Source organism: Hyperoodon ampullatus (genome assembly GCF_949752795.1).
Source record: "Hyperoodon ampullatus genome assembly, chromosome: 16".
Taxonomy (NCBI): Eukaryota; Metazoa; Chordata; class Mammalia; order Artiodactyla; family Ziphiidae; genus Hyperoodon; species Hyperoodon ampullatus.
In genome coordinates, this window is record NC_136929.1 from 62,125,432 (window position 1) to 62,197,520 (window position 72,089).

General features: G+C 45.7%; 2 protein-coding genes across 2 annotated transcripts; one reads left to right on the top strand and one right to left on the bottom strand.

Annotated features, from left to right (window-relative positions):
* Window positions 1–968: 968 nt before the first annotated feature.
* On the bottom strand, window positions 969–28,131 carry TMEM272 (transmembrane protein 272; the record flags this gene model as incomplete). The annotated part of the gene is given in 5 exon segments (XM_079721628.1): window positions 969–1,217; window positions 1,221–1,308; window positions 6,402–6,489; window positions 16,282–16,341; window positions 28,074–28,131. Coding segments are annotated over 5 exon segments (543 nt in total).
* Window positions 28,132–29,327: 1,196 nt separating this feature from the next.
* On the top strand, window positions 29,328–57,296 carry CCDC70 (coiled-coil domain containing 70; the record flags this gene model as incomplete). Its single annotated transcript, XM_079721629.1, is given in 5 exon segments — window positions 29,328–29,332; window positions 29,666–29,791; window positions 56,685–56,866; window positions 56,869–56,936; window positions 56,940–57,296. Coding segments are annotated over 5 exon segments (738 nt in total).
* Between the last annotated feature and the right edge of the window lie 14,793 nt (window positions 57,297–72,089).

Consider the following 72,089-nt stretch of genomic DNA (forward strand, 5'->3'; position numbering starts at 1 on the left):
AGATTTTACAGCTGTCCTTGGGAGGCCCCACCCATCAGAGCAAACCCAGCTGATCTGGGGCTGGGAGAGATGCTCCTTAACTTTCCCCAAAGGCAGGTGGACTCATTAAATAAGGGCACTATTCTCCTTCTCATAACAAAAGTCATCATAGCGAGTAAAGCTGTGTCTTGTGTGAAAGTCCGTGCTCTTTCTATAACTTCAAGGTGCCCGTGGCTGAATGACAACTCAGCAGTAGCAGCAGTAACAACAAGAAACCTCTCTCTCCTAACAGTCATTGGAACTGCAACTGTGATTTGAAAAGGTCTCCCATTCTTTGTCTCATCCCTTCAAAAAACAAAACAAAACAAAACAAAACCCCCTTTGAAAACTCTTATGAATACAAAATCCTCACTCTGAAAAGAGTAAAAGTGCCTTTCCTAGACCCAGGCAGGCCAGCGTTTCTTTAGCCTGCTAGAATACTCAGCATTTTGGTGGATTCTTAAATGCCTGCAGGGAAGGTTTTACTGCTTTCACAGCGTGCCCTTCTCCTGCAACAGTGTGTGTGTGTGTGTGTGTGTGTGTCTGTGTATGTGTATATGTATGTGCATGTATATGTGTGTGCATGTGCGTATTTGTCCATGTGTATATGTACGTGTGCCTGTGTGTGTTTGTGCATGTGTGCCTCTGTGTATCTGTGCATGTGTGTGTGCATGTGTGTATTTGTACATGTGTATATGTGTGTGCCTGTGTAGTTGTGCATGTGTATGCCTGTGTATTTGTGCATGTGTATATGTGTGTGTGCAAGTGTGTATCTGTGCATGTGTATGTGTGCATGTATCTGTGCATTGTATATGTGCGTGTGCCTGTATTTGTGCATGTGTATATGTGTGTTGCCTGTGTGTATTTGTGCATGTGTATATGTGCCTGTGTGCCTGTGCATACTTGTGCATGTATGCATGTGTGTGTGCGTGTGCTGGAGGGACTGGTTCTCAGTCTTCCTCGGCAGCAGACCTCCACCTGGACATGTGGACACAGCTGCTGCCCAGCACAAGTAAGCCCAGCACGAGGACCCCTACTGCAAAGAGGTACAGGGTTTTGTCACAGTAATCCTGAGGCTGCTGGAAAGGTGGAATAAGATCTGGCAGGTAAACAGAAAAGACCCAGTAATTTCCCAGAAAGAACCAGAGGAAGAGGAAGAGGCTGAGGAGGAGGATGTAATATTTGTGTGCATTCTGCCTCTAGGGATATACATCGTCGTCATCATCATCCATCACCATGGCCTTGGACAGAAGCCGCCTCATCCTGGTGGAGTTGTACAGTAGGAGACACCTGGGTCGTGGTAGGGAGCCGGGGGTTGGAGGGCAGAGCAACAAAGGAGGGGGAGGAGAGGGGACAGGGGGAGGAGAGAAACAGAGAAAGATTCATTAGGAAAAGTGCACACGCTGGAGTTGGAAATGCTGCCAAGGTGCGAAATTTCATTTTGAAGAATTAGAACTGGCGAGAATGAAGGCATCCATCCTTAGCATCCTTGGTGGCACTTTATAGATATGTGAATTCCTTTGGACAAGGGATTCCTTGACTGAAGTTCATCTCTGCACCCAGAGTTTCCCTGTTGCTCTGGTTTGCTTCCTTAGCCTTGAGGTCAGTTCCGTGGCACCCTTAGCCTTGAGGTCAGTTCCGTGGCACCCTTAGCCTTGAGGTCAGTTCCGTGGCACCCTTAGCCTTGAGGTCAGTTCCGTGGCACCCTTAGCCTTGAGGTCAGTTCCTTGGCACCCTTAGCCTTGAGGTCAGTTCCGTGGCACCCTTAGCCTTGAGGTCAGTTCCGTGGCACCCTTAGCCCTGAGGTCAGTTCCGTGGCACCCCCTGGCTCCAGTGACCTGCTCTGCCTCCCTGCAGTGACCACCCCCTGGATCTGGTCATCATCTGGAAGTGCCCTCCTCCCCGATCCCAACTAATGCTAGTTGTTTAAGCCGCCCGGTCTGTGGAATCTTGTTAAGGCAGCCTGAGCTGACTAATACAGACACAAAGTATTTTTAGGCATATTGTTCTATGTAAAACAACCCTACGGAATGCACACCACTTTCCTCACTTTAGAAACAAAGGAATTGAGGACCAGTTGGGTGAACGAGTTGGCCAAGGTCACGTGGGTCAAAAGTGGAAGAGCCATGGGCTTCCCTGGTGGCGCAGTGGTTGAGAGTCCGCCTGCCGATGCAGGGGATGCGGGTTCGTGCCCCGGTCTGGGAAGATCCCACATGCCGTGGAGCGGCTGGGCCCGTGAGCCATGGCCGCTGAGCCTGCGCGTCCAGAGCCTGTGCTCCACAACGGGAGAGGCCACAGCAGTGAGAGGCCCGCGTACCGCACACACACACACAAAAAAACATACCTCAATCTTCCATATTCATTTGGTGACACGTCCAAGCTAGAAACCAGGGCTGCTCCCAGTTCCTCACCCGATATAACCAGTCAACAGCGACCATGCTGGGCACCCCTCCAGTAGTTCTCCCCCACTAGAATGGAAGGGCAGGGTCCAGCTATGCTTGCTTCACTGCTGCACACCCAGCCCAGCACATGTGTGGGGTGTGGCCCATTAGAAGTCCTGTGCTTGAAGTTCCAGCAGTATGGGGCTTCCCACCTCCCTGCCCGGACTGTGTGCTCATGCTCTCCTGGGACCCCTCTGCTCACCAGCCCGAGTCTTTCATAAACATCCAGACAGGTATCACCTCCTCCAGGAAGGATTCCAGTATCTCTCTTTACTGGGTTAGAAATATTCTTTGTGCTTATCTGTATTCTCTTATTTTCTACACTGAAAAGTTACCACTTATGAAAGATAACGAAACCTAAGTGAAGTGATTAGGCCAGCATTTGGCCTGTATGATCTCATTTAATGCTTATGCTAACCTAGGGGCTGTATATTATTATCCCTGGTTTGTGGATGAGAAAACTAAGGCTCAGAGAAGTTAAGTCACTTCACCCAGGTCCACAGTGAGTAAAAGGATGAGATGGATGTCGGTCCACACCTCTGACCACCAACTACACCACACTATCCAGGTGCTTAAATCAAAGCTATTAAGTCGGGCTTCCCTGGTGGCGCAGTGGTTGAGAGTCTGCCTGCCGATGCAGGGGACACGGGTTCGTGTCCCAGTCCGGGAAGATCCCACATGCCGCAGAGCGGCTAGGCCCGTGAGCCATGGCTGCTGAGCCTGCGTGTCTGGAGCCTGTGCTCCACAACAGGAGAGGCCACAACAGTGAGAGGTCGCGTACCGCCAAAAAAAAAAAAAAAAGCTATTAAGTCACAGGGTCTTTTTTCCTAAACCAGGAAAGTGTTCCCAAATGGTCCAGTTGCCCAGGCTTTCCAGGAATAAGATTTGTAGCCTGGCTGGGAGGCAGAACATAAGAAAAAGGAAGTGAGGGCTTAAAGGGGTCCAGAGAGCCACTCACATAGAGCTGATGCATCCAGGGAGGGCTTCCTGGAAGAGGAGGTATATTCCGAGCCCCTGTGAGCAGGGAGAGGTGGGAATGGGAGTGGCATGGCAAAGATGAAGGGTGGTGGGTTTGGGAAATAGGAGAAAACCAGCTGGGAGGAGCAGGACGGCCGAAGAGAAGGACTACGAGCTCGGGCAGGCGCGGGGTGCACAGGAGTTCAGCCATTTACCCCGTGGAAACCCAAGAGAAGCAACGTTTCCGCTTCAGTTTCCTCATCTGTAAGCTGGAGCTGACAGCACAGCTCGGGGTTCAGCTACTCAGCACCATTTCCCTTTCTAGCAGGGTCCCATTCCCTGGGGGCTGGCCCCCACTGTCACATGCAACCGGAGGGGGAATCCCAGGGCCTGTCCTCCCTGGAGGAGCCTTGTCCACACCAGGGTCAGCCTGGCACCCAAGGTCCAGGGACCTAGCCACCTTCCCAGGACTGGTTTGTGGGCACCTGATGCCAGGAGAGAGGAACTCTCTGGGGTTCATTTCACTTCACTGCTGGCCCAGACCAACTGCCCGGGTCTCACAGCCCAGGCTTCCTGGAGCCACCTGGTTCTTTCCTCTTTCACCAACCTTTGAAGTCGTGAGCTCTTTTAACAAATTACCTCTCAGGTTAGCCAGAGCTGAGTTTTTGTTCCTTATATTCAAAAAATCCTTTCTGATACAAGGACCTGCCCCAAAGGGGCATTGTGAAAACTGAATACGTTCAAAATGGGGGCCAGGCCCTTAGCACGGCACCTGGTACACAGTAAGTGCTCATGGGGTGGTAGAGATTATTACTAAGAAGTGGGGTCCTGGAAGATGAAATGGAGTGTTAGGTAGACAAATGGCCACTAAGTCAGTGGTTTTGAAACTTTCTTTCAACACGGTGCTCAGTAACAAACACACTTTACGTCACAGCCTAGTAATCGGGTAAGCATATGTCCTGGCTGGCTCAGAGAGGTGCCAGTTTATGCTGTTTTCCTGGCGTGACTATTATTAAAGCCCCCCTGTACTCTCAACAGTGTCCCAGTTGGGATGATAAATTACATGGTCAACTTACCAAACACACACGTGTGCATGTATATCACATGATACTTATCAGGCACTAATATTTCCTATTCTATTTTTTTAAAGTGATCACAACCTACTAAATTCATTTCATGATCTTCTAATGGGTCATGATTGTCAGTTCTTAGGTGACCCTGGGAAATGTCCACCCACTTCTCTTCAATACAATGCAATACGGTGGTGCCATCTGATGCATTTCAGAGATGCTGCAGTGTTCCAAGGGGGTTAAATAGAAAGCACTCGCCTCACTAGTAAACCTCTCTGTCTCGGGATTTTATAAGCCTGTTTGCTATTGCTCTCATGGTTATGGACTCACTGTGTATTGCCTCGCTGTGATGAGCACAAAAATTTAATTTGGCTTCAAACAGTTTTCGATTGCCAGGAAAAAAATCAATGCTGCTTATTAGGGCCCTGGTTTGTTCATTAAAATAAATTACCTTTGGGTTCTGGGCTGGCTTTCAGAAAGGAAACGTTCGCTGTTATTAAGAGGAACAGACTCCATGGATGGTAGTATCTCTAAAGGTAAGTTCTACCTTGCTCTACCTGATCATGAGGTAGTCCAGTGAGAGAGGGCGGGGCAGAGGTAATTACTGCTGAAAACTTTGCCCTTGTTTTGAGCACCTCTATGGCACTCAATCCATCAGAGCTTTCTTCTAACACTCTGGGGCCACATATGCAGCCCTGTTGATCTAAGAGCCGTTGGGTTTCCTTGGAGCTAAACAGAGCCCCAGGTAGATCCCGTCAGGATGTTAAGAGAAAGGATCCTATATTTATACATTCCAGAACATTGCCCACCAGACCGCTGCCAAAAGAGGAGGGTATTTAACAGTGAGGTGATCTCAGACACAAAAGGCTCCAAACGCTTGCTGCAAATCAGACATGTTTCCCAAGACAGAATAGAGCTTGTGGCTACTGATTGCATATAAGAACAGCCACCTTGAAGACATTCTTTTGATGTCTCAGATCAATACCATGACCAGTGCCACTGGGCAGCCTCTTTTGAAGGCCCCAAGCACCAGAAGGAAGCTGACAAAGAAATCAGACAATGGGTCCAAATGAAAGTTTATTTATAGCACTCGATTCTGTTTGTGTGTGTGTTATTGCTTCATTCTTATGAAACCATTTTGGAAATACAGACACTTGTGTTTTCTAGCTTTTGATATAGAAAGCTTTGAGGTGGGCTTGGATGGCTGGGAAGGGTCACTAATAAATGGAGGTAGACCTAAGGTACTTTTGGCAGGTGTGTCATTTCTGTGGGCTTGGAATTTTGAAAATTTAACTGCAGGCTACGCAGGACCTTTGATATTCCTTTTTCCAACACTTTTCCTGTTTCAACATGTGTCAATACAACCCATGAGCAGATCAGCTCCCTAGACTGATATAAGCTTGTGAGTCACAGACATCACCCCCAAACATCGGAGTTTAACGTTTGATTGATGATTGCAGCTAACAAATTCCATGCTAGTCATTTGAAAACTAGGAGCTATGGTTAAAAACAGAAATAAGAACTGCTAAAATCGAACACATTTTAACCAGATGCAAACTCTACTGCCCTATACAGAAAACTTTTTAAAAAAGAAGCACAGAGAAAGGCCACGATTATGGCTGAATTCAATGGTATAAGTAATTGGCAGTCGGTAACTTCTCTGCATCAACTGTAATCAGACCAAAGCCACAACTTAGCACACTGAACTCGGGGCAGCAGGAGGGAAGCTCTGGGTGAAAATGCCTCATCTGGAAAAATCCAAGTCTCTGCGGCAGGTCTCAGGATCCACCTGGCCCTGTCTTTCAACAACCCTGCGCGTAGGGGAAGCTGTTCTGTTAGCAAACAATTAAAGGATGCATTCCACAGTGCCTTAAGTTAAATTTCAACAAGAACTACAAACAACTGATAAATAGACATTACCTTTAAGGTCCCGATGATCCCACCCACTAGCAAGTATAGAGGAATGAGGGGCTGTATGGGACAGTCCTCCAAAAACTTCACTCCTGCAAAGGGGACAGAACAGAAAATTGAGTGAAATGCTTTCAAGAACACAATGTCGGTTAGGAAAATGAAGTAAATGTCTACAAAAGCCAACACGTTAATGACACAAACTGAAGCTCGACCCCTGCTTAGGGAATCTGCTCAGTCTCCCAAGCCACCCAGTCTTCAGGATGCTTACTGGACAGAACGGCAGTCCATTGGACATCAGAGCTGGGACCAAAGGTCACTGCACCACTTGGGATATTAACTGGCTACAGGTATGCCTTGCTTTTATGAAAACAGTGAATGACAACCCGTGTTTCCAATCAATGATTCATTTTACCAAAGGTCACTGCACCACTTGGGATATTAACTGGCTACAGGTATGCCTTGCTTTTATGAAAACAGTGAATGACAACCCGTGTTTCCAATCAATGATTCATTTTTACCAAAGGATCCCTTTAAATATCCAGGCTTTTTTTTTTTTTTTGGCCACACCGTGCAGCATATGGTTAGTTCCCCAACCAGGGATTGAACCCGTGCCCCCTGCAGTGGAAACACGGAGTCTTAACCGCTGGACCACCAGGGAAGTCCCTATCCAGGCACTGTGCTTAAAACAAGATCCAATTGATGGGTCACGTTCCCAAAATGCATCCACTGTGTAATATAAGGCTCCCATTTACCCTGCTTCCAGGGCCCACAGGACAGGGATTTGCCAGAAGAGAACACTTCCTCCGTGTGCAGAATCCTCTGCTATATTTGTTGCAGGCAACATATGATCATCATTGACCAATTCACTCACCCAACCCCAAGCTGGGACACATGTTTACTGACAAATCCTTAGTCACTGTATTGGAAAACTACCAAACCCACACCCTTTCTTATGGTGATTTTTCTCGCCATAGCAATGCTTTCTCTCTACTTTTCTCAGGCCTTTGTCTCTTGGCCTATTTAACCAATGATGATATGATGTATTATTTAAAATATAAGAAAGCAATTCCCATTTCCCTCAGTGACCAGTCTGGCTCCAATGACCAGTCTTCAGATGGGTCCTAACACGTCTTGGCTGTGCAGAGACATGAACTGTTCAGTACGTGCCCCTCACATTTCCCGGCCCCCTTGTGGGTACCCGGGACTGTGGGACTTGTGCTAGCCAACGGGCTGAGACATTTTGGAGCCAAAGCATTTAAAAACTGACACGTGATCCTTCGTTTTCTTCCCCTGCTTTGACCCAGTGGAAACCAAGGGTTGAGATGGTTAGTGCTCAAGACTAAAGCAGCTTAGAGTTTTACATCATCACATCACTTGGGGGAGTCTTGGGGAGCCCTGGAGAGGGTCCTGATCCACGCTGGAATTTGCATGAGCAAGAAATAAACCTCTGTAATCAACAAGGACCTACTGTATAGCACAGGGAACTCTACTCAGTATTTTGTAATAACCTATATGGAAAAAGAATATGAAAAAGAATGGATATATGTGTATGTATAACTGAATCACTTTGTTGTATACCTGAAACTAACATAACATGGTAAATCAACTATAAAATAAAAACATTATACTCAATATAAAGTAAATATTAAATTTTTTAAAAATTTAAAGAAATAAACCTTTGTAGTATTAGGCCACTGAGATTCCAGGATTGATTTGTTCCTGCAGCATAGTTAACTCACCCTGACCAATACTTTTGTCAACAGAACCCAAGAAAAGGGATTCTCACTGTAGAATTAAAATGTTCTGTTTAGGGGGACCTTCAAGATGGTGGAGGAGTAAGACATGGAGATCACCTTCCTCCCCACAAATACATCAAAAATACATCTACATGTGGAACAACTCCTACAGAACATCTACTGAACGCTGGAAGAAGACCTCAGACCTCCCAAAAGGCAAGAAACTCCCCACGTACCTGGGTAGGGCAAAGCGGAGAGATTCCCGCACAGAGGATCGGTGCCGACCTGCACTCACCAGCCCGAGGGGCTTGTCTGCTCACCCGCCGGGGTGGGCGGGGGCTGGGAGCTGAGGCTCGGGCTTTGGAGCTTAGATCCCAGGGGACTAGTGCGCCACAGCTAGCTGGGAGGGAGTCCAGGAAAATGTCTGGAGCTGCCAAAGAGGCAAGAGACCATTGTTTCGGGGTGCGCGAGGAGAGGGGATTCCTTCCCTGTCTGCCGACAGAAGGCAGAGCAGCACCTAACCAAGCTCCAGAGATGGGTGCGAGCCACGGCTATCAGCTTGGAAACCAGAGATGGGCATGAAATGCTAATGCTGCAGGTGCAGCCACCAACAATCCTGCACAAGCACAAGTCACTATCCACACCCACCCTGGGACCCTGTGCAGCCTGCCACTGCCAGAGTCCCACGATCTAGGGACAATTTCCCCAGAAGAACACACAGTGTGCCTCAGGCTGTTGCAATGTGATGCTGGCCTCTGCTGCCGCAGGCTCACCCCGCATTACAATTTTGACTACCGTACCCCTCCCTCCCCATGGCAAGAGTGAGCAAGAGCCCCCTAATCAGCCGCTGCTTTAACCCCGTCCGGGAACAGATGCCTGAGGACGACCTACACGCAGAGGCGGGGCCAAAACAAAAGCTGAACCCCAGGAGCTGTGCGAACAAAGAAGAGAAAGGGAAATCCCTCCCAGCAGCCTCTGGAGCAGCGGATGAAATCTCCACAGTCAACTTGATGTACCCCTGCATCTGTGGAATACCTGAATAGACAATGAATCATCCCAAAATTGAGGAGGTGGACTTTGGGAGCAACTGTAGGCTTCGGGTTTGCTGTCTGCGACTGATTTGTTTCTGATTTTTATGTTTATCTTAGTATAGTTTGTAGCGCTAGTTATCATTGGTGGATCTGTTTATTGGTTTGGTTGCTCTCTTTTTATTACTTTTTAATTTTATTTTAACTATTTTATTTTATTTATTATTTTTCCTTCTTTTGTTTTTCCCTCTCTTTTCTTCTGAGCCATGTGGCTGACAGGGTCTTGGTGCTCTGGCTGGATATCAGACCTGAGCCTCTGAGGTGGGAGAGCCGAGTTCAGGACACTGGACCACCAGAGACCTCCCAGCTCCATGTAATATCAATTGGCAAGAGCTCTCCCAGAGATCTCTGTCTCAATACTAAGACCCAGCTCCACCCAACGGCCAGCAAGCTCCAGTGCTGGACACCCTATGCCAAACAACTAGCAAGACAGGAACACAATCCCACCCATTAGCAGAGAGGCTAAAAAAAAAAACATTTAGAGAAGAGCAAACACCTATCCTTCTCAAACTCTTCCAAAATATAGCAGAGGGAGGAACACTCCCAAACTCATTCTATGAGGCCACAATCACCCTGATACCAAAACCAGACAAAAATGTCACAAAAAAAGAAAACTACAGGCCAATATCATTGATGAACATAGATGCAAAAATCCTCAACAAAATACTAGCAAACAGAATCCAGCAGCACATTAAAAGGACCATATACCATGATCAAGCAGGGTTTATCCCAGAAATGCAAGAATTCTTCAATATACACAAATCAATCAATGTGATACACCATATTAACAAACTGAAGGAGAAAAACCATATGATCATCTCAATAGATGCAGAAAAAGCTTTCGACAAAATTCAACACCAATTTATGATAAAAACTGTCCAGAAAGCAGGCATAGAGGGAACCTACCTCAACATAATAAAGGCCATATATGACAAGCCCACAGCCAACATCGTTCTCAATGATGAAAAACTGAAACCATTTCCTCTAAGATCAGGAACAAGACAATGTTGCCCACTCTCACCACTATTATTCAACATAGTTTTGGAAGTTTTAGCCACAGCAATCAGAGAAGAAAAGGAAATAAAAGGAATCCAAATCGTAAAAGAAGAAGTAAAACTGTCACTGTTTGCAGATGACATGACACTATACATAGAGAATCCTAAAGATGCTACCAGAAAACTACTAGAGCTAATCAATGAATCTGGTAACACTGCAGGATACAAAACTAATGCACAGAAATCTCTTGCGTTCCTATACACTAATGATGAAAAATCTGAAACACAAATTAAGGAAACACTCCTATTTACCATTGCAACAAAAAGGATAAAATACCTAGGAATAAACCTACCTAAGGAGACAAAAGACCTGTATGCAAAAAACTATAAGACACTGATGAAAGAAATTAAAGATGATACAAACAGATGGAGAGATATACCATGTTCTTGGATCGCAAGAATCAACATTTTGAAAATGACTATACTACCCAAAGCAATCTACAGATTCAATTCTCATCAAACTACCAATGGCATTTTTCACAGAACTAGAAGAAAAAATTTCACAATTTGTATGGCAACACAAAAGACTCCAAATAGCCAAAGCAATCCTGAGAAAGAAAAATGGAGCTGGAGGAATCAGGCTCTCTGACTTCAGACTATACTACAAAGCTACAGTAATCAAGACAGTATGGTACTGGCACAGAAACAGAAATATTGATCAATGGAACAGAACAGAAAGCCCAGAGATAAACCCACACACATATGGTCACCTAATCTTTGATAAAGGAGGCAAGAGTATACAATGGAGAAAAGACAGCCTCTTCAATAAGTGGTGCTGGGAAAACTGGGCAGCTACATGTAAAAGAATGAAATTAGAACACTCCCTAACACCATACACAAAAATAAACTCAAAATGGATTAAAGACCTAAATGTAAGGCCAGACACTATAAAACTCTTAGAGGAAAACATAGGCAGAACATTCTATGACATAAATCACAGCAAGATCCTTTTTGACCCACCTCCTAGAGAAATGGAAATAAAAACAAAAATAAACAAATGGGACCTAATGAAACTTAAAGGCTTTTGCATGGCAAAGGAGACCATAAAAAAGAAAACTCTCAGAATGGGAGAAAATATTTGCAAATAAAGCAACTGACAAAGGATTAATCTCCAAAATATACAAGCAGCTCATGCAGCTCAATAACAAAACAACAACCCAATCCAAAAATGGGCAAGAGACCTAAAAAGACATTTCTCGAAAGAAGATATACAGATTGCCAACAAACACATGAAAGGATGCTCCAACATCACTAATCATTAGAGAAATGCAAATCAAAACTACAATGAGGTATCACCTCACACCAGTCAGAATGGCCATTTACAAAAAATCTACAAACAATAAATGCTGGAGAGGGTGTGGAGAAAAGGGAACCCTCTTTCACTGTCGGTGGGGATGTAAATTGAAACAGCCACTATGGAGAACAGTATGGAGTTTCCTTAAAAAACTAGAAGTAGAACTGCCATATGACCCAGCAATCCCACAACTGGGCATATACCCTGAGAAAACCATAATTCAAAAAGAGTCATGTACCACAATGTTCATTGCAGCACTATTTATAAGAGCCAGGACATGGAAGCAACCTAAGTGTCCACTGACAGATGAATGGATAAAGAAGATGTGGCACATATGTACAATAGAGTATTACTCAGCCATAAAAAGAAACGAAATTGAGTTATTTGTAGTGAGGTGGATGGACCTAGAGTCTGTCATACAGAGTGAAGTAAATCAGAAAGAGAAAAACAAATACTGTATGCTAACACATATATATGGAATCTAAAAAAAAAAAAAAAAGGTTCTGAAGAACCTAGGGGAAGGACAGGAATAAAGACGCAGACGTAGAGAATGGACTTGAGGACATAGAGAGGTGGAAGGGTAAGCTGGGATGAAGTGAGAGAGTACCACTGACATATATACACCACCAAATGTAAAATAGATGGCTAGTGGGAAGCAGCCGCATAGCACAGGGAGATAAGCTCGGTGCTTTGTGTCCACCTAGAGGGGTGGGATAGGGAGGGTGGGAGGGAGACGCATGAGGGAGGAGATATGGGGATATATGTATACGTATAGCTGATTCACTTTGTTATACAGCAGAAACTAACACAACATTGTAAAGCAATTATACTCCAATAAAGATGTTAAAAAAAAAGCACTCTGACTTTTTATCCATATTTTGGAGAAGAAAATATTTACATGTTTAATTCATAAGTTAGGCTACCTGTAAAGTACTGTGTGATATAATATCAATAAAGTACTTAAAATGGCACTTCAATGTTTTATTTAAAAATCATATATCATGCACTTTTTTTTTTTTTTTGGCTGTGTTGGGTCTTCGTTGCGGTGCACGGGCTTCTCATTGTGGTGGCTTCTCTTGTTGTGGAGCACAGGGTCTAGGCGCATGGGCTTCAGTAGTTGTAGCACACGGGCTCAGTAGTTATGGCTCGTGGGCTCTAGAGCACAGGCTCAGTAGTTGTGGCACACGGGCTTAGTTGATCTGCGGCATGTGGGATCTTCCCGGACCAGGGCTCGAACCCGTGTCTCTTGCATTGGCAGGTGGATTCTTAACCACTGCGCCACCAGGGAAGTCCTGAAACTTGGCTTTCTTACATTTGGTTGGTTCATGTGACATTCCCTATGAAATGAGTGGAAGTATGATTCTTGGATTAAACGATTTTTCCAAAATAAAAAAGCAAAACAGCCGTGCTTAAAAAAAAAAAATCTTCTGATTAAATGGCATTTAAAGTTTTAGCTTTGAGTTGACATTTTACTTCCCACGAAGGCTTTGGTAGTTAAACAGAGGAAGTAAAGCATTTTCCTATGACTATACCATATTCCATTGAAATGAATAAATATTTCTAGGTATAGAGAGACCTACAAATTCACGGTAAAATCAGAGTAAAATCAAATACACACATTGATTCAAACATCAGCCTACAGAGGCCTGCCTTTATAGATATCTCTGATGTTTCGCTGAAGCCATTATTAGATGGAAGTACTTTCCAAGCCTCAAGAAAACCTTTTCACTCAAAGACCTTTAAATATCAGTACTTGATGCCAAAGTTGTTGCGTAGGAAGTGCTTTTCCATTCAAAGTCCAGCTGTGAAATGAACATGAGTAATGACTTACACACCTGCTCATTGCTAATGAATAAAAACAGCTGCTGATCACAGCAGAGCCAATCAGCACACAGATGGCTTAAAAGGACCCTAATAAATGTAATAAAAGCATCTTTCCCTAGTGTGCTTCGTGTACTGCCTGGGACCTCTAGATTTTCTTTCTGACTGACCTGCAGTACCATAATTACCCTCTTCAGGCTTTAGAATTCTCCCCAGTACAGTTGGTAAAACTACCAGATGTAGTGATTTGCGGGGGGGGGGCAATATTATGGAAGTTTAAAAATTATTTTTAAATATTTTTATTGTGATAAAGTATATATAACAAAAGTTTTGCCATTTTAGGCATGTTAAGTGTACAATTCAGTAGCACTAATTACATTCACAGACATGTGCAACCGTCACCACTATTAATAATTTTCAAAACTTGTTCATCACCATAGATGGACACTCTGTAACAATTTAGCAGTAATTCCTTGATTCCCACTTCAGGCAGCGGATGTAGCGATTTTAATATAACCACTATGGGAATTGGCCTTGTGGGGTCTTGCCTCATTTATGCAGCCATGTTAGCGAGTGAATTGTTTCAGTTAAGTTCATTATTCGGATAACTGAATCACAGGTTCCAAAAGCTCACATTTTACTCGATAAAAAAAAAAATCTATCTTTTACCAATAGATTTTTGCATAGGACATTTTCTTACGGGGAACTCTTAAGCAGGGTATACCTGACACCTTATAACTCTTCTTGATAGAGCGGAGCCATATAATAAATGTTCACTTTCAAATTGCCCTATAATAATGACAGCTTCAGGGCCTGTTGAAGTGGCTGAATTGTTTGCCCTGACACTAGATCGCCCCAGACTACTTGGCTATATGAATTCTGTGCAAACTTGAGAATTTCATTTTGTTCTTTTATTTCCTATCAAGCGGTCGGCTTTCACTTGTTACAAATCTAAGAGTACTGTTTTTATATTCATTTTTGGTTTTAGTATTGTCGATTTTTTTAAAAATCGAGGTGAAATTCATATAACACAAAATGAACCATTTTAGGTAATGATGAACCTAGCGGCAGGGCAGGAATAAAGATGCAGACATAGAGAACGGACTTGAGGACACAGAGGGGGAAGGGGAAGCTGGGATGAAGTGAGAGAGTACCACTGACATATGTACACTACCAAATGTGAAATAGCTAGCTAGTGGGAAGCTGCTGCATAGCACAGGGAGGTCAGCTTGGTGCTTTGTGATGACCTAGGGGGGTGGGATAGGTAGGGTGGGAGGGTGGCTCAAGAGGGAGGGGATATGGGGATTTATGTATACATATAGCTCACTTTTATTGTACAGCAGAAACTGACACAACATTGTAAAACAATTATACTCCAATAAAGATGTAAAAAAAAAAGAATCATTTTAAAGGGAACAATTCAGTGGCATTTAACGTATTCACAATGATGTGTAACCATCACCTGTATCTAGTTCCAAAACATTTTCATCACCCAAAAGGAAACACCATCCTCATTAAACTATTTGAATGCTGGGCGCTTTTTGTTTGCAACAATTCTTATGTCCTCTTTTTTTCCTTCCTATGCCTTTTTAATTTCTGCTCCAATATGCTATGAACTCGGAGCCCAGAGCACCATGCTTGCTAGACCTCTCTGTAAACAGGCATAGCTAGATTCCATGTGCAGAGCTTGGAGGCTCCCACCAGCAACATTCAAGGCTGCGAGTTTAATTTCACTGACATGAAAACGATTTTTGGCTACTCAAGGAGTTTCCCACCGCCTCAACCTTTCCTCACACTTCATACTTCTGGATAATTGAGATCATTTAATATATGTGACTAATGGAAATATTTACTCATTCATTCAGGAAAAGAATGTATAGAGCGCTGACCGTGACCATAGCCTGACATTCGTTTTTCATATTGATCCACATGGGAGCATAGGAACTGGGAAGGGTCCTTGGGAAAACTCTGGCCCAGGGGCTCCCAAACTGGGCAAGAGGTACCACAGTCATCTAGGGGCAGAGTTTTAGAAGCAGGTTCTGGGCTTCCCTGGTGGCGCAGTGGTTGAGAGTCCGCCTGCCGATGCAGGGCACACGGGTTCGTGCCCCGGTCCGGGAAGGTCCCACATGCCGTGGAGCGGCTGGGCCCGTGAGCCATGGCCGCTGAGCCTGCATGTCCGGAGCCTGTGCTCCGCAACGGGAGAGGCCACAACAGTGAGAGGCCTGCGTACCGCAAAAAATAAAAAAATTAAAAAAAATAAAAGCAGATGTCTGTCCTCACCGCAGACATACTGCAGCAGTATTCTCCAGGGCAGGTCCCAGAACTCCGTCTTTTTATTTTTTTTTATTTTTTTATTTTTTTTATTTTTTATTTTTTTGCGTTATGTGGGCCTCTCACTGTTGTGGCCTCTCCCGTTGCGGAGCACAGGCTCCGGACGCACAGGCCCAGCAGCCATGGCTCACGGGCCCAGCCGCTCCGCAGCATGTGGGATCTTCCCAGACCGGGGCACGAACCCGTGTCCCCTGCATCGGCAGGCGGACTCTCAACCACTGCGCCACCAGGGAAGCCCTCCGTCTTTTTAAAACATTCAGCAAGTAATTGTGTGTGACTCACGTGTGTCTGCAAATCATCAGCCTGGCCAGCTCTTCCTAGTGCACATTTTGCTTTTGTTTGTGTCTTTTTTTTTTTTTTTGGCCACCCCCCAAGGCTCACGGGATCTTAGTTCCCCGACCAGGGATTGAACCAGGGCCACCGCAGTGAACGCGCCGAGTCCTAACCAGAGGACCGCCAGGGAAGTCCCATCGCACACTTTATGTTTAAAGATGGAGTACCATCGTCCTGGCCGGACACGGCTGGCCTGGGGCATCCAGCAGCTCAGAGGCCAGCTCGCCTGGGAAGGCCATGGACAGCGGGAGAGCCAGGGAAGCGCAGAGCAGAAACAGGAAGCAGGCTGTAAGGGAAGGAGCGCGAGCCCGGTCAGAACACGGAGACTCTCATTTCCTTTCCGCTGCAGTTTACTTACACCTTCCGTGAAATCTGCCCTTCTCTCAAGGCAGCAGACGGGGAGGAGGTCACCGCTTGCCTGGGGCTTCCGCAGGAGAGGCAGGGGGTGCACGCCAGGGCTTGCATCTCTGAGACAGCTGAATGTCTCTTCTGATCAGGCTGCCAATTAGAAGGCCCAGATTTCCTGCACGACCTCTCCAAAGACTGACAGCTTCTAGAAAAGGAGTTCATAAGCTGCTGCTCTGCCAGTGCCAGGATGCCAGAAGCCACCGGCGTTCACGGAGCCAGGCGGCATCTACCCTGTGCTTCCTGGGAGCCTGTACCCACCGCAGATGGCTCTTCCCTACCGTGCATAAGGTTCACTGACAACTTGCTTTATCACTTAAGGAATCTGCTTCACAAAGTCTTTTTCCCTTCCATTTATTTATGGGTTATATATCCCATAGTATATATTAGACGGTCTCCTACAACTTCTTACTGATACACAGTGGAACAGAGCTCTGAACTGGCTTGGGGTTTTTCTTCCTATTCATGCAACCAATTCACCCTCTGGCACTGGGAAAGGACATGTAAGTTAGATAGACCTGTGTCCAAATCGCACCTCTGTCACTCATTAGCTGTGTGGCTTTGAGCGAATTAGAATTAGTTGGCCTCCTTGAAGCCTCATCATTCTCTTCTGTAACATGCATTAGCAGATGCACACACAAGCTCAGTATACAGCAACCGTTAGGATTTTAGGCAATTACTTCCCCTTGTTGGTTCTTGGTTTCCTTGTCTGTTAAATGGCCGGCAGATATAGGTTTTGCTTGGTCAGCAGTTTTTTAAATTATGAATTTGAATGTCTTTTGGGTAGGACTGCACTCCTGTTCCCACGTTTAAAGTTTAGACAGCATCACACATTTATGTTTTCTGCTGGTCCAGTGCCAGTCCTGAGAGCAGAGACAGGGTCTCTGAGGTAGACGGCATGGCAGCCTCCTGAGCATCCACTCCGCCCTCTCCAGGTAATCACCCCATTTTGTTCTGGTCTCCCCACCTCCCCATTCTCCTATGCAGTTTATGTGCTCTGGTACAAGCTGACTCCCCCTGGGCTTTTGAGAAGGGCAGGAGGCTTAGCCCTAAGTTACTGGCAGAGTTGCACTCACTGGGTATGTTTTTGGTTGGTGGATGGGCTCTTGGCTCATTCTGGGCCAAGGATACTCAAGGGGAGATTGACTGAGAGAAAGGTAAAAAAGCTTTCTCACTCTTCTGATAGAACTTCCAAGAACAAGGCTTCTCTCCCTCCTGGACACTGGTGAGGAAGCAAGTTGCTCTGGGGGCTGCTGGCCACCATCTTGACACCAAGAAAGGAAACCAGCCTGAGGATGAGGCTGACATGTGGAAGGCAAAGTGGAGAGGCAAAAAGTAACTAGGACCTCAGTGGCATCCGTCAACCACTGAATCACACCACTCATGAAGCTGAACTACTCCTGGACTTTCCATTGACATGAACCAATAAATCCCTTTATTATCTGTGCCACTTTGAGTTGGGTTTTCTATTACTTACACTGAACCCACTTTATTTTTATTTTTAATTTAATTTAATTTTTATTTTATTTTATTTTTGGCTGCATTGGGTCTTCGTTGCTGCATGTGGGCTTTTCTCTGGTTGTGGCGAGTGGCGGCTACTCTTCCCTGTGGTTTACGGGCTTCTCATTGCGGTGGTTTCTCTGGTTGGGAGCACGGGCTCTAGAGTGCAGGCTCAGTAGTTGTGGTGCACAGGCTTAGTTGCTCCACAGCATGTGGGATCTTCCCGGACCAGAGCTCAAACCTGTGTCTCCTGCACTGGCAGGTGGATTCTTAACCACTGCGTCACCAGGGAAGCCCCTATTTTTATTTATTTTATTTATTTTTTTTTAATTTTTTTTTTTTTTTGCAGTACATGGGCCTCTCACTGTTGTGGCCTCTCCCACTGTGGAGCACAGGCTCCGGACGCGCAGGCTCAGCGGCCATGGCTCACAGGCCCAGCTGCTCTGCGGCATGTGGGATCTTCCTGGACCGGAGCACGAACCCACGTCCCCTGCATCGGCAGGCGGACTCTCAACCACCGTGCCACCAGGGAAGCCCTATTTTTATTTTTTTAATTTATTTTTGGCTGCATTGGGTCTTCGTTGCTGCACGTGGGCTTTCTCTAGTTGTGGCGAGCGGGGGCTACTCTTCACTGCAGCGCGCAGGCTTCTCATTGCCGTGGCTTCTCTTGCTGCGGAGCACGGGCCCTAGAGCACACGAGGGCTTCAGTGGCTGTGGCAGGTGGGCTCAGTAGTTGTGGCTCGCGGGCTCTAGAGCACAGGTTCAGTAGTGGCAGCACACGGGCTCAGCAGTTGTGGCGCACGGGCTTAGCTGCTCTGCGGCATGTGGGATCTTCCCGGACCAGGGATAGAACCCATGTCCCCTGCATTGGCAGGAGGCTTCTTAACCACTGCACCACCAGGGAAGTCCTAAACCCACTTTAATTAATTTAATCTACTAGGTCCATTCCAGTTTCAGATTGTCAAACATCTCAGATCTATTTGTGAGCCTCAGTCATCTCTGGAGGCTGCAAGTGTCTGCAGCTAGGACCCTCACAGCCACACCACTAAATCCAAGCTCTGACACGAATTCTCCAAGCAGGGATGGACACGGCAGGGGTCGTCCCTCTCCTTCAAGAAGCCCCTTAAGTTGTCCTTCATGCCCATCTTGACCTTTACTTCCAGGAAATGCCCAAAAAAGGGCAGGCATGCAGACCGATTTGCCCCAATTTCCACTCCTCCCCTCAAACCACCCTCCTCTGAATTAGCTATAATATTTACTGATCATCAGAGCCGGCTTCCTGGGCACACAACCTGGGCAGTCACATGGGGGCCTGTGCTGAGGAGGACCTTGTACTTGGTTTACTGCTCTTCTGTTGCGGTCTTGAATTTCTCAGTGAATTTTTCTTTGAATTTGTACTTTGTAAGTGAAGTCTGATGGGACAATGGAGCACAGATGTGAGCAGATACGTGGGGTGAGTGTGGCTGCCTCTCCTGGCTGTGTTCTCCAGTTCTGCTGGGCCCACGGGTGTGGACATTCATTAAGACTCAAAATGAATACAAAGTAAGTGTGTTATGTCTTCAACTGAGTGAGCAGGGGCACCGACAACCCTGAGAGGCCACCTTTTTCATTTGAACCAGAACTTGCTTCAAATGCAGACAGAAGGCAGTGGTGTTCTAAGTAACGCAAATGACCAAGAAGCCCTATCACATCCTTTCTTATACAGGAGAATTCCCTGAATCAGCCAACCACTCATCCCAAAGTGATGACACAGAAGAAAGGGAAAGATAGGGCAACCCCTAGATCTGTTTCTGTTCAGCCCTTCCTTACTCATCAGTAAGCAGAAGGTAAAGGGTGTTGGTAGAAAGCACGTGTACCAAGAAGTGAAATTAAAAGAGCTGCATTCGTTTTGTGTATTATTGCCACTGTTGTGGTAAAAACCAAATACATATGTATGTAAGAGCTATGAAACACAAATCGTGTAATTTTGGTGATTTTACATCTGGGTTAAATGCTCTTACAGTTGCATTTAAAACTGTCATTAGGGCTTCCCTGGTGGCGCAGTGGTTGCGAGTCCGCCTGCCGATGCAGGGGACGTGGGTTCGTGCCCCGGTCTGGGAAGATCCCACATGCCGCGGAGCGGCTGGGCCCGTGAGCCATGGCCACTGAGCCTGCGCGTCCGGAGCCTGTGCTCCACAACGGGAGAGGCCACAGCAGTGAGAAGCCCGCGTACCGCAAAAAAAAAAAAAAAAAAGTAAAAAAAACTGTCATTATAGGGAATTCCCTGGTGGTCCAGTGGTTAGGACTTGGTGCTCTCGGTCCTGGGGCCCCGGGTTAATCCCTGGTCCGGGAGCTAAGATCACACAAGCTCCATGGCTGACCCCCCAGCAAAAAAATGTCATTATATAATATTAAGGTGAGTGGTAAAATTTATGCTAATAATTTTAGATTGTTAATTAACAATTTTTCTTTTTTCTTTACTTAAAATGTCATTAAAAGGCAAACGAAAAATACTATGACAGATCAAAAGAGACTGCGGAAGAAAGGAAAAAGCTTTCTCTTTCAGTACCTTGAACAGGGCTTTTTTCCTGCTTTTTGAACAAGGTTTTCTGCCTTTTCATTCTGCAACTGGTCCTGGCAGGTTCCGCAGCGGGGTGATCTGTTGATCACAGGGAACACAGCACTGCCGGCAATGTGGCTGATTAAAGGGAGAGTGTCGATTAATATAGCCACATCTGTTTTAATTCCCAGTTTACAATGGGAGTCGAGGAAAAAATTTCCTGCTGATATGTGATAGAAAAGCAGGAAGCTGAGAAATCCCACCTCTATTTCTGGGCTTGAGCTTGTTATCACAATGATAAAGTGATCGGCATCCTGGAAAACCCTTCACTGCTCTGGGAGCTTGTGACAGATGGTGCCACCTGGCCACATGTGTAATCCAGGCGTTCAGTGACACAGAGGCCCCTGTCATGCAAGCTTCCTACCTTGGAGCAAGGCTGAGAGAGACGGCTGGGGCCAGAACATTCCTAAGGACCACCCAGAGGAGAGTAGGACCCACCTAGAGCCGATGGCCTGGGCTCACGTCCCACTCCATGCCCTACGGTGTGGAGGGCTGGGCTCTTCACCCCTCAGGTTTCAGTGTCCTCATTTAAAACGTGAGCATTATCATAGGGCTTTCCTAAGAGACTTGTTAAAATGATCAAACGTCATAAGCCACATAAGGCACTAAACACGAGGTCTGCTACACGATAAACACTGTGTAAATGTCGGCCCTTATTATCATCATCATTATTCTCCCTTCGTGATGGAAGGAGCGTGGCTTCCCTTTTATCTCAGACACGACCTCCCCCAGCCCTTCCCCGGGTTCAAATAGAGAACTGAAGAAACAACAAGCGAGGGAGACCCGGTGGGTCCCACGGACTTCGAATGAGCCGTGATGGGATGGCTCCAAACCTGACATCACTCCCTGAGCCCATGTGCAGCCCAGACTTCATTAGCACCAGACTCTCTGCGTCACCACCGTCAAGGTCTCAGGCTCACTTCTGCTCTCACCCTGGCAGATGTAATTCTGAGATTCCCTTGGGCTACTCTGGACCTAAGAAGTCAGAATCTCTGCCAACACGACCTAGGAATCTGTGTTTCCAAGCAACTCCACCAGTGACTGTGAAGTAGGTGGTCCACGCACCATCCTTTTTATAAGCAGTGCTGGAGATTCTAAGCCAGGCCCTCCTTAGCGTCTGTTTGCTCAGCGAAGTGTGAGGTGTCGGGGCCACACGGGGCTGCGGGATTTCACTGGGAGGAAAGTAACCAGCATTACTCACACGGGGACCTCTCTACCACTCAATCCTTATGAGGACCCCTCAAGCCACAGCCAGGGACTGGAACCCTTGCTCCCCACCCCCCATATCCCCCTGCATCCCAGGAGAGCTGGTACGCAGTCCGGATGAGGACAGCCCTCTGAGACAGCAGCTGAGTTTCCTGCTGACCTTGCTCAGGCCAGGACGGGGGTTTGATAGCAGTGACCACCTCTAATAAATACCTCGCTGCCTTCGAGTTTACTAAGCACTGATTCCAATGTGGCTCAGAGGGCCACATCCTGGTTTCTGATGAAATGAGTTTCTATCAAGTCCATTTAAAAGAACCGAGTGAAACTGCCAAGTCAACCAAGAGTCCCAAAGGAGAAAATAATTGAGAATTAGAGCAATGGTGGGAGAAGGATATTAGGATCTAGAGGCTGGAGCTGACCCATTCTTTATGCCAAGAACACAGATGAACTGATTCCTGACAATGAAGGCTGTGAAAAAAGACCCCCCCGAAAGGATGGCCTCCCGGGGCGGTGTCGGGATTAACCAGCTCAGGGCTCCCGCTCACATCCTGCAGTGGGTTTAGCGCTGCTGCTCTCACCGTCACTTGTTAAAGACATAGTAGCACCTAGCTATCAGTCCAAGTACATGACCAGAAGTATCCAAAGCATTTTTTTTTTTGTGATACGCGGGCCTCTCACTGCTGCGGCCTCTCCCGTTGCGGAGCACAGGCTCCGGACGCGCAGGCTCAGTGGCCATGGCTCACGGGCCCAGCCGCTCCGCGGCATGTGGGATCTTCCCGGACTGGGGCACGAACCCGTGTCCCCTGCATCGGCAGGCAGACTCTCAACCACTGCGCCACCAGAAAAGCCCCAAAGCATTTTTAAAGGGAGCAATCTTGGTAGGGGAAGTGGGTGGCTTCTCACTTAGTCTACTCTCCAGGATCTCCAGCACCTGGTTCTTTTGAATAGCAAGTGTAACCCCTGCTCTCTTGCTTAAATAGTTTAATGGGGAAACTGAGACCAGGACCCAGCAGTTTTTCTCTGCAACACCACCTTTTGGGGGCTCCACTCAGCGACCAAATACCCAGGAGGCAATTGGCAAAGGGTCCAGGAGGATAAACTCAAAGTAAAGTCCTCTTTCCAAACTGTCCTCTCCATTTCCCCGCGTCTATAAAGTCACCAAAACCTCAGTCATCTGTGCCACTTCTGCCCTCTCCTGGTACACCCAGTGATCTCGTCTCTGCCTCACTTTGTGCATCCTTCCCTCTTCTCCATCCCTGGATCGGCACCCGCATCACCCTCTCACCTGGCCTGTTCCTCAGCCCCCCACTAACTTGGCAACAGAGACCTCACAACCCCATAAGGGAGATAAGATGTGCACCCAGGGGCCAATACAGATCAGTGTGTGAGAGGGGCCACGAGAGGTGCATGAAGTGGTCAGGAAGCCCAGGAGAGGGAGGAGTCCGAAGGAAATCAAGCCTCCACCTTCCAGGAGGAGGTGACCCTGGCACTGGGTGTTGATGAATGGGTAGGGTTTTGACCGGCGGAGTGGCTTTTCAGTCAAAGGGAAAATCCTAAAGGAAAAGATTCAAGGAAGAAAAGATCAGGGTGGGTTTGGGAGAGTGACAAATCCTCCCATTTAGCTGAGCACAGGTCATCCATAACAGATGAGGGGGAAATAAGACTGGAACAAGGTATTGAGAATAGAGGGCATTTCCAATCTACATCAGGGCATTTGGATTTTATTAGGAAGATCAAGGGAGTTGTAGGATTTGGAGCTGGGAAGTGACATAATCAAAGTCAAATCACTGGAAGCAATGAGGCCAATGGAATGGAGATGACGGCTGAGAGACCAGTGAGAAGGCTGATCCATCGCTGATCCTGGAGGGTGATCATGAAGTGTAGGGGGGTCAGGCTCTCGAGTACCAGTTAGATGCGGTAATAAAGGAAAGAAAGGAGTAGAAAATGCCTCAAGTGCTGAGCTTGGGTCACAATAATGGTGGTGGCGTTGACAGAAATGGGAGAAATGGGAAGAGGAGGAGCTTTGGGGAAAGGACGTGTTTGGTTCAGAATTCACTGCACTGAACGTGCTGGGAGAACCTACTGGAATCTGGGAGCCCAGAGCTCCAGGATTTTCTCAAACCACCTCCATTGCCCATGTGACTTGCCAAAGGCTTAAGACTCTCCACCATCCATGTAATAGGATGATATAGTAACAAGAATCATGCTGACAGGTGCTAGAATCTTTTTTTCTGATCCCTGACAAGAGATGCCAAATTTTGCATCTTGGAGCCCAATGAGGGCAATTCCCTGGGATTGTCCCAAGGGAGAGGGATGGAGGAAAGTGCCCAAAGGGGAGGACCAAGGTGGAGGTGGTGTGCACGGGCGGGGAGACCTCGTAGGCTGATGAGGAGTGAAGTCCTTGGATGGCTCTGCGGGTGGTGGTCCTCTTCCTTACAGCATCCAGAGGGAACTGCTACAAGGAACACCTAGGGAGGGGCCACCAGGCCCCCCGGCTTGGAAAGACCCCAACATCCCAAGCTTGGCGCAGGTGCTGGCCCCATGGTCGGGACAGAGCCCACTGCTATGCGGGCTGTGCAGGAAAGAGGGGGCGGGGTGAGGCTAAGGGATGAGTGAAGGTGGAAAGCCCTCTTGCCTGGAGGAAGGGATGCCCTTTCCTTGGAAGACAACTTCCTAAGCTGTGTGTCCTTGAGGCTACCGCTACCAGGAGGGAACCTTTTAGAAGCTGCACAAAGAGTCTGTACGGCCTCTGATGGCTCTGCCCGGAGAGCAGGAGCCTCCCCTGCCCCAACCCGCCAAAGAGGTGAACACGATCCCCCTGCCCCACAGCCTGAGTTCTGTGACCGCAATGCCCATGACTGATTTTTTTGCTGGCAAGCAGGAACGTGAAGTCAGTTTAATTTTACCTACAAAAGGAGAAGTTTTCAAGTTTTAAAAGCACATTAAAAAAATCGGGGGGGGGGGGGCGGTGGTCTTCCCTGGTGGCGCAGTGCTTAAGAATCTGCCTGCCAATGCAGGGGACACGGGTTCAAGCCCTGGTCCGGGAAGATCCCACATGCCGCGGAGCAACGAAGCCTGTGTGCCACAACTACTGAGCCTGCGAGCCACAACTACTGAAGCCCACACGCCTAGAGCCCATGCTCCCCAACAAGAGAAGCCACTGCAATAAGAAGCCCGTGCACAGCAACGAAGAGTAGCCCCTGCTCGCTGCAACTAGAGAAAGCCTGAGCGCAGCAACGAAGACCCAACGCAGCCAAACATAAATAAATAAATAAATAAAATTAATGAATTAATTTTTAAAAATCAAATAAAATAATGCACTATTTCTCACAGCCAGAATCACAGCATAAACTGCCTCTCGACATTCAGTATGTGGACTTCCATGAGCCTCTGTCCACCTCCCTGGGGGCTGAAACACCCAGGGTCACAGGCCTCTGGTCCAGTCTCAGGGTGGAAGGCCCCTCCCCCAGTGTTCCCCTGTGCCTGCCTTCACTGAGCTGCCATCTCCAAGTGGTGCTAAGAGGGCTTCCCAGGACGCCCCGATAGATGCCCTGACCTGGGCTCAGCGTACCAGTCGCATTTAATTGCGTCATCCCGTGATGGCCAGAGGCCGGCGGCACACACTGCACGTGCATTCATCAAGGTTTCGTTGCTTCCCAGTTATTAAATCGACCCTCCAGGCCAGCCTCAGGGTGCAGGGAGGCAGCCGTAGTACAGCAGAATGAACTTGGTGGGAAGAACGTGTGAGACGGGGAGGCTGACGGTCAGGGCTGGGCCGCGGCCCAGGAGAGCTTTCCAGGCGGCTGGGTGGGGCCTGAGGCCGTGACAGAGACTTCCCTGCTCCCTCCATGGACAGACAGATGGAGGGGTCATTGCTTCGGGCCTCAAGTCCCTCCCCTCCACCACTGAGCTAACTTCACATGTGGATAGGGACCAGCTGCCAATCCACCTAAAGGGAATAGCTGAAGATTGTTCTTAAAATAGAACTTTGCTTTCTCATTACATAAGCATGTAGTGCTTTACAGGAAATGTAGAAAACCATATAGAAGAAAATTTTAAAGTCATTCGAAAGGAAGACACTGCGGTGTAGATGCATCAAGGGCAGCATTGTAAGAAATTCAGGATAAGACCAGGGAAGCTTTTTTCCAGTCTAAATTCTAAAAGAATTGTTAATTGTGAAAATTCTCGAACATTCAGATACCTACCACTCGGTTTCTCTTGTCCATATGCTTCCTGTATTAAGTTTTTAAACTTTTTAGTTGGAAATAATCCCAGTGTGTATTTCCTAAGGATAGGGACATTCTCTTACAACCTTAGTAAAGTTGGCAAACTTCCTTACATTCACATTGAGAGAATACTTTAATCTACTATCCATATTCCAATTGGGTTGGATCCAATCTAAGGTCAGGTATTTCCTTTTGTTGTTGAATCTCCTTGGTCCTCTTGAACCTAGAACATTTCCATAGACTCCATTTGTTTTCTATCATGTTGACATTTTTGAAGAATATGGTTGTTATGGACTGAATGTTTGTGTCCTCTCTAAATTCATGATAAAACCTTAGCCAAATGTGGTGGTATTTTAGGAGGTAGGACATTTGCGAGGTAATCAGGATTAGGTGAGGGTGGAGGCCCCACGAATGGGATGAGTGCCCCTTTCAGAGACAAGAAAGACCCTGCTTCCTCTCTGCTCTCCGTCATGTGAAGATACAGGGAGAGTCAGCAGTCTGCAACTTGGAAGATGCTCTCATCAGAACCCAGCTTTGCTGGCACCCTGACCTTGGACTTCCAGCTTCTAGAACTGTGAGGGATAAACCTTTGCTGTTTATAAGCCACCCAGTCTATGGCAAGTTGTTATAGCAGCCCAAAAGGACTAAGACAGCAGTCTTCACTTTCGGTTTGCCCCTGTTCCCTTGTGTTTGGTTTAGGGTTGTGCCTTCTCAGCCAGATTTCTGCACAGGTGATGGCCACCTGTCCCTCACTGGTGATGTTAATTCTGAACCCGTCAGAGTTTTTCCCAATTTTTCCACTGCATAATTACTGTCTTTTTTCTCCCTTCCAACCAACAATGCAGTTTGGAAGGCCCAGGGGAAAAAGTGAACCTGGTGTTTTTGTCTGGCTGCATTTTCCAGGGTGAGAAGGGAAAGAAGAGGAGATGACACAGAGGTGAACAGGGGTCCACCCACAAAGGGTCTTTCAAGTGATGTGAAGCTCACTTTCCCTTCTGCAGGAATGGGTCCAGGACCATTGCCCCCACTCTGGCCCCCATATAGTAGGTATGATCCAGAGGTGCAGGGGGCTGTGTGACCTAGAGCCACTGCAGGGAGTAAAACGTCAGGCTGTGTCTGAGGAGGATGAGATGGGGGTTGGGTACATCAGCTAGAGGAGGAGCTTGTATTGGGAGCTGGTGGTTCATTCATTCACCCATCTAGTCATTCGGTGGACAGTTACTACACTCCTACCATGTGCTGGGCACTATCGGAGGTGCTGGGGATGCAGCAGTGAACGAGCTGTCCTGAGAGGAGAGGGAGGTGCGGAGGTGGTGATCATACATGGGTATCAGCATGTCGATACCACGGTTCACCAGGCACCCATCCACCATCCCCTTGTCTCCTGGCCCTATAGCTTAGTCCACTCTACCCTCTGCCTGCTGTTTCCAAATATTACTGCTTTAAGATAGGTTGCTTAAGACTTCCCACGAGATTCCCTTTATTCACACATCATCTGTATAAAAGACAGACCACACGGCTCAGTAGGAGGTAAATGCTTTCACCCCAAGGAGTCCCAAGGTCTGGGATTTGTTTTAAGGATATTCCAAATGTTATGATATAGCCTGGGCCTTCTGTAATGTGGCCCAACCCCTCTGGACACAAGGGCCCCACCAGGAGATGGTGGGGAAAGTCCAATTTGGCAAGACGACAGGGTAGGATGGGGGTGCGGGAAGCCACCCCAATCCAAATCCACTCACATCTCCCTGCACGTCCCCCGGCTCCGCTGCCATTAATTACATGCTGGCTGTATCAGTGACTCCATTCACGCAAACATTTTCCAAACACAGATTATGTTGAAAATACATCCTGTGCACTGCGAAAAGCTATAGGTTCCTAAATAAGGAGTAGAAGGAAGGGCATCAACAGAGGTCAGGACACTATCCCCTCCCAGCTCTACCCTGGGGCCACCCTGAGCCAAGCACAGGCCACCCACAGGGTTCGCTTTGGGCTCTAACAAGTCATGTGATTTCAGACTTGTTAAAGCCCACAGTGAAGCCCAAATCCTTCAAAACTAGGACATTTCTCAGAGCTGTGACTCACCACTGCTGGCAGTTTTAGAAATGCACCGATGACACGCCTCCTCCACACCTCCTGGCATTGTTCTTGCTTGCTGACAAAGTTCTGGGAATCAAACACAATTTATCCATAATTTATTAGAAAAGCTGTGGCAGGACTGACATGGCACCAATGAACCACCTCTGTGCGTGTCACCTGTGCCTGCAGGTGGCCTCAATCAGCCTGGATTCCGGGTGCCGGCTTTGACACCGGTCGGCCTGCAGGTGTGGCCTTGGTAGCCATGATCAGACTGAAACACCCCTCATTTCACACATGAGGGAACCACGCTCAGAGAGGTTAAGAAGCTTGCCCACTGAGGCACAGCTGGGAAGACACAGGGCCTGGAGGGCAAGGTAATAATAGGTACCATTTATTGAGCAATTGCTAAGTGCCAGGTGTTAGGTTAGCACTTCACATACATCTTCTTGTATTTAATCCCCACAACAATCCTGGGAAGTACTATTAACTCAGTTTTACAGATGGAGTCTTGGAGACTCAGAGAGGTTAAGATTCGCTCTAAAGCCAGAGCTAACAACTGGCAGAGCCCAGGTTTGACTCAGATATATCGACAGAGCTGAAGCCCTTCTCACTTCCACACACACATGTAGCTCTCTCGATTATAACATCATTCTCCAAGGTCCACGGAAAAAGGGTAAGCATGGATTTGACCACAGCAGCCTGGACTGAGACCCAGGAGGCCTGGAGACCCACCGCGGCTTCACTGTGGACTTGCTATGGTCTGAGCAAGTTGACAGTATGAGAAAGAGCTTCCCTTCTTTGGAAGGAATATCCATAACTTTTAAAATAGGGACTTCCGGGCTTCCCTGGTGGCGCAGTGGCTGAGAGTCCGCCTGCCGATGCAGGGGACACGGGTTCGTGCCCCGGTCCGGGAAGATCCCACATGCCGCGGAGTGGCTGGGCCCGTGAGCCATGGCCGCTGAGCCTGCGCGTCCGGAGCCTGTGCTCCGCAACGGGAGAGGCCACAACAGTGAGAGGCCCGCGTACCGCAAAAAAAATAATAATAATAATAAATAAATAAATAAAATAGGGACTTCCCTAGTGGTCCAGTGGTTGGGACTCCACCCTTCCACTGCCGGGGGCGCGGGTTCGATCCCTGGTGGTCGGGGAACTAAGATCCCACATGCCTCACAGCGAGGCCACATAAATAAATTAATAAAATAAAACACACAACCAAAATCCAACCAATCAGGTAGGACAGCAAATCCTCCCGCCCCGGGCATGAGGTAGCCCTGTAAAGGCATTAGGTTGGGAGCGGGGGTGCATGCTCTGTTCCTTTGCCCCTAGTGCCTGAGTATGGGACAGTTCTGCAATTTTCTACCGTTTTGTTGCTTGGGAGAGGTCAGCTGCGGGGGTGAAGGGTGGGGTGCTGGCTGATCCAGACAGGGTCTGGGGCAAACATCCTCACTTCATACGCAAAGTCCCTCCAGGAACCTGTCCTGAAAGGGCACAGCTCCATTTTCAAGCACACTTTTAAAAAGGCCTCATTGCTGGTACCACAGAGATTTGCAGACCAGGGGACCGCGGCACACGGCAGTGCCGCCCGCCGGCTCTCCCAGGTGGAAGGACCTGAGCGCAGCGGATGCTGGCAGTGCCGGGGTACGTGTGGAAGTGATAACCAAGGAGGAGAGCACACGGCCGGAGGCTGCTGCTCGCCGTGACTTCCTCCAGCGTCGTCACTCAGCGTGGGCCTGCTGGCGGGGGGCCACCCTGGCAGGCCGAGCTCGCTCTGGCAGCTTCTCTCTGCTGCTGGTCCTCTGTTAGCTCACAGGCAGGGCGATTCAGCCAGTGCTTTCAGCTCCAGGGATTACAACGAGATATGGAGCTTTTATTCCCTATCGCTTTGCTTCTAGGACGTGTCACACTCAGAAGCTGGCTTGGTATCTGCAGGAGCCCCTTTACAGCAAGTCAGAGTCGATGTGATGGGAGACGGGTCAGTCTGAAATCAGAGGCAAATCCCCAGCGCCTTGCCAAGGTCTTCCCCGTGTCACCTCATTTCGTCCCCCTGGTTCCCCAGGAGGCACAGAGAGAACTGAGATTCAGACAGTTCATATGCTCAAAGCTGCTTAACTACTGAGCGGTAGAACTGGGATTTGCAATGAGGCTTCTGCGACTCATTTGAAACCCGGCCTCTGAGACTTCCAAGCCCAGCCTGTCCTTCTTACCACCGAGCAGGAGGAAAGGGGAAGAAACCCAGAAAGGAAGGGCTCCCCAGGGAGAGTCAGGGGCTGCAAGGAGGTGGGCGCACCTTCTCCATCAGTCCTGGGGGTTTGCAATCGTGTTTCACCAGGTAAGGAGTATCATGCCCATTTCACAGATGAGGAGACAGAGGATCAGAAGAGTTCAGAACTTGCCCAAGGTCACATAGCTAGATTAGGACTCAGGGGTCGTAGGATCTGTCAAGCTTGAGAGGCCTGCTCTCACTTGACCAGACCTGGCTTTCATAGTTTTGACTGCAGTGAGAAAACAGGACGCGAAGCATCCGAGCTGAGCACGAGGGTGTCACACGCCCTTTCTCCCACAGAATGCAGTGCTGGGCAATTCCCAGCTATCCCCTGATGATCCTGCCTCCTTCTGCTGCCTTTCCAGAAGCAACTGTGGAAGACGTGCGTGCACAGCCTGTAGTAGGTCTTCAATATACATTTAATGAATGATTCCAAGAACTACTATTAGAGTGTCTCTTCACGAGGATTCCTTCTTTCTACAATGTGCTTGCAAAACCTGTCGCCTTAGTGGCCCTACACACAGAAAATCAGGGGAACTGAAGCCCAGATTAAACAACAGCTTCCTCCCCATCACTGACTTGGCTTTTCACCAGGAGACATGAAACTAGGCCAGTTCCCTGGCAGGATGGGGTTTACCAGGTGTGCACCCTTTTGTCAAACAGAAAGGAGGGCCCCAGTCATGGACAACTAGTTACTGAATGAATTACAGATTTTTTTTGTTGGTGTCCACACTTGTTGAGGTCGATGACCACAGGGGTGCCACGTAAGCTAAGCCACTAAAACCCCATATAGAGAAACAACTGTCCCGTACCCAAGGACAAACCCGCTCTCAAAGGGCAGGAGGGGGTTATGGCCCAGCAGGGCTCCTAAGGGTCTTTCCTAACCTCACTTTTCTAGATGAAGAACAGGTGTATCCCTCGTTATGACGCAAAGCACTTGCTCTGGGCGAGTCTCATCATCGTGGGGGGCGTCCGGGGGAGAGAAAGCCCCTCCCTGTGTCACTGGCAACATCACCGAACATGTCACCAGTCCCCACACACCTCTCTTCCTGTCTCAGCTCCAGATGCTCTGCATCCTGCCCTCAGACAGCCCTCTGGAGTTTCAGGACTTGTAAGCTTCAGTAGCACAGGGAGCAGCACATAAATAACACTGAGAAGGTAGTGGAATTTTCTCCTCAGGGGTTGGTGTGGACTTCACATCTAGCCAGGGGCCAACACCTTCCTTCTGTGTCATGGAAGGGAAATAACAGGGGGAAGAGAAAGAGGGGCAAACTGTTCGTATTTGTGTGGTGGATTTGCCACAAATGTATACATTTTCTTTAAAACAACATGTGAATTGTTCCTATCATACCTACAACCCAAGATATTACAGTCTTCAAATCCATAGCAGCTTTTGTGGAAACCACCTGTATTTGTCTGTTACATCATAACACAAGCATTTGTACCTTGGGCCGCTAACTGGGCTAAGAGGCACATGCTTTAGTTTCCTGTGAACTTTGAAGAAAACACACAAACAAACAAAAAAAAAACAGTGTAGGGATACAGAGAGATTTTTAAAAATTTGAATATCCCAAATTGACTGCTTTCTTTAGTCACTAACTGCAAACAGTGGTAGAAACATCTATTTAAAAAAAACAATGATACCCTTATCGGTTATAACATCAGACCCAATGAGACAAACCAACACAAGGTACAGGTATTAGATCCATCTTATAAATGAGGCCATTCTTATTCCTTCAGGCTTTTACTTTATAAACTGGCAAGATGGATGCAAGGTAAAAAAGAATGATGTGCTGCTAATTCTGTTACACTTTAAAGAATGTTCGTTAGGAGACAGGTGGCTCTGATGTAGGAAACGAGCTTTGGCCCCAGCCAGAAGGAGAAGACAGAATTCCCACATAAGGGCTTCCCTGGTGGCGCAGTGGTTGAGAGTCTGCCTGCCAGTGCAGGGGACACGGGTTCGTGCCCTGGTCCGGGAAGATGCCACATGCCACGGAGCGGCTGGGCCCGTGAGCCATGGCCGCTGAACCTGCACATCCGGAGCCTGTGCTCCGCAACGGGAGAGGCCACAACAGTGAGAGGCCCGCGTACCGCAAAAAAAAAAAAAAAAAAAAAAAAAGAATTCCCACATAAGGTCCCAAATGCTGGACAATCAACTTCATAAATTATGTTCAACGTCACACAATGATAAGGAATGAAGTGTTAATTAAAACAACCATGAGGTATCAGCAAAGATGAAGAACAGTTTAGGAGTCTAGTGAGGGGGGAGGGAAACAGCTAGGCTACGTCGTCGGCGGTGCCACTTCTTTGGAGGGCAATCTGACAAAACGTATCACAAGCAGAGTGGGCAGAGGGGTGTGTCCAGTACAATCTCATTAATGTAAACGATGTCCACATGTGCACGGACATGCCTAGGAAAAGATGCAGCACACACAGCAAACCATGGTTAATACCCATCACCTGTGGCGAGAAGCAGCCAGGTATAGGGCCACAGGGGTCGGGCCAGAGGAAAGTGCTGGAGGAAGGTGGGAGAAGTATGTTCATTTCTACTTTTTACCCTAATACTGCTTTGCTTTTTCACCCATGAGCAGGTTTATGTTTATAATTTAAAACATTCAAGAAGCATCACTGGATTGAATTTTTAATTAAAAAAAGAGGAGTGAACCATATCTCCAGCAAATACATGTGTACACAAATGCACAATTAGAGAAAACTCATGAATCCCCAGAAAGTTGTTTTCTCCATTTCCACCAAGAAAATGTGATGAAGTCTCAATGCCAGTATTTTGGCAGAATTAAGCATGTAGATCTCTCCTCCCTGGAGTTATGAAACATGGATCATTCATGTAAATTAATTTGAAATAAACGGATCTACTCCAAAAGAAAAAAAAAAGTATCATTGAAAAGGAAACGTAAATTATTTCCCCAAATTCCAGAGACAATAAGTAGCTTGTAGGGGCGCAGATAAGCAGAAATAAGTCCCCCAAGAGGAAAAACAAAAAGAGGGGCTATGATGTGATGGCGGAGGGGAAATATTTTTTCCTCTTTTGTAATATTTTCTTTAAAATTATGAAAGTAAAGTAACAGAAAAATTAGGTCATAGAGAAAAGAAAACCATTTGTCATTATAAACAACTGCAGGACTCTAGCCCAACAACTGTTGGTATTTTGGAGCTTTTTTTCAAGTATATATGTAGGTATGTATATGTACGTGTATGCACACACACACACACACATTTTAGATGGTTGTATTCATAGGGCACATTAAATTAACACCTCACATTTTTTTTGGGTGGGGGGGCTGTGCTGCACAGCTTGTGGGATCTTAGTTCCCCGACCAAGGACTGAACAGGGGCCACGGCAGTGAAAGCGCTGAGTCCTAACCACTGGACTGCCAGGGAATTCCCTTTTTTTCTTTTTTTTTTTTTTTTTGCATTTTGACACAAGAATTCTTTCTATAACTGTGTGGTCTTTGTAACCACCATTTTAACACTTCTATCAATATCACATTCTACAGAGCAGGATACATCATACTATACCCAACCTATACCTTATTGTTGGTTATTTACTTACAATTTTTCACTATTTTGACTAATCCCAAGAGACATATCTTTCCATTAGAATAAACAATTTGATATGAGATTACTGAATTAAAAAGCATGAGCATTTTTTTTTGGTTTTTGAGGTAAAATTAATTTCCAAAGGACTTGTATCCATTTACAGTGTCACTAGCCAATATATGAAAGTGGCAGTTTTACCACACCACAGCCTGCATTGGGTGTTAGGAAGACTAGATCATTTTAATTACTTTCATAAGCAAAAATGAAAGTTAATTATTATTTTAGTTTACATTTTGGATTACCAGTGATATGGCACATTCCTTCACTGATTGTTTTCTGGTTAATGTCCCCCTTTGTGAATTGCTTTTTATGACCTTTGATAATGGATTTATTTCAATTCAAAGCAAAAATAAATATGTTTTGAGTGCCAAACCCACAAAAAAGCTGCAATTGGAGAAAATAATAGTAAATCTGCTTTTTTATTCGCAGGACTCACTGTGTAAATTTACCAATTCAAATATGCTATGATAGGTATACACTTATTGTCATGTTGTTAATTGTTTTGACTGTTTTGTAGTCCCCCTGTTCCTTCCTCTTCTCTTGCTCTCTTCCTTTGTGGTTTGAAGACTTTCTTTAGTGGTATGCTTATATTCCTTTCTCTTTATCTTTTATGTATTTACTATAGGTTTTTGCTTTGTGGTTACCATGAGGCTTACATATAACAATTTGTATCTATAACAGTCTATTTTAAGTCAATAACCTAAGTTTGATTGCATTCTAAAGCTCAACATTTTTACTCTCCCCTGCAAGTTTTGTTTTAGATGTCACATTTTAGGTCTTTTTATTTTGTGCATCCCTTAAGTAATTATTCTAATCATAGTTATTTTTACCACTTTTGTCTTTTAACCTTCATACTAGCTCTATAAGGGATTAATCCACTACTTTTACTGTATTCTACCTTTCCAGTGGGATTTATTGTTTCATATATTGTCAATTAATTTATGACAAAAGAACCAAGAATATACAACGGGGAAAGGACAGTCTCTTCAATAAATGGTGTTGGGAAAACTGGACAGCCACTTGCAAAAGAATGAAACTAGACCACTATCTTACAACATATACAAAAATTAATTCAAAATGGATAAAAGACTTGAATGTAAGACCTGAGACTATATAACTCCTAGAAGAAAACTTAGGTGGCAAGCTCCTTGACATAGGTGTTGTCAATGATTTTTTGGATCTGACACCAAAAGTAAAAGCAACAAAAGCAAAAATAAATAAGTGGGACTGCATCAAACTAAAAGCTTCTGCACAGCAAAGGAAACCATCAACAAAAGGAAAAGGTAACCTACAGAATGGGAGAAAATATTTGCAAATCATATATCTGAGAAGGGGTTAATATCCGAAATATATAAGGAACTCATACAACTCAACAGCAAAAAACAAACAATATGATTAAAAAGTGGGTAGATTTGAATCGGCATTTTTCAAAGAAGACATGCAGATGGCCAACAGGTACATGAAAAGATGTGCAACATCATTAATCATCAGGGAAATGAAAATCAAAACCACAATGAGATATCACCTCACACCTGTCAGAATGGGTATTATCAAAAAGACAAGAAATAACAAGTGTTAGCGAGGATGTGGAGAAAAGGAAACTCTCATACGCTGTTGGCTGGAATGTAAATTGGTGGAGCCAGTGTGGAAAACAGTATGGGGTTTCCTCAAAAAATTAAAAATAGAATTCCCATACAATCCAACAATTCCACCTCCGGGTATTTATCTGAAGAAAAAACACTAACTCAAAAAGATATATGCACCCCCATGTTCATTGTAGCATTATTTATAAAAGCCAAGATATAGAAACAACCGAAGAGTCCATCGATGGATGAATGGATAAAGAAATTGTGGTATATAAAAACAGAATATTATTCAGCCATAAAAAAGAAGGAAATCTTGCCATTTGTGACAACATGGATGGATTTTTTCAAGGTCATTAAGTGAAATAAGTCAGAGAAAGAAAAATACGATATGATCTATATGTGGAATATCCAACAACAAAACAAAAAAAACCCACAAGGTCACAGGTTCACAGAACAGACTGGTGGTTGCCAGAGGTGGCAGGTGTGGGGGCAGAGGAGTGTGTAGAAATGAGAAATGGGTCAAAAGGTAAAAAAAAAACAAACAAACAAAAATACGCTATGAAAGATCTATTCACTATTATGCTGAAAACATGCAAAATTCACAAAACTGAACCACACGCTCCCCCTGGCCCTTTCATATGGAAGCTCTTCTAAGAGAGGGTGGACCCCTCATTCACAACAGAAGCTCAACAGAGTAGATCCATGATAATTATGGTGGTAAGGACCATTTTAGGCAATTTCTAAACTTTCCAAGTACTAAGAAAATGAATATGTTTCTTGCTGGGTAGAAAGTTTCCCTATTTGGTAGAAGCCTGAAACAGGAAGAGATTGGGGGAGTGGGCTGGGCAGCCCCTTTTCTCCAGTGGGAATAAACAGTGACTTGTGTATGACAGTGATGGGATTGTTTGTCTCTCATTTGCTTCTGCATCAATAAGAGTAGTGATAATAGCCCCTGGTGTGTCCTCCCCTAGAAGTTTATCGATAATAAAGGGCATTAACTGATAAGAGGGAATTAACTGATAACAGTTACTGAATGACAATTCTTCACACACTTTCACTTTTCAATCCAATTGGTGTAAGCAACCAGGGGTAATTTTGCCTCTCAGGGGACAGCTGGCAATGTCTGGAGACAGTTTTGATTGTCATGTCTTGGTTAGTAACTAGCAGACGGAGACAAGGGATGCTGCCAAATACCCTGCAAGGAACAGGGCAGCCCCCCACGACAAAGCATTAGCTAGCCCAAAATGCCAGTAAGTCTGAGTCTGACCCTTTTATACCTAACATTCCCAGTTTCAGTGTTCAATTTTATAAAATACTACTTTATCTTAAACCTCTGGTTTGTGTCTTAATTCCACAGCGAGACTGTATCTGTAGACACCTAAGTTTTTCTTAACATTTAGCACTTCTACAGTACTTAGCATTACTTATTTTCACCTCAAAGCTCCAATCTGAGCACATTTTTGACTTGGTGAGTGTGGTTTTTAGTGATTGACTTGGTAAATTACACTGTTTATTCCTAAATTAGGTGTGATGGGAACCCCAGCTCATCACTTGGTTTTGAATAACATTAAATGCTAAACATTCATCACCTCCATACCTGGTCCTGCAAAGGCAGATGTTAACCAGAATTGTTGACTATTTCCAACAAATGTTTTGGGTGCTCAGGACACAAATCCTTTACTATCTGCAGCTCTTTATGTAGTCTCTGCTCCATTCCCCTCCTAACTATCCCACCCTGCATGAATTCCGTGGAGGTAACTGCGCGTCTGTGTGCCAGGGTGATCCCACCACTTCCCTATATGTGTCCCTCACTATTCAGTGCCTATGAAATGGAAAAGGTACTTCCTCTGAGCTCTACCACACTTTTATAATGACCACGTCAAAGCCACCTGCTCAGAGCCCCAATAGGGGATCCCTCCTCACTGCTCTGTAGCTACCAAGATGCTTCTGAGAGCCCAGCACAACTTGCTTTCACTCTGAAGTTCATTGTTCCTTTACAACTAGTCTTTCCATGAGAAAAACCATTTTCCTTAGACTCAGTGAAGATGAATATTTTCTTTCCCTTCGCACAACTGAGAAAAGCACTTTCATAATGTAGTTATTTTCTTTCCAGGAAGCACAAATCAGGACATTGTCATCTTCCCCTGAATGACTCCGAGAAACCACCTGCTAGGATTCTTTCTCCAACTTGAAAGGCTGCACAGGGCTGTCCTAACTCACCTTTTGAGCTGACGAAAGAGCCAGATCCAGAACCGGGCAGAACTGGGCCACTGTGGGTTCGGGGTGGTCCAGGTCTACATCTTCCAGGTCTTCTCTTCGCTTGCGGGTTCCCCCCTCCCCGCCGCACGCTTCCTTTCTCTGTTTCTCGCCTCGGATTTCTCACCCGCTGCAGGACAGCAACTCCTGGCTTTCCCTGGGAGGGACGGATTATCTCGCGTTCCCACTCCCACGTGTGGGGACAGCGCACCCCCATCGCCAGCTTCGACAGCCTGCAGTACTTCCCAGGGCCGGAAGGGGGCAGCAGCGCAACCCCGGGAAGCGTTTGAAAGGTGGGCTGTTAAAATTCAGGGCCGAAGTTATAATTTAGTGGAGTTGTAAATTAGTGCTGGAAACATTCCATTTCAGGGCCTTAACTTTAGTCGGTAGTGCAGGCGTGTCTGGCAGCCTCTTCTCCTTTCTTGCTCTCTCTACGTGCTGGTGGACTGTGAGGAAGAGTCGACTGAACACCGACTATTTAAAGAGGCTTAAGGTCCTTGAAGCGGGCTGAGGACCCGAGAGACGCCTGAGTGCTCGAGGATTGAGATGCAGAAAAGAAATGAAACCTATACAGTGTCATTCCAGACTCTGGATCTGAGATAGCGTGAAGTTATAGGGAGACAGAATTGTGCCCAGTGTGACAGACTAACCGCCGTTTTTTTTAGATCTGAAACAGGCTACTTTGGGAGGCTGGGTAAGGTATGCCGTGACAGGTGAGCATCAAGTAGAAGTTCTCCACTGTTGGTTTATCAGAAGTGCCTGAGGCTCTTTATTAAAATGCAGATTCCTGCCCCACTTCCCGAAGATTCTCAATCTGTCCATCTGGGCTTGGGCCCAGGCATCTACATTTAAGACCCTGCTACGTCTCCGTGGACCACATGTGGGGAAGCAGGGGAGTCCCAGGACATTAAAGGCCTCCTCCAACAGTTTTTTTTTCTTTTTTTTGTGGCCGTGAAGCTCGGCATGCGGGACCTTAGTTCCCCCACCAGGGATCCAACCCGCGCCCCCTGCAGTGGAAGCCTGGAGTCTTAACCACTGGACCCAAGGAAGTCCTGCCTCCTCCAACCCTGACATTCTAGTTTTGTGTTGTTCTCGTGGAAGAGGATGGTATAAAGGGGTGAGACCAGGTGGGGCAGAACGGCGCCTGTTGTACAAAATGTAAGGAAGGGCTCCTTTTTCACGCTCACCCTGCACTTGCGTGGCCCTGAGGGTGACATCTCCTTTGGTCTTGATTCTCTTGTCTCACCATCGTCCTGGCCGTGCCGTTCTCCAGCCCTGAACCCAAGCTGAAGGCTTCACACCTCGTGGTGGGTTGGTGGAACCTGCTGGAGGAAAGAGTGGCACGTGAGGTGACTTGAATCTTCTCTGCAATGTTTGGCCGCACCTCCCCCGAGCAGGCTGAAGTGGGGTGACTGGCTGTGAGCAGGCAGGACAGAGCCTCCAGACTCCCAGACCCACTGTCACAGCCTGGGGCTGCCTGAAGTAGGACAGTAGCCCTTTTTGAGAATGTTTTAGCCCAGGGCTCACAACAGACTAAACTTCGGATTAGAGGGCCGTCCTCCCAGGAGGTCAGTAAGGGAAGGAATCAGGGCCGGTCTCTCAGTAGCTGTTCCAGGTGGCCCTGTAGATGCAGCAAAGAGGGAATGTTTTCTCCCAAACCAGATGATACATATTTTAAGTACAGAAATAGAGGAATTTTTTGAAAAAGCAGAAGTCTTTGGAAAGTGATTATGAGATTCAGAGGCTAGATGTCAGTAATAATAAGAATAGTTTTATCACTTAAGAAAACAGAGGGAATTTAATATGGGGAGTTAGTTACAAACGTGATGGAAGGAGGGAAAAGCTGAAAAGAAGACGCGGTGGTCAGGGGTGGGGGGCAGCCCAGAGATTAGCAACAGAGTGGAAGCAGTTACTGTTGGAAGTGAGTGGAAAACCACTGCTGAAATACTGCCCAAAGCAAAGTAGGTGCTATTATTATCCCCATTTCACAGATGAGTAGAGTGAGGTACAGAGAGATTAAGTAGCTACCTAAGGTCACCGAACTACCAAGTATATAATGAACTTGAACTTAGGCAATGCAATCCAGAGTCCAAGCTTTTGGCCACTACAATCATTGCCATGTGAATAAAGGTCACGTGTTAGTACAACTGAGTTACAAGCTGAATTCAGAGCATAAATTTTATTATGCATGTTGTTCCGTATAAGCCTTGAGGTGGCCTACTTAATGGGGCTCTGCTGGTAAAAGTGAGTTCAATCATTCATTGAATAAGTAGTGCTCACTCCAAGCCAGACATCATGAGTAAAAGGATTATTTTATAAAATCTAATGTATTCCATAAGGAAATTTAATTCAAAAGAGTAATGAGTTAATGAGCGTATGCTCGAGTTTAATTACAAAGGAGTCTGTGAGTTAATGAGGGTTTGCCTGACTTCTTGACAGAAGCCATGGAAATGAAGGGAGGTATTAAAGTCGGCCAAAGGCCAATTTGTGCACCACATGATGAGGGATCAGGAAACGAGTCAACACTGACTCCCCCGTTCCCAAGTGCTCGTTCCCACTGGCCTCCCCCAGACGGTGCAAAAGGCTCTTTTATTGCGTGTTATTCTCAAACAAATTAGTTCTGTGTAACCATTCTCATTCTTTTGATGCTTTCCTTGGAGAACTTTCCATTCTGATGTTACCCTTCTATTTGAGTCGTTTTTTTCTGTATCTACCATCCGCTAATCCTGATGGCTTCCTAACTGGGGAGAAACCGTCAGGGACCCTCCTTTCAACTTCCACCTGAATCACAAAGCATTTTCAATAGACACTCTCATTTTCTTTTGGTTTTCTCAGCGTTATAATTTTCCTGAAGATAATTTGAGAGAAAAGAGAAGCAAACTATCTCAGTCCCGAACTAATTCATAGAAGGAGAAGAACGAAAACACAATCAACTCAAGCTATAGCCTGGATGAACCTTGAGGATACTGTACTAAGTGCAATAAGCCAGTCACAACAGCACAAATTCTGTATGATTTCATCTATCTGAGGTATTTAGAGCAGTCACATTCACAGAGACAGAAAGCAGAATGGTGGTTGCCAGGGGCTGGGGGGAGGAAGGGATGGGGGTGCTGTTTAATGGGTACCATTTCAGTTTTGCAAGATGGAAAAGAGTTGTGGAGATGGATGGTGGTGTTGGTTGCACACCAGTGTGAATGTATTTAACATCACTAAACTGTGCACTTAAAAATGGTCAAGATGGTCAATTTTATGTATATTTTACTGCAATTTTATAAATAAAGAAACTCCTGGGTCTAGGAGGAAAAAAAAAGACAGTCAAACTTTCAGATTCTAAGGGCCCTGTGGAACTGGGCAACCACCCCAGGTGCTCCAGGAAAATACTGGGGTGTCCCTGAGCCCCGGTTTCAACAGTCCCAGGGGTTCTGGGGAGGATGTGAGGACACGCCCCGAGAAACTGGTTCCCTCCTCCCTGAAAGGTTTCCAGCCTCAGCCCTGCCACTCAGTTCTAGCTGGCGCCTTAGAGCGGGCTTGGGGAAAAGGAATAGTACCCGTCCTCAGGTCGCTGTTGTAGCTGCTGAGTCAGGAGTGTATCAGCATCCCCGGGGCCCGGGTCAATGCTGGGAAAGGCATAGCACCAGCTGCAGAGGCTCTCCCCCCCAAAATCCCACCTCCTCCCACCGGCTGTTCGCCTTTCTCTGAGGCCCTGGCCTCTGGCAAGAAGTAGTTGCCTTCCCTACCACTTGGGCTCCAGCCCTGGCAACCCGTTTGCTGTCCTTGCCTGGAATCCTGAGACCAGAGACTGGGGACAGGCTCCTCATTTTCCTCACAAGTTTATTTTTCCAGATTACTTTTTCAAAGATGATTTAATCAAGTTTCCCCAGGGGGACGATCCTGGGGTAATTTTGTTCCAGATTGCATTGACTGTACAAATCCATGGGGAGAGAACCGGCATTCTATGCTTATTTCTTCTGAATAGTATCAGTTCTAAAATTTCACGTTGATTCTCTGCCTCTTTTTTTTAAGGTATAAAGTCAAATCGTCTGCAGATAATGATGGTTTTACCCTTTTTTCCTAATTATTTATACCTCTTGTTTTATTTCCTTCACAAAATGGTGAATGCTACCTCCTTTGTCCTGTTCTTGATTCTAATCATGTTTTCAGGGATGATATTTTTTAAATATTTAAAAACTAGACAAGGGCCCTGACCAGTCAGAATAGAAGGGACAACCAATCAGAACACGTGTCAATGTGTGCAGTGACAGACACGACAGGCACATAGTAAGCCCTGAGTGTTCTCACTGAGCATGATGTCATTTGTTGATTGGCAATAGATTTTAAATAATATTTTAACTTTAGTTTACCAAGAGCTTTTTCAGGAGAGAGTCAGGCTCTTCATAACCTGGTCTCAACCTATCTTTTCAGCCTTCTATTTCTCAACACGCCTCAGTGTGCACTTGCTTACTCAGAATTCTTCAGCAACTGTCTAGCATTCCTGGGGAGCTGTCTAGTCACACAAAACAAGGGCTTCAGGATCCCAGGGTTTCACTCCTTCTCCTAGGGCTGTTTTCTGTTTGGGCAACCCTCCCCACCTATAACCTGGGAAACTGCCTCACTTTCAGGACTCAGCCCAGACATCATTTCTGAAGTCTTCCTCGACTGTCTCCCGCTTTCTGCGCACCTCCAATCAACAATCAAGAGCTGGTCCCTTTCTGAACCCTCTTACACTGCTGGTGGGAATATAAATTGGTACAGCCATTATGGAAAACAGTATGGAGGTTCCTCAAAGAACAAAAAAACAGAGTTACCATATGATCCAGCAGTCCCACTCCTAGGCATATATCTGGACAAAACTGTAATTCGAAAAGATACTTGCATCCCAATGTTCACTGCAGCACTATTTATAATAGCCAAAACACGGAAACAACCGAAATGTCCATCGAGAGATGAATAGATAAAGAAGATGTGGTACCTATATACAGTGGAATACTACTCCGCCATAAAAAAGAATGAAATAATGCCACTTGCAGCAACATGGATGGACCCAGAGATTATCATACTAAATGAAGTAAACCAGACAAAGACAAATATCATGTGATATCACATGTGGAATCTAAAATACGACACAAATGAATACATCTACAAAATAGAAACAGACTCACAGACATAGAGAACAGACTTGTGGTTGCCAAGGGGGAGAGGGTATGAGGGAGGGAAGGATTGGGAGTTTGGGGTTAGCAGATGCAAACTATATATAGGATGGATAAACAACAAGGTCCTACTGTAGAGCACAGGGAACTATATTCAATATCCCGTGATAAACCATAATGGAAAAGAATATGAAAAAGAATGTATATACGTATAACTGAGTCACTTTTCTGTACAGCAGAAATCAATTAACACAACATTGTGTTATACTTCAACACAATTTTTTAAAAAAAGAGTTGGCCCCTTTCTCCTTTGTGCCTCCCCAGTGGCCCCTACACACACTTCCAATGCAGTGCCTTTCACACCACACTTGCATCTGGTTGTTTCCACTTTGCCTCCATTTGCATACTGGGGGCTCCTCCACCCTTAACACGGAGTGAGTGCAGGGTTTGATGCTTAATTAGCACTCAATAAATTATTTGTTGAATAAATGAGTGAATGAGTGACTCTTACTCTGAGCATGAAGATTTATCATGTAAAACATCTATTTTTTTCAATGTGAAACGGATGCATTTTCATTCCTCTTAACTTATGATGCCTTGTGAAAAGCAGGGCAAGTATCATTGTTCAGATTATCTATAATTGCACAACTGCTCCAAGTGGTGTAAAACAACAATGATCATTTATTATTATTATATCTGGGGGTTGACTGGGCTCAGCAGACAGACAGATGGTGGCTGGCATTGTGGTCATCAGTAAGCTTCCTCATTCACATGGATCATGGTGACTGATGCTCGCTGGAGCTGGGATCTCAGCTGTCAGCCAAAACACCACATGTGGCCTCTTCAGGGCCCTGTGCTTTTTCACAGCATGGAGGCAAGGATTTAAGAGCACATGCACTAAGAGAAGGAGAACCCAAGGAAGCTGTACCACTTACGATTTAGCCTCAGAAATGGTGGTTTGCTGGTAAATGTTTAACAACCAGCTCGGTGTGTGTGTATGATTGTGATTGTAGCGTTTGCTGGCTTCTGTAATATAAATAATCTCACCATGGCTGTCTTCAGGCAACTGACATGACTCCACTGGGCGTGGAGCTGGGGAAAAATGTGCAAGATCATTGGCTCCCTGGCAGCAAGGGCTCCAGCACACGACAGCTCAGCAGTCACATGGCACCGCTTTCTCTGTGGCTTGTAGGTTGAAGCAATCCAAAGATCCACCCAAGTTCAAGGGAAGGAGACAGACTCTGCTTCTTGATGGGGCATTGGTGAGGTCACAGTGTTAGAATATGGGATGAGGGGTCTTGTTAAGGCCACCTTTGGAAAACCCAATCTATACCAACCACCAAAAACAAAAAATTCCAAGAACTGCACAGAAGAAAGTGTGATGTACACAGAGCCTCCAGAGGATAGGCTGGTGAGGAAGTCTTTCTTCCACTGGAAGAAGATGGGAGGGGCAGGTAAGAGCAAAAGCTCTCCTGGGGTAAACAATATGATGGAGAGGAGCGAAAGAACAGAAACCACAGTTACACAGAGAGAAAATCTGCAAGTAGAGATCTTTTCTCCTGCTTTGATTTAAAACTCTAGGAGTAGAACATTCATTCATTCGATAACTGTGTTTACTACATGCCAGACACTGTTCTAAGTGCTGGAATGAAGCAGTAAACAAAACAGAAATCCCTTCTGTATTAGTTTGCAGGAGCAGCCATAACAAAGTACCACATCGGGTAGCTTAAACAACAGAAATTAATTTTTCTCACAGTCCTGGAGGCTTGGAGTCCAAGATCAAGGTGTTGTCAGGGTTGGTTTCTTCTGAGATCTCTCTCCTTGGCTTGTAGTTGTCCAGCTTCTCCTACCTGTGTCTTCATGTGATCTTTCCTCTCTGTGTCCTAATTTCCTCTTCTTATAAGGACACCAGTTGTATTGGATTAGGGCCCACCCTAGTGACCTCCATTTAACTTTTAAACTTACCTCTTTAAAGACACAATCTCCAAATACAGTTACATTCTGAGGGGTTATGACTTCACCATACAAAATTTGGGGGCACACAACACATCCTGGAACACCCACCTTCAAGGACGTCACATGGTGCCCTCTTAGCAACATCATGTGGTTGTGGCCGTAGAAACGGTGGCATGGGATGCCTAGGGGAAGCCTGCAGGTATTGGCACGGACTTCAAGGTGCGATCACCTCAGTGGAACAGTTCATGCTCCCCAGGTACCCAGTGGATCAGGCTGTTGCTATTCTCCAACGGAGACACATTCCTACATAGTTTCTCCCCCGTCCTTTCCTGCTTCCCTCGTTCTCCTTCTCCCAAGAACCCTCCCCCAATAGACCTCAGGCTCTGCTTCTGGAGAATCTTACATATATAAGACAGTCACACTGCATTACACCAAGAGGCATGTGATATATGGTCGACCCACACTTTGTGGTGTTAAATTAACCTCTAGATAAAGATGATAGACTGATACCTCCACCATACAGTGGTATATTTCACTTAGACATAGAATCTGTGGTGTTATTTGGGGCAATACAAATGTCTAGTTTCCCCATCAATCATTCATCTAGTGGTTTTAAAAACGATGAATGAAAATGCCAAAAATATCATTAGGTATGTGAAATAGTGGTTTCTTTCTGATTCTATCACTTCTTCTGCATATATCAGCCAAGGTTCTTCTGCAAAGCTTTCCCACATCAACAGGGGCTGTTTGATAGCATGGTCTACAGTTTCTAAATGAAAGGCGGCATACGTTGTTCATTCTTTCAACTGTCCTTTAATTTTCAAATTTTCAGAGAAGTTGAGTTAATAGCCTTAATTGTACTTTAAATGGTGACAAGTGAGTTTTCTCTGTCTTTTTAAATCATTAGTATCATTGTAGATTCATGGATTTTAGAGATTGAATAGATTTCAATTAACCACAAACATTATTCTTTGTGATGGTCAAATTCTCAAAGTTTTGGTCAGTGGCAGCCTACTCAAGTTGGCTCCTTTTGACATGACAAGAAAACTTCCTTGATTTCTGGAAAAACATGTCTCAGGTTCACTTTGTACCTTCCTTTTCCTATACCCAGAAACAGTCATTTATCAGTGGAGCCCGGGTAGAGGATGGAATTAGAGGCTAAGATCTGTGCACAAGGGCGATATTCATGGCTTCTGGGATATTGTTGCTATTAGTCCATCACAATAAGCAGAGGTATACATGCATTTTTTTTTTTTTTTGCGGTACGCGGGCCTCTCACTGTTGTGGCCTCTCCCGTTGCGGAGCACAGGCTCCGGACGCGCAGGCTCAGTGGCCATGGCTCACGGGCCCAGCTGCTTCACGGCATGTGGGATCTTCCCAGACAGGGGCACGAACCCGTGTCCCCTGCATTGGCAGGCAGACTCTCTACCACTGCGCCACCAGGGAAGCCCTATATGCATATTTTTAAAGTCATGAGTTCATTAAAAATTTTTAATTTAAATTTAATACTATATAGTATTTTATGTAACTTACTTGATGTTATAATTGTATCCCTTTTCTTTTACATTGAAAATCTTGATTCCTAATGTTATTAATACAATTACTTGTATGCTTTGTGATACAATAGAAAGTTTCAAAATAACAATACGAACACTACTAAAAAAATAAAACGGGGCTTCCCTGGTGGCGCAGTGGTTGAGAGTCCGCCTGCCGATGCAGGGGACACGGGTTCGTGCCCCGGTCCGGGAAGATCCCACATGCCGCAGAGCGGCTGGGCCCGTGAGCCATGGCCGCTGAGCCTGCGCGTCCGGAGCCTGTGCTCCGCAACGGGAGAGGCCACAGCAGTGAGAGGCCCGTGTACCGCAAAATAAATAAAAATAAAATAAAATAAAACGACCAAGGTGAGATTCCAAATTTCTTTGTAGTTTTTTTAGCCTTCAATTACATCCCACTAAGGAGGCAGCGTCAAAACACTGTGCCCTAAAGTCAGTTGAAATAAAGCCTTCCTCCTCTGTGTGGGCGTGGTACTATTAGATGTATGATTATGCTCATGTGTTTGTTTCCAATTTTAAGACTCGCTTTCAGAGTTATTCAAAGACCAAAACCTTCCAGAAAGCTAGTCACAAAGGGGTCTTGCTTCTACTCCTGCTTCCTCTATTGTTTCCCTCATAAATAACTGTTTTTATTAATTTGGTGTTTTTCTTCCAGTATTTCTTTCTGAAAATGTAAACAAATACATAGGTATATATTCTTATTTTCTTTCTTACACAATATGTAGCAGTATTCTACACCTTGTTGTTTGTTTCACTTCGTATATATTGGAGATTTCTTCATATCAGCACATTGAAGCCTTTGCTCAATTTTTTACAGCTGCATAGTACTCTGCTGTGCGGACGTGCCACAGTTTACTTAAGTTGTTCCCTATTGCTGGAAAATTGGATTCTTTCCAATCTTTTGCAGTTTCAAACAATACTCCAGTTAGTTGAATAACCTTCTGCAAGCATCACTTTGTACTTGTATAAGTGTACCCGTGGGATAGACGTCTACAAATGGAATTGCTGAGTCAACAGGTAAAGGCATCTACAATTTCATTAGTACTGACAAATGCACCCCTATAGGGTTTGTAACATTTTGCATTCCTACCAGCACTGTATAAGGGAGCCTACTTTCTCACAGTTTTGCTCACAGAGGGTATTGTCAAACTTCTGGATTTTTGCCAATCTGATAGAAGAGAAATGCAATATTTATTTTCAACTGCACTTCCCTATAATTGATGCTGGAAATTTTTTCGTATGTTAAAGAGTCATTTGCATTTGTCTGCAATCAATTTATTCACATCCTTTGGCCATTTATCTATTGGGTTATTAGTCTTTTTCTGCTTGATTTCAGAAGCTCTTTGTAAAATGAGCATGGTGGATATAGCAGGAACAAAACAAAGTCTGCCTTCACAGAGCCAACTACCCGTGAATGATCCCTTTCTGTGACTAGTGCTGCCAGAAAGAATTCTCTATTTTCAGCACGGAGACTAAGGCCATAGCAGTGATGATTAATTATGTTGCCACTGCCTTCAATTGTGAGCAATTTTCCAATTTGACCTACTCTTCCAGGAAAATAATCTATATTCCTAATGGAATAAATCATTTTCCAAAAGCAGGGGAAAGTGTACTCTTGCAGTTATAGAAAATCATGTTCTCAGAAATATTTAAAGAAATGGGGAAATTTTATGACATATTATCACATGAAAAGGCAAGACACAAAACAGTATGCACAGTATAAAACCAATTGTTTAGAATATACCTAGCTGCAAGTGCAGGAAAAAGACTGGAAGACTATACCCCAAAGTGTTTACAGTAGTTACCTCTGAGTATTGGGACTATGGATGATTTTAATTTTCTTCTTCATCTTTGTTCTATTTTCTAATATTTTTTTATCATGAACATGTATTGCTTTGAAGACTAACAAGAATGATAACACTATTTTTTAAAATAAGAGTACTGAACAAAATTTAAGCTAAACTCTCACCTTGAGTAAAAAGGAGCTGTTGATTTGGTGCAAAGTATGGGAGAGGGAAGCTTGTCCTTTTCAATTATGTGAGCTCATTGATGCTGAAGTTCAATTTATTTTTAGTGCCCGTTCACATTTAGCAATAGTAATCTCTTACTATTTCCTTACTATTACCTATATATTACTATCTAATACTCTTACTATTTCCTTACTATTTCCTTACTATTACCTATTAACTATCTTACTATTTCCTCCAGAGACTTTAAGATTTACTTGGAGTAGCAAACACAAATTGTGCATCACTGAGGATCCCAAGGTTTTATGTAAGAATACTCTACCAACTCATCTAAATCAACTCTATTTCAACTTCAAATGTCTAATTGGTGCACAGTTCTAGGCACTGAGACGACCAGGTACCTTAGCCCTGTCCTTACTTCCTCTACCTTCCTCCCATGCAACCACCTGATCACCTGTTGAGTCTCCCTTTGAAATATTCCTTGCAGCATCTATCTATTCCTCTCTGATTCCCTGGCTACAATACTACTCATGTCTCAGACTGTCTGCCGCCTCCATTATTAGAGCAATCTTCTGCATTAGAAAAGAAGAATGGGGCTTTCCTGGTGGCGCAGTGGTTAGGAATCCGCCTGCCAATGCAGGGGACACGGGTTCGAGCCCTGGTCCAGGAAGATCCCACATGCCACAGAGCAACGAAGCCCACGTACCACAACGACTGAGCCTGCACTCTAGAGCCTGCAAGCCATAACTACTGAGCCCATGTGCCACGACTACTGAAGCCCACGCGCCTAGAGCCCGTGCTCCACAACAAGAGAAGCCACTGCAATGAGAAACCCGTCGACACCACTAGAGAAAGCCCACGCACAGCAACGAAGACCCAACGCAGCCAAAAATAAATTAATTAATTTTAAAAAAAAGAAAAGAAGAATGCTTAAAAAACAATAAATTAGGAATCTTAGAATGACTAAGTAAGGAGACAGGATGGGTTTAGAGCCCCCCTAAATCTTCATCTCCAAAGAATTGCTAATAGTTGACTGGTTTGGCAGTTCACTGAAAAGCTCCACCCACAAAACTTGTCTTTATTTGACCTAACTTAATGCTTATTTTATGCAAACAGCCCTAGCCTCAGGGAATTTGTCCAAAAAATGAGTGTAACTGTTTAATATCACAGCTGCCTGAGGCTGTGTTACCAGTTGGGGCTAATAAGAGGCTGACCAATAATTTAAGAATAACTGGAGAATAAGATGGAAGCTTTTAAAAGTTCTAACATATTTCTGGGAATCTGGAAGGTCACATGCGTGTGAGTGTGCACATGCCCCAAAAAGACCTGAGGAGGCTGTCATTCCTCACTTCAGGCTGACCTTGAGGCCCTGCACAAGTAGGAAGTGAAGGCTAAGGCAGAATTGTAAACTGTCTGCATGAGCATTGAAGGCATGTCCACACACACACACCACACAGGCCCTCAGCAAAGGAAGGGAGACTAATCAGTTCAAGGAGAGCTTTTAGTTCAATCATTAGCTGACCACTAAGCTAATTAAGCAGATTTCAGTGGCCACACACAACAAAAAATACAGACTGTACAGAATTAGTCCGGGAAAGTCACTAAACAAACAAATAGTAATAATAACAAAACAACAACAAACCTGAGGAGGGGGAAGTCTATTTAGAGAATTATCACATTATATTGTTTGTAATATATTATTTAAGATTATATTATTTTAAATGTTCACTTTTAACATAAAGTTATATGACATGCAAAGAAGCAAAAAAGAATGGCTCATAATCAGGGGGAGAAGGCAGGCAATAGAAACTATGATTGTAAGTTATTTTCTTTTTGGTCAAAAACTGTCTCTGAGGAACTGCAAATGTGGACTTACTTGACCAAGATATTAAACAGCTGTTATAAATATGATCAAAGGACTAAAAGAAACCTTGCTTAAAGAATTAAAGGAAAGAATGAGAATGATGTATGACCAAATAGAGAATATCAATAAAGAGACAGAAATTATTTTTAAAAAAGAACCAAATAGAAATTCTGGCCTTGAAAATAAAAAACAGAGGGGCTCACAGCAGATTTGAGCTGGCAGAAGAAAAAATCAGTGAACTTGAAGACAGGTCAATTAAGATTATCCAGTCTAAGCAACAGAAAGGCAAAAGAATGAAGAAAACTGAACAGAGCCTCAGAGACCTGTGGGACACCATCAAGCTACTAACATATATATAATAGGAATCCTAGGAGGAGAGGAGAGAAAGAAAGAGGAAGAAAGAACATATGAATAAATAAACTTCTCAAATGTGAGGAAAATCTGCATCAAATCTGTACATCTAAGAAGCTCAACAAACTCTTAAATAGTATAAACTCAAAGAGGTCCACATTTAGACACACGGTAGTCAAACTGTCAAAAGACAGAGACAAAGAGGGAATCTTGAAAGCAGCAAGGGAAATGATTCATCACATACAACCCCTCCCCACCACACTGAAACATGATTCCCCGGAAGCCTGCTCCTGGACTCAATCCAGGTAGGGTGTGAAGGAACGATCATTTGCGAGTCATCAACAGCACCAGCCTATTGGTGAAGTCAAAGATGGAAGATGAAGTCTTTCCAACCTTTCACGTTCTCCCTCAACTTTTCAGAGTCTCTCATTTGGTTCCCTATCTTGGCCCTCTCCACCCTGTGACTCAGGACTGAGAGGGGTCTTTGCAAACAGTGTTAAGGGAGCCTATGAAAGCGACATCACTAGGGATCTGATGTGACAATGACTGCCTGTCCTCTGAGGGCTACAGGACTTCCCCAGTTGGGAAATAGCTAAGCAGTAAGTAACTGTTGGCTTTAGATCGGAGAGGATTGGCTGTAAACATAGCTTGATATATAACATTTCCTTTAAAAATAAGTTCCTAGCCTTGAATTATAAGACTGAAGATTAGGCATGTGTCTTTGACTCATGTTTTTATATCTATATAGACACATATTTACAGTTTTATATTGTACTTTATATCTAAGTAGGCATCAATGTATTTGATATTGTACTTATTTTATCTCTTTCTCAAAGATAATTTAAGTGGAATGATAAAAACTTTGGAGATAAATTTTTTTCCAGCATTCTAACCCAGAAGACTGCCATTCAGTCAATGGACATTTACTGAACATCTATTATGTACCAGACATTGTGCTAGATGCTGGACATAGAGAGGGGAGATGAAGTGTTCCTAGCGGGACAGGAGGGGTGCATGCTCAGTCTGAACTTAGTGGGAGAGTTTCAGGAGAAGCTGCCTAGGAGAGCCGACTCCTTATCTGAGTCTTGAAGTGTTAGCTGGACAAAGCGAAGTGGGCTTAGGCCAGACATCCAGGGAGAGAGAACAGCATGGCATGGAAGCGGGGAAAACTCGGCACATTTGAGGAATTCCAGGTGGCCAGAGCCTAGGTGTCAGGGGAGATGGCTGAAAGGTAAGGCTAAAATTTGTAAGGGCAAATCATGATTATCCCAGCATGCCACTCTAAGAAGACTGAAAATGACACAGAATAGTAATTATAGTTATTCTTATTTCCTATTTATTGAGCACTTGCTGTGTGCCAGGCACTGTGCTAGGCACTCAACATACCAATTTATGCCCCACCAAGAGCCCTATGAGGTAGGTTCTGCTTTAAATGGATAAAGTATACTCCGTTGGGAAAAGGAGTCCACAAAGAGACTAGAACCAAAAGGGAAGCAGGAGGAGAACAGAATGGCCTGGCCTTATAGACGTCAAGAGGGAAGGGGCTTCAAAAAAGGATTCACGTCCAGTGCTGCCGAGAGGTCGGTAGGATAAGGACTAAACAACTAGCGGGTGAGTGGTGATCTTAAGAGGTACCGTTCCAGTGGAGTCAGGGTGCAGAAGATTGCTGTAGGATAAGGGTGCAGACGCAATACATGAATGGGGAGAGCGATCGTCAACTGCTCTTTTAAGAAGACTATTTCCTTTTTTTTTTTTTGACCACAAGGCGCAGCATGTGAGATCTTAGTTCCCGGACCAGGGATTAAACCCGTGCCCCCTGCAGGGGCAGCATGGAGCCCTAACCACTGGACCACCAGGTAAGTCCCTAAGAAGACTATTTAAGGAGGAGAGGGCTAGCAATAGGTAGAGGAAGTCAGAGGATTCTGTTTCGGGTTGGTTGCTGGTTTTAAAATGAGACAGACTTGAGCATATTTTTGTGCTGAGATGTCGGAATGAGCAGAGAGCGAGATGTGGATGGCCCGTGAGTGAGAGATCACTGATGAAACAAGGTCACTGTGCAGTTAGCAGGAGATGGGGGGAAGGCCTGGCCTTGCCTGGGAGCCCAGAGGAGGACATTAAAGATGGATGTGGATGCCAAGAGGGTGAGCTGCGAGTTTCAGCTCATGGACCTGTTTTCTCCACGGGTAGGAATCCAGATTCTCTGAGAACAAGGGGTGTCCCTGAATACTTGACTTATGATATGTGTATTTCTATAATACGTTTATTCAGCGAGTGCCATAAGCAGATTTCTCCTGCTGCTGCTCAAGTGGGGAGTGAGATGCAGGGGGAAAATTGGGTACTGTGAACCCTGAGTGCTCACTGACTTACAGTCGGTAGTTCTATTCTCAAGGGACTCCGTGGACTGGGCCAGCTGCCTTGAATTGACTTCACTCATCTTTGCAGCCCTCTCCTCTTCATAAAGGCAGACACACTCTGTTTCTTTGTGGAGAGCAGCCCTCAAAGGAAAGCCCACTAAAAGCAACGACTGGTGTTAGACCTGCAGAAAGCGTGAGGCCGTAAAGGGCCAGAAAATAATGGCTGGGGATAACACGGATGGGGTGAAATGTAGAACTGGGTGATAGTTGGTATCTAGGGTAGAAAGGAAAGAGGAATTTATTAAACTGTGTCAGCAAGTTGTCTAGTTAGTGCAAACATTGCTTATGGAGTAAGAAATAAAGCTCTGGTGTAATTTGGAAGGCGATCACCTTCGGCATTGGGTTATGTCCAGGAAACACGTAGAAGAAAGTCAGAAGCCTGCACAAATGTTTCCTTATTGTGCAGGGGACACACTGGGGACAGACAGGTCTCACACATGAAAGGGGACTTCTGTAAACCTTATTTTGTTGATTGTTGAAAAATATAGTTACTTTCTTTAGTGACAGCGTTCAGTGTTTTTAAATTTGCTTCTTAGCGTGGGTGTCTGTATATTTTCCTTCAGCTGCAGGGCTGTATGAGGAGGGGAGGTTTCATTTGAAATTAGTGACCAAATTTCTAAATGTTTTTGCTATCAATCAGTCCAGTGCTTGATACAAACCTCTCTCTCTTAGACACAAAAACACACACACACACAGCCACGCACATGCCAGCTATGTGTCCTTCCTTCTCCCCTACCGCCTGCTCCCAAGTCAGAAAGTAGAAAAAGGAGGAGGAAACCTGGAAATCTCCTGAAGGGACTCACGGTGCTCTAGGGTGTGGAGCTCAGCGAGGCTCACCGAGTGAGGCCAGACCCTGGCAGCTGCTTCCAGAAAGCTCAACATGGACATCAATGCCCTTGCCATGTGTACACACCCGTTGTCTCCCCTGCACTCCAACTGCTGTCCCATGTCCAGACCTTTTTCTCATCTCTCAACCCATCTTTCTTACCAGAATTTTGGGGATAGTTCTGAGATCTGATACCTCAGATAACGGCAATGTGTGGAGATCCTCCTTCCCTCCCTCCCTTTCTTTCCTTCTCTTTCCTTCTTTCTTTCTTTCTGCCTTTCCTTTCCTTTCTTTCCTTCTTTCTTCCTCCCTCCCTCCCTTCTTCCCTTTCTTTCTTCCTTCCTTTGTTTCCTTCCTTCCTTCCTTCTTTCTTTCTTTCTCCCTAGCTTTTATTTTACTGTGATATACAATGAATTTACTGGAGTAAATAAAACATTTGTATACAGCTTAGCACTTTTTTATTATAACATACAGGCAACTGCCACCAAGTAAAGAAAAGGGATACGACTGGCCCCTCAGAAGCCCCTCGCATGTCCTCACCCAATCACAACCCTTAGTATCCTACCTCCTCAGTCCTTCCCTCACACACAAGTAATTACTTTTTAAAAAAATTTTTTATTTTATATTGGAGTACATTTGATTTACAATGTTGTGGTAGTTTCAGGTGTACAGCAAAGTGATTCAGTTATACATACACATATATCTATTCTTTTTCAGATTCTTTTCCCATATAGGTTATTACAGAGTATTGAGTAGAGTTCCCTGTGCTATATAGTATCAATAGGTCCTTGTTAGTTATCTGTTTTATATACAGTAGTATATATATGTTAATCTCAACTTCCTAAGTAATTATTTTCTTGACTTAATGGGACTTACTTCCTTGCTTGTCCTTTTGTGTTGTCACTTAAGTATATTTCCTTAAACAATAGAGTTTAATTTTGCTTGTTTCGGAACTTTTTCTTTCAAAGTCTTTGATCCTGATTCTTTCTTTCAATATTATAAGGTTCATCCACGTTGCTGCACGTAGCTATGCTCTCCATTGCATGAACAGACCACCACATTTGAACTCCATTCTATTGTGACAGTCACTGGATTGCTTGCAGTGTTGAGCTCTTGTGACCATAGCTGCTTGAACATTCCTGTACGCGTAACCTGGACACAATTTAGAAGTTCCCTCAGGGCGTGTATCTGGGAGTGGAGCATCTGAGTCATAATGTGTCCTCAATACTGTTCAATATTACTGGCTACCATGTGAGAATTCCTCTTTCCCACATCCTAGCCAACATTCAGTGTCATCTTTCACCTTTTGGTTTTAAACTTCTGTTCCCAAAATAGATTCTTCTACTAAAATCGACTCCTCCAGGTCTGTGGGTCTCACCTTCTGTTTCCCACATGGCTTATAACAGAGGATGTGCACACGTGTGGCCCCCTGCTGTGAGCACGCCCAGTCAGAAGGTTATGAACAATTCCCAAGTGAGAAAGCCAAAACCTCAGATGTATTCTGGTTGATGTAACACAAAGAAATCACTTGAGGCTGTGGCACTTGCTTATTTAAAAGCAAAACAAAACTGTGACACACCTCTAAAGTGATGTCACACTTGTGTGTCCTGACACTCTGGTTGAGAACCACTGTCCTTGTTGGCTGATATTCTATTATTTCAGTAGCCTTGAGCTTGAACGTACTGACTACCTCTTCAGCGCAAAACCATGACCAGCCAGCGTCTTTCTCTACCACAGCTTGTCCCTCACAAATACCACCAAGGGGACAAAGAGAACAATGGTTAAAATGTCCCAATAATGAACCCTCTTACACTGCTGGTGGAAATGTAAATTGATACAGCCACTATGGAGACCAGTATGGAGGTTCCTTAAAAAACTAAAAAAAGGGCTTCCCTGGTGGCGCAGTGGTTGAGAGTCCGCCTGCCGATGCAGGGGACACGGGTTCGTGCCCCGGTCTGGGAAGATCCCACATGCCGCGGAGCGGCTGGGCCCGTGAGTCATGGACGCTGAGCCTGTGCGTCCGGAGCCTGTGCTCCGCAACAGGAGAGGCCGCAACAGTGAGAGGCCTGAATACCGCAAAAAAAAACAAACTAAAAAAAGAGCTACTGTATGACCCAGCAATCCCACTCCTGGGCATATATCCGGAGAAAAACATGGTGTGAAAGGATACATGCACCCCAGTGCTCACTGCAGCGCTGTTTACAATAGCCAAGACATGGAAGTAACCTAGATGTCCATCGACAGAGGAATGGATAAAGAAGATGTGGTACATATATATGATGGAATATTACTCAGCCATAAAAAAGAATGAAATAATGCCATTTGCAGCAACATGGACGGACCTAGAGATTATCATTCTAAGTGAAGTCAGATAGAGAAAGACAAACATCATATGATATTGCTCATATGCAGAATCTTTAAAAAATGATACAAATGAACTTATTTACAAAACAGAAACCGACTCACAGACTTAGAGAACGAACTTGTGGTTACCAGGGGGGAAGCGTGAGGGGAAGGGTTAGATTGGGAGCTTGGGACTGACCTGTACCTACTGCTAGATGTAAAATACGTAACCAACAAGGACCCACTGTACAGCACAAGGAACTAAACTCAATACTCTGTCGTAACCTAAATGGGAAACGAATTTGAAAAAGAATAGATACATGTATATGTAAAAAAAAAACTGTAAGATTAAAAAATAATTCCCAGTAATGGCACAGACCCCAGGGCTTGCCCTCTGGGATGTGATACTCAAGGGACCTGTTCTCTCTGGCGCCCCCATAGGGTTGGACCAGCTGACCTGTCCTCCATCGCAGCCGCCCCACCATCCTGCTGACCAAGACAACGTTTCCCTTCAAGGTGAGCAGATGGATGGAGCTTGCCTGCTTCCACTCACTGGGGGTCTGCTCATCCAACATTCGCCAGAAGAAACTAATCCACAAGCTGCAGGAAGGAAAGGTGTTTCGGGAAGAGATGAGACACTTCCGTGAGAAGATAAAGGCTTCAGGGAAGAGATGTGGAATTTCCGTGGCAAGATCTGTGCTTTCAGGTGCCAGACCTCGGGCGTTTAGGAAGAGGAGAGACCTTTTCGGGAAGAGGAGAAAACCTTCTGGAAAGAGGAAAAAGCCTTTTGGGAAATGGAAAAATCTTTCTGGGAAGAAGAGAAAGCCTTTCGGAAAAAGTACCGAATCTTCTGGAAGGAAGATAAGGCCTCCTGGAAGGAGGACAATGCCTTGTGGGAAAGAGACGGGAACCTCCTTCAGGAGGACAAGGCCCTGTGGGGGGAAGAAAAGGCCCTTCTGGAGGAGGAGGAGGCCCTCTGGGTGGAAGGGGGTGCTCAGGTTGTGGAGAAGCAGAGGCTGGCAGGGGGGCACCGCAACATCAGTGGGGGGCCCCGGTCGGCAGCCTCCTGCCAGGGCAGGGCGTGAGCACAGGAGACGAAGGGCTGTGGGGTCCACACTGCTGGATTGGGACTCGAGTCCGGGGTGACCCCACGTGCTGAAGAAAATATGCTCTTATTTATCTCCTGGCTTCAAAAGATCTAATAAAGTTCTGAGGAGAGGTCTGGAAAACCAACTTCTGTAAGGAGCCCAGCTGCATTTTTTCAGGTTTTGTGATTCTCAGAGGTCGTACTCCCATCCTCCAGGCTGCACTGCTGTCCACAGAGCTTGGTTCCGTGAGCAGCTCCCCGTGAGCGCGGCATGTGTGGGTGGGTGTAAGTGGAGACCCTGGACTCTCCTGAAAAGAGTCAGAATGGGGATGGGGGTGAGGGCAATGCCAGCAAGAGACACGTAGGGACAGAGAGGGGCGGAGACATCTCTGCCTCTGTGGAGCTGTGGGGCAGTCATTTCTCCTCCACTCTGGGCAGTCTTGGAGGCTGGGAGCGGGCTGACAGCTTCCCAGAAAAGGCTGCAGCGCTGTTAACAATTCATCTGTAGTTTGTCCTCACCTGGCAGGCCATTTAGAACACAGAGGCAGCATCCCCCCAACTCACTCACTCACGGATCCAGGTTTCCACCAAACTTCTCAACTGCCCATTCTCTGTAGCGTGAGAAAGGGGCGTGTCATTAGGCTGAGGCTCTAGAGCTCCGCCCACAGGAGCAGTGCCCTTCCCTGATGGGAGTCCTGTGGACCAGGTAGGGCCATCTGGGAGGTGTCAGGGAGACCTCCCTGCTCTGATACTCCCATCCACGCAGGTCTCACATACCTGTATTTCTGCATTATCAGTTCCTTCCTTTGTGTTTCCCTCATTCCATTCACTTAAAATTAAAATGCCCCAGGGAGGTAGTACATTAAATGAATGTACACTAATGTGGTCAGCAAATTACATGCCTAACTTCTCCTCTGGGATTAGACCATCTATATGGGCACTGGTATGGAAGGGACCAGAAGGTGGGCAGAAAGAAATGTCAAGGCCAACATCGCCTGCTTCCCCTTTTCTTGGGCCTGGCCCTCACTGTCATTCACGTAGCAACTTACCTTGCCTTTGTGCATCCCTTACTATTTGATAAGCACGTTCACATCTGCCAACTCATGTAAGCTTCACCACAACTCTGTGGGTTGACAGGGAAGGTACATAAACCCATTGTACAGGTGAGGAAACAGAGACCTGGAAAAGCACATGGCCAGGCAAGTAGCAAATGGAAGGTCTCACTCCAGCAGGTGGGTGCAAGCACACATCATCACCTATTTTCTTTTTTTGCCCATTGTGAGCCCCTCCAGCTGGAAAGACTGGTTTTGCTCATGCTTTAGGACTGTGCTGTCTGTGCATGCCTCCCTCCTCCTCCACACTTGAAATGAGCTTTGGGTAACATAAAACAATGCTTAGCAATAGCCTGACTGGGGCTCAATTGCTAGGGGGTCACTGCACACCAAGCTGCACTTTTTGCAGAACTCAGAGCTGGTTGCTTAGCAACAAAATGCGATGCTGGTTTAACTAGTTCTAGATCTACATTTTCCTAATCAATGCAGGCAGAAGACACAGCTGAGCCTTGAGAAGAGAGAACGCTTGCTGATGCTGGTTGAGAGCTCACTCGGCTTTAAGCACTGATCTAAGCGCTTCCCACTGCATGCGTTACATCTCAGTTAATCCTCACCACAACCTGGTGAGGTAGCACCAGTATGAGCTTCAAAACTGAGCACAGGGAGTCCACGGTGACACAATCAATAAGAGGTAGAATGGGGATTGGAACCCAGGTTGTCTCTGCTCCAGAACCCAAGCTTTTGTCAACTAAATTCAAATGGCCCCATTCGGCAGGCACTCCCAGATGCCTTTCCCTTAAAACAGCTAAGGCAGAAAGCTCTTCCAATGGACCAGATGGGCATTCTTCAGCCACATAAAAAGTTAAGCAGATCTTGGGGACTTCCCTCATGGTGCAGTGGTTAAGAATCCACCTGCCAATGGAGGGGACACGGGTTCGGGCCCTGGCCCGGGAAGATCCCACATGCCGCAGAGCAACTAACCCCATGCACCACAACTACTGAGCCTGCGCTCTAGAGCCCATGAGCCACAACTACTGAGCCCACGCACCACAACTACTGAAGCCAGTGCGCCTAGACCCCATGTTCCGCAACAAGAGAAGCCACCGCAATGAGACGCCCGTGCACTGCAACGAAGAGTAGGCCCCACTCGCCGCAACTAGAGAAAGCCCTTGCACAGCAACGAAGACCCAACGCAGCCAAAAATAAATAAATAAAATAAATAAATTTTTTTTAAAAAGTTAAGCTGGGGGCTTCCCTGCTGGCGCAGTGGTTGAGAGTCTGCCTGCCGATGCAGTGGACACGGGTTCGTGCCCCGGTCCGGGAAGATCCCACATGCCGCAGAGCGGCTGGGCCTGTGAGCCATGGCCGCTGAGCCTGTGTGTCCGGAGCCTGTGAGCCGCAATGGGAGAGGCCACAGCAGTGAGAGGCCCACATACCGCAAAAAAACAAAAAAAAAAAAACGAAAAACAAACAAACAAAAAAAACAAAACAAAAAAAAGTTAAGCTGATCTTAACATATTCCTTATATCTTAAGAACTCTCATCAATGAATGACCTGGTTTTGATGGCAAGCCCCCTCTACACCCTGCCACACATGTGCGTGCGCACACACACACACACGAAGCATCACCATGAAGATATTCTAATGACAGTTCCCTTGACTCTCCACCCACCTGCCCCTCTCCAAACGCAGTAGAGTGTCAACCAAATTCTGACATGGCCCAGGGGACATTTCTTGGCCCCAGTGTCCCTGGGGGGTTTGACCTGGTTCAGGGTGATGGGAGGCTGTGGCTCCATGGGGGGGTCTGGCTGGAGAGAGAGAACTGGGAGGAAAGAGCCTCCTTGCAGGAGCTGCTGACCTGGGGTAACCACACGCCTCTCCAATGCCCACAAACAGTCTCCTGGTGAGACTCGGCTGTCACCCAGGACACCCCTCACTGAAGGCCCCAGGGTATGAGCCCCGTCTCTCCCTCCTCAGCCACAAAGATCTATTTAGACCCCAACTCCAAAACCAAAGCCTTTTACCTCAGCCCTGTCCTTCCTCCACCTCGGGTGTTTAGCCCAAGGCAATTCTGTTCTAGCTGCTTTTCACGTCTGCCTTTGATCGCCTGGGCTGCTGCTTCCTAGCCCAGATCTCTTCTTCTAAGTTGGGGCTTCTCTACTTCTTTTTCATCCTCATCCCCGTACCCTCCTCCAGTTTGTTCTTTGCAACTCTCCTGGCAGGGGTGGGGACGCCCTCCAGGAAAGAAGGGGGCAGGAGGGCGACCAAACCACTTGGCAGAGCATTGTTCTATTGGCTTCTGGAACATCTCCCACATCCTCCCTAGGCTCTACCATGACCTCTTCCCTTTTGAAAGTCCCTGTTGGGTTTTCCTTTAAAGTGTGGTCCTCAGACCGCTGTTGGCCCCTCAGGTTAGGGGACCAGGGAGTCGTGAAATCATTTCATGAGCATACATGTCACCAGTTTGAAGCTAAGTTTAAGTGTGAGGACCAGAAATCCTGTTGGGTTCTTAACAATCATTACATATGTAGCAACTTACACAGGCTACAAAGATTACCCTGTTCGTGTCTTAGGTAATACTCAGTTAACTTCATTTCATATCATTTGCATACTTTCATTATTTACTGTTAAATTTGCATGTTTGATTTTATTACTGTGTTGTCTTATATCTTCACTTCTAAAATTGAGTCACTGGCTCCAAAGTGGTTTACTAAATGGAATGTGATGGAATGGAGGTGATGCTTTAGGGGTAATGGGTGGTGTGAAAGTGGGTAACGAAGGGTCTGGAAAAAATCAACTGTTAAGTGTCTAAGTTTGTTATTAGGTATTGGAAAGCCATTAAAGGTTTTTGTCTGTTTGCTGGCATGTTTTTGTATGTGAAAATCTCTTTTGCTATTTATAATCCCAACTAGTTTACAGGAGATGGGATTCTGTCAAAAGAGCAACATTTGTTGGCAGAACACTCTGATGAGTTTGAGATGCAAGCTGGAGGGCAGGGGCAGGGAGAAAGCAATTCCTTGGGATGCTAACAGGAAAAACCTTTGGAATTCTTAGCTGGTGGTGGCTCTCGAATTTCCACCCTGCAGGGGATTAGAGATTTAGTTGGCAGGGAGCTCTGAAGCTAAAGCCCCTTTCCAGCAAAAACGTGTCACTCACCATTGTTCCCAGGGCTGATCTGAGAGGCAGGGAGTGAGGACCAGAGGTGGAAGAGAGAAAGAACGGAACGCAGGTCGGCTCTGTATGACTCCTCTCTACTCTCACTTAAGGACTAAGCAGCTCAGGACTTCAGAGGATGAAATGTGGTGATGTATGTAAAATGCCAAACACAGAGTTCCTCAATAAATGTCTACTCCCTACTTTTTCTCCCCTCCACCTCATGTAATATGCCCCATTACACTGTAAGGCAGGGAAGAGAATCTGCCTGGTCCATCTTTGTTTCTTCAGCTCCTTCCACAGACCCTGGCTGATAGTAGGTGCTCAGTAAATGTTTGTGTGCATGAGAGAATGGGACATAATTTGCTAAGTGCTTCTACCAGCATTGAACCTTATGTTTGTTTTAAATTTTTCTTCTTTATCAATATCACTACAATGAATATATTTGTTCCTATGTTGGAGTTGGACTCAAGGAAGTAGAAATAGTGAGTCAAAGAGTAAATTTCCCCCAATTATTTTCTGAAGTGTTTGTATTAATTGATCATTTTACCAGCCTTGTATAAATGGCATTGGTTTTTCTACCATCTCAAAAACTTTGCGTATTTCCATTAAAAAAAAAAGATGCAAATGTGTGAAAAATGGGACCTTATTCTGGATTTTAAATTTGTATTAATTTGACTTGTGAGACTACACATTTTCTAATGCCTGTTTACTAGTTTTACTTCCTCTTTTATGTGGATTGTCAGTTCACATCCTTTGTTTACTAAACTACAGGATTTTAAACATTCTTCCTATCAGTTTGTATGAAGTTTTTTTTTTAATTTATTTATTTTTATTTATTTTTGGCTGCGTTGGATCTTCGTTGCTGCGCACGGGCTTTCTCTAGTTGCAGCAAGCGGGGGCTACTCTTCGTTGCGGTGCACGGGCTTCTCATTGCGGTGGCTTCTCTTGTTGCGGAGCACAGGCTCTAGGCGTGCAGGCTTCAGTAGCTGTGGCACGCAGGCTCAGTGGTTGTGGCTCACAGGCTCTAGAGCGCAGGCTCAGTACTTGTGGTGCACGGGCTTAATTGCTCCGCAACATGTGGGATCTTCTGGACCAGGGCTCGCACCTGTGTCCCTTGCATTGGCAGGCGGATTCTTAATCCACGCCACCAGGGAAGCCCCTGTATGAAGTATTCACAGACTAAAGATATTAACTCCTATCTGGTTTGCTGCAAATTCTTTTTCCACTCTGCTGTTGGCTGTGTTATTTAAGTTCTGCTGTATGATTTTATTTCAGCTATAATGTGGTCACTTAATTTTTAAAAAACTTGCAGTTGTGATTTTTGCTTTTTGTGTTTTTTTCTGGAAAATTTACACTTAAAAACTTCTCCTCCGGAACTTCCCTGGTGGTTCAGTGGTAAAGAATCTGCCTTCCGATGCAGGGGATGTGGGTTCGAGCCCTGTTCGGGGAACTAAGATCCCACATGCTGTGAAGCATCTAAGCCCATGTGCTGCAACTACTGAGCTCACAAGCCTCAACTAGAGAGAAGCCCACGTGCCACAAAGAAGACCTGACACAGCCAAAAAAAATAAAAAGAAAAAAAAAGTTCTCCTCCATATACAGATTTGATAAATATTCACTTTTATTTTCTTCTGGTTTTTCTCCCTCCAATAGCTCATTGTTAAGTGTGTAACACTTGAACGTATATGGAATTACATTAGTATCTGGTGTATGGAGAGAGGTCAGGGCCAAAGATATGCTTCTGAATTGTTAATTAGGAATTCCTTCACAATGTATCAAATGATTCTTCCTCCTCTATGTGAAGCCTCCTTAGTTATATATTAAATTTATATATAATATGATGCTTGTGTCCCTTCTATTTAATGTTTTAATGCATTAGTGAGAATTTCTAAAAGGACATTATATAAAAATGGTAACACTGGGTTTCCTGGTTTTGTTTTTGATACTAATAGTGGGTTGATATGAATTTACTCAGAGATTCTGGGAATTTAAGCAAACCTCCCGCAGCTGGGCAAGAGAGGCCCCGAGCCCCACGGATCACAAATACCAGCCAACAAAACTGTTATAATTACTATTTTTCAATCTTGTTAGAATTATTTTTGAGTTTTGTGACTGCGTTGGTAAATGGGAGTTACAAAAGGGGAGCTATGATCAGAACTGGGTCTCCCAGAGCAGGTGACGGTAAGCACCCCAGCCTTGGTCTGACAGAAGAGAGACGCTATAAACTCAAGAGTTCTGTTCATGTGGGCTGAGAAGCAGAGTTGACCAGCCTGCAGCAGAGAGAAGCAGAGTGAGAGCCAGGGACAGGGACCCCCGGGTTCCTTGGAGCCCACTGCTTTCTGGTCTCTGACTTTTCATGACTGGGCTGCTCTATGAGATACTCTGGTGTCCTTATAAGACTTTCTCCTTTTTACTTACATTAGTTCAAGTGATTTCTATTTCCTGAACCTGAAAAAGTCCTAAGGAACAAGACCTCACCTTCGTGAGTGACCACAGGTTTTGCTGTCTCCACCAGGAACTGGACAAGCTGTCTACGGCCGCTGTTCACAGAAGCAATCCATCAAACTAGTGATTGGGAACATGGCTGGGATGACTCTAAGGTGTTCCTGCATCACCCAAACCTGCAAACAGAGAATGCAATGATCAGAAGTTTCTAGAATTCAGAGAAGACTTGGAACATGGGTGAAGTTACGATGAGCAGTGCATACAAAGGCAAATGAACAGTGTGTCCTTCATCTTCTCATCACCCATCCCTCACCACACACACAATCCTTCTCTTTCCATCAGGAATTTCAGATCACCTGTTTTGTGCCAGACACTAAGGAGAGTGAGACTTAATTTCAACAGATCGTTATACCTGCTCAGAGACGGTTTTACAGAGGGTGCTCTGGAGTGTGGAGAAGGGTCACTTAGCCCAACAAGGGGGTCAGAATAAAAGGAAGAATAAAAGGAAGCATAAACGGGGCATCAGGTCATTATGGATGCCTCAGCCGACAGCCTCACTGACAGCACAGAGTCCGGGGCTCCAAATACCTTCTTGGCCACGTTGAACGTGCAATGAGGGGGGATGGGAGGCCAACAAAGCTGTTTTCAAGCTTAAATTTGATTTGAGAACATTAGTAATAGAACAGATATGGGTGATAAATAACAGAGTCTGGGGGGTGGGAGGTGGGATGAATTGGGAGATTGGGATTGACATATATACACTAATATGTATAAAATAGATAACAAATAAGAACCTGCTGTATAGCACAGGGAACTCCACTTCGCTGTACAGTAGAAACTAACACAACTTTGTAAAACAACTATATCCCAATTTAAAAAAGAGAGGCAGGAAAAAAAAAGAGTCTGTAGTCTTCACGGGTGCTTATTTCTGGAAGGTAGTAGGTGGCTGCAGTAATTTTTAAGCTCCTAGATTGTTGACTTTTAAATTCAATTCCTTCTACCCAAAAGAAGTAAGAATTCTACGCTGAGCTGTGAACAAAGAAGAACTGAGAATCAACTGAAATACTTGAAGAGACTCTGCTGTAATTATTATCCTCCTCTGGATGTTATTACCCTGAGGCATGGGCTATAGTAGTAAGATATTTGGAAATAAGAATTGGTTGTTTTTTAGAACCTGACTGGGATGTCCAAGACATTAAGTAATGATGATACACATAGGGGAATAATTTTTTTTTAAGTAATACTTTTTGTTGTACAAAGTTAAACAACAAAGAAGAAACAAAGGAAAAAGTCTCCACTCCAACCTCCACATAGCAATCCCAATATAGTGAAAAAACAAAAACAAATACAGTCCTCCTTCAGTATGGGGGCATGAGGGCAGATTTAGAAACAAACAAACCACAACAACCTTCCTGGGCCAGAGGGAAGAGCTGGGAGAGACAGAAATTGGGGGAGAGAGACTAGATTTGGAGGAGTTCTTCCCCACTGCTCCTCCCAGGCCCTGTCCTCCACCTGGGGAAGAAGGAATCTTAGAACAGTATGAACTTGAGTCTGTGAAGCCTCCAGGAGAAGCCTGCATCTCACAGAGAGAGGAATCTGTGTCTCACAGATTCTGTGCATGTCATGTCTCTTGGCTTGGAGGTGAGAGCCCAGGGGAGGTGTCACTGAGGCCACGTCTCTTTCAGGAGGGCTCTACCGAGGGAAGTGGCCAGGTCACTGTTCAGACATGAACCTAAGTGATGAGCCTGTGTTTAGGGCCTACGTGGAACTCACTGGCATGTGTCACCCAGTGGTCATTCAGCCACTTAAATCACAGCAAGAGCCCCCACTGTGATGTTCTTTCACGCTCTTTCTCTTCAATCTTCTTGAAAATTTCCGTCAAGGAAGGAAAATTACCAAAGGAAAAACCTCGATAACCGCTTAGAGTTTACAGTTTGCAAACCACTTTCAAATTGATTATTTCATTTGATTCTTTCCCACAAAGCCTTTGTCTAGTGCATAGGGATTTCTTGCCTCAGCTGTCAGATTTGCCAAAGGGCACAGAGATCGTAAAATTTAGCAATGTTTGCCGCAAGCCTAATTTATGTTCTTTCTGTCTCCCAACAGTTTTGCTAAGGAGTTTATGTTATTTTCCGGATTGCCCTGGAGAGGGGTTTACAAAATCTGCTCGGCAAAGGCCCAGGGATTCCAAGACTGTGCCCAAGGGTCCCTGGGTTGGGAGTGGTGAGGGGCGCTGGGGGTGGTAGCTGAGGTTTCTGTGTCTTGCTTTGTGTGCTCTTTTCCTTCGGGAGATGCCATCTGCAGAGAGGATTCTGCAGTGGTGGCTTGGGGAGGAGGGCCAGCTATCGTTACAGGGAAACAGAAGGAGGAAGAGGCAGGTGTCTCGTTTATTTTCAAATCCCGAGCTTCAAGCCTTTAGAAGGTGCTCAATTAACAGTTTTGGAAAGAATATTTGGAGGGGGAGAGGGTGAACCTGACCATCGCTGTTGAGGAGTCGGGCAGGGGACAATGGAATGGACCTGAAAATCAGATAAAAGCTTTGTAAGGTCAATGATTTTTGAAAAATATTTGTAAACTTCGGCTAACCAGGGCTTCCCTGGTGGCGCAGTGGTTGAGAGTCCGCCTGCCGATGCAGGGGACACGGGCTCGTGCCCCGGTCCAGGAGGATCCCACATGCCGCGGAGCGGCTGGGCCTGTGAGCCATGGCTGCTGAGCCTGCACGTCTGGAGCCTGTGCTCCACAACGGGAGAGGCCACAACAGTGAGAGGCCCGCGTACCGCAAAATGAAAAAAAAAAAAAAAACTTGGGCTAACCAAACTCTGAAAATCAGGTGGATTAGTTGTGTAATGCAAAAATCATTGTTAGGGATTTAGCTTTCTCCCAGTGGCAATACAGTCTTTTTTTTTTCTTTTTTTAAAGATAAATACTGTCTTATTTTCATGCCCAGAGGTGGAAGGGGTGAAAGAGATTGGGGTCAGGGAGGGGAGCTGAAAGACTGTCCTTCTCCTGCCTCATCTGAGTCCCTGTAGCAGCTGCTGGCTGTGGGAAAACTGAGGAAGAGCAGGATTAGTCTGACACGCTTGGGAAACTGGGATTTTTATTCCCATAAACTATCTGTAGATCTACTGGTTTGTGTCCACTGAAGCCTGGAAGGGACAGCTGGCACAGGTGAGCAGCTCACCTGCTTACTCGCTCTCAGGCCCATCCCCTTTCCCTGTTCCTCTCAGAGTGCTGGGGACTGGCCAGGTTTCCAGGTCCCTGTTCCCACTTGCTTCCCATTAGGCTGGGCCAGTGGGAGGCATGGGTGAATGAAGGGGCGAAGTTGGCATACACCAGCCCATCCTGGCCACCGCCCTCTCCAGCCTTGCCTGGGGCAGTGCCTACATCTCTGGCAGTGACCACGTTTCCTCCGTGGACCCAGGTCTGCCACACAGCCCCTGCCCTCTTCCTCCCCACTCTCCACCACCACCATGGCCTTCCCCCTCCAGCTGCAGCTCCAGCCGGGCAGCCAAAACCCTGGGGCCTCAGGCAGCCCCTACCCCATAGTTCCAGCTTCCAGTTCCTCTAGTCCTAGGAGTGGGAGCAGCTTCCTGAAGTTGTTAATCTCTGGGTTGCCTCCACCGCCCCTACCCCCTCACATCCCCCCAACCCATTTCAGCTCTTGCAACCCCTTGTAGCTAGCACGCTGCATTAATTCCTTCTCCTAAACGCCCTGCCCTGGGGTCTCCTTTCTTGGCAGCACCCAGACTGAAACATAGGATTAACCCAATAAGTGTTCTCAGCTAATTTGTTCGTATCTCTTTCTATTCTCTGACAAACAGTGTAAGTCCACCCTTCCTTCTCTTTGTTTGTTTGGGATTTTTTGTTTGTTTGTTTGTTTCTGGCCACACCATGTGACTTGTGGGATCCTAGTTCCCAGACCAGGGATCGAACCCACGCCCTTGGCAATGAAAGCACGGAGTCCTAACCACCAGGGAATTCCCCATCCTTCCTTCTCTTTGAATTATAGGCAAAAAAAAATTTTAAATAAAAATTAAAAAAAGAATTGTAGGCACACACTCAGTGAACACCGACCCATCTTGCCACAGTGACTGAACACCCTGGCAGGAGCTTTGCACAAGGCTTCCTTTCTCCAAAGGTCCACAGAAGGGAAGGCCACCAAGGAAGACCTTGAGTGGAGATTAGCTTAATCTGCCTTATTTGCATTTCTCAAATGTTTGCTCAGGAGACCAAGAAAGTTTAGGGCTTCCCTGGTGGCGCAGTGGTTGAGAGTCCGCCTGCCGATGCAGGGAACACGGGTTCGTGCCCCGGTCTGGGAAGATCCCACATGCCGCGAAGCGGCTGGGCCCATGAGCCATGTCCGCTGAGCCTGCGCGTCCGGAGCCTGTGCTCCGCAACAGGAGAAGCCACAGCAGTGAGAGGCCCGCGCACCGCAGAAAAAAAAAAAAAAAAAAGAAAGTTTAAAGTGTATCTATTGTTTTGGCCATCTAAAAAGAATTTGCCTGTATTAAATGCATCAAAAGCTCTGTCTCCCTCAGTAAGAAAGTAGATGCAAAAACGGATCTCAAATCAGAAAATCTTGGCTTTCTATAGACAGACCAAGAAGACGTCAAAGGTTCAGCCGTGGGCTCTTTCTGTGCCACCGACCTTCCCCCCATCTCAGACCCTGCTCTTTCTTCCAGCTGAACCAGGGTCTGCTGTCTCACAATCACTCTGGTCCTGCAGCAAGTCAGAAAAACAACAACGAACGTGGGCTTTACCGGGGCTTTCCAAAGACAATTTTCATTTTAGAAAAGTTGTGCAAACATCTCTTCCTCTGGCTTTTTTCCACATGTACCTCTGCTCAGCCACTACACCCCAAGAATATGAGCATCAAATGATCGCCACCAGCCAAGGGCTGGATCACCAGGGAATGTGATACTGTTGAGAGGAGGCAGTGGGTTCGGTTCTATGTTTTGGAAAAATGGTTCTTATTTAATTAATACTATTATTTATTGAATATGTGCTCAGAATGAAGGTCATCTTGAAAGAGATGTTTCTAAAAATGTAAACATCATCCTGAAGAAGTTTGCTATCTTTTGCAGAAAACAACTTGTTAAATCATCAATCAGAACTTTATATGACTTTAATAATAATAATAATAATAATAATGAACAGCAAAGACAGCAATGCTGTAAGCAGAGTGAAAAAGAAAGGGTTCGTCACACAGGACAGAGCCTGAAAGACCTGGGGGGCCAGCCAACATTTGTTTATTATCAGAGGTTAAATGGATAGAGACATATCAACACCTGCACTGGCGAATTGCATGGGGAACACGTTTGTATTAATCACAACTTTAAAGGTTAGAAATGACAGAAACAACGCAAATCATTAAGCAGTGTGTGGAACTTACTGGTTCAGATAACTGAAAGGGCAGCTACAGAAGTGGCCTCAGGCACCACTGGATTCAAGAACTAAAGCAACAACACAGCATATTCTCTTTTGGTGTCGGTCTCCTTTTCCCGCGTGTCAGAGGACAAGGACACGAGCACAGGTAACCCCAGCTTGACGCCATCCCAGTTAAGGACGAGCCAAAATGAAAGAGAAGACAAAAAGGGCGGAAATTCCGTAGAAGGGCTCTGATTCGCTGGGTGTGGGTGACGTATTCAGCCCTAGAGCCAATTACTGTGGCTGAGGATGAGGTGATGGTGATTGGCTGAGTCTGAGTCACATGTCCACGCATTTGGCTCTGTAATTCATCGCCCAGTCCCAATTCCGGGTAGCTGGAGGGTGGGAATTGGATGACTGGTAGGGTCCTCTCAAAAGGCGTGAAAGGACTGAGAAATTGGCAAAGAGCAAACCTAAATGTGTGGATGGTAGTTACAGCCACTCTGAGGAAAAGAAACCAAGGTTGGCCTGGCTGAGATGCCTGTGGTCTTGGGGGCGGTTTGAGGGGAGAGGCCGACAACCCATAACCAGCGTGGCATAGCACTGCCCCCTTCAGCTGCAGTCTCGGGGTGGGAAGCTGTGTCTGGAGGTGGTTTTCTGGATCCTTCCGCATGTGGGAGTGGTCGCCCTGCAGGTGGAGATCCCATGCTGTGATAACTGCTGGGAAATCGAGCCTCCAGACAAAAGATTCAAGTCAGATTCTCAGGGGGGAAATGGGTGGAGGGGATGCAGTGGAGTGTTCACCAGGGGATCCACTTGGGGACAGTGGCACAGAGATCTGCAGAACAGGGTTGAAGCTAGAACTCCCGAGGAGGAGCAGGGGTGGCATTTCTTCATCTGCAATCTCTTCCCCACCCCACCCCTCCCACCTAGACACCTACACCACTGCCCACTTTCCTGATCCTCTGCCCTGGGATGGCGGGGGGAAAGGGAAAACAGCTGAGAGGGCAGCTAATAATCAGCTTTATGACTACCACTATGGAGTATTTCCTACGTGTTGAATGCTTAACACACATTATCTGAAAGTACCCTGTGATGTTAAATATTCTCTCTGGGCTTCCCTGGTGGCGCAGTGGTTGAGAGTCCGCCTGCCAATGCAGGGGACGCGGGTTCGTGCCCCAGTCTGGGAAGATTCCACATGCCGCGGAACGGATGGGCCCGTGAGCCATGGCCACTGAGCCTGCGCGTCCAGAGCCTGTGCTCCGCAACGGGAGAGGCCACAACAGTGAGAAGCCCGTGTACCGCAAAAAAATAATAAATTAATTTAAAAAAAATATATATATATATATAAGGTTCTTGTAAATATTGAAATTGTCATCATTTCAGAGACTGTTTTAAATTTGAGAGACACGTATCAGCAGAATTTCCAGGAGAGAGAGTCCTCCCACAGCTTGGCTAAAACGCTCAGGGCCAAGTCCACGGTCAGCGCCATCACTGCTGTCTGGGGAAGGCTGTTCTCTGAGGAGCTGTGGATGCACATTCCCTACCACGTCACCCAAATGATGTGTTAGCAGGCAGAGCCAGCTGAAACTGTCAGACAGGCCCAGCTGGCCCTAGGGGACAGCACTGCACCCGCCTTCTTACCATGCAGTGTCTCCAGAACCCTGCTGGGTACCTCTGACTGTAAACTGTTCCCTGTTAGAAGTTCAGCCAGCCTCCAAGGCCTGCCTGCCTGACCACCAAGAGAACAGTGGTTCTCAACTAGACACATCCATCAGAACCACCCATGGAACTTACATACACATATGTAAGTATATATATACATATGTATAACTTACACACATATATACTGAATCTGAATCTCGGGAGTCTGCCACAAGTTAGCCACCACAGTTCCACGGGTGCCAGAGAAGAATGAGACTCCTGGGTCAGAGGCAAAGGACTTTATTACTCATGGCACGGCAAGCAACATAAGCTTCATGTTCGAGTTGGTTCCCTTGTTTCTCAAGTACTGCAGGGTAATACAGAGTGGCCAGGCAGATAACTGGGCACATAGTGGGTTTGTGTCAAAGCAGAGGAACCCCAAGTTCAAGAAACCCACATCTTTTCAAGGGACTGCAAGCAAACCTACCCAACATTGACACCAGAGTGAGACATTATCTTCATTACCCTAGACACCAAGTAAATCTGCCCTCTGCCCTGGAAGGAGACATTATTTCTGTCTCTCAAGGCAATTTGCTTTATAATCTTCCATGAAAAGATAGTCTGAACAAAAGTGCAGTGCCCCCAGCTCACAAAACATGTCAAAACACAAGAGATCCGTGGAGAATTTTCTCCTAAAACACTCCTGGTTAAGAATCACTGATGTAGGATACTGTTTATATATCTATATGCTATTCATTTTTTCAAACAACTAATTGACAAATGAGCTCTTTCGATCCTGACTTATGATTGGGGAAATGGGCAAGTGCCTTATGGTTGAGCTACCACTACACAAATATAGTTTATCTGTATACAAAAAATAAACACCAATTCAAATTTGCAGCTGTAAAGAATACTGTGAGGGTTAAACAATACATGCAAAATGTTGGTACACAGCAGGCAATAAAATTTAGTTCTTCTCTTCTTCTATGCTTTGCCTGCTTCATAGCCTTGCCTGAAACTATCCTGAACATCAAGAATGGCTTAGATTTATGTCTTTTTCCTGCTACTGGTGACGCTGCTGAAAGGAGTCCACTGAATCCTTTAAATGAGTCCCAGGAAAGGCATCC